Raw genomic sequence first — 72,089 nt, forward strand, 5'->3', positions numbered from 1 at the left:
TATTGTAAGTTTTTACCACTTCTATTTCTTTGGTCTGATGATACCAAACTGTTTTGTGCAGGTAAATGTAATTTAAAGGAGCAAAAGGTATGTTACTTGCTGCAACTGTTGGAAGTTAAGTCCACATCCGTAACCAGAATCGATACCCATGCTTATCTATTTCTCTTTCTGAAGGCCTCTTTATTTATAGGTATTAAAATTCAGGCAGTAGGTTTAAAAGGCTCTGAAACTCAAACTTAATTAAAGCATCTGTTTATCACTGAACATAACAAGCCATAAATTATATAGATGTTTCAGTTTATTTTGCTCTACAAACATGTCACTTTGATCGATATGAATTTGACTTCTCTTGTGTACAGGAGCCGTCTTGAAAATGACAGCTCACTTTTTTTTTCTTTTTTTTTTCTTTTTTTTTTTTTTTTCCTACAACAGTAGGAAAAGTTGATGAATAATTGTCAGACATGATTGACTGGGGGGAGATTTTCAAAGACACAGGTGCCCAGTCCATATTAGCTATCAGTATAATGTAGCTGCCTGGCTCCTGTTTGTGTCTTTGAAAGTTTTCTTCCTAGAAATATCAAAGATCTTAGGAGGAGTTAGTTAGCTGAAATAGAGATGAACTTCTGTATCTTTAAGAGGGGCTGAAATTTGTGGAAAATAAAAATAACTGCACAGTCATTTTATGTGTTAGAAATTCAGGTAAAGGATTTGGAATTTGTCATGGAATTCCAAAAAGGATATAATAATTTGGGGATAGAAGAGATGACTTATGAGGGAAAATATTTAGGACTTGAATCAGTATAGAAATGAGTTAATTAAAAAAGTCTATTCACGTTTGCTAACGTTAAATTAGACCGTGATAAAATTGAGTAAGCTAAATAAAAACTAAGAAAGCATAACCACATCCTGAAAAGGACAGAAGTAAATGGCTTATACTTTGTTAGGTATTTTTAGAACAATCTGGTATGAAGAACGATTTTTTTTTATTCAAATTTTAAAAGATAAACTAGTGTAAAAGCATAAAAGAAAAGAACTGATGAAAGGATCAGTATTAAAATATCCACACAAACAAGATTGTGTCTTTGATATCTGATGCAAAATTAAAACATTCTTTCATTTCTTTCCTTTAAGATTTTTAAGCTCTTTCTATAAAAACACATTGGAGAAAAAAAAAAACATATAAAAAGATCTAAATGCTCCCACAGAATAGCTAAAAAATGTTCCAAGTAGAAATCTTTATGTAAAAGAATACAAATTATATGTCTGTGTGTATATATATATATATATATCACTCTCTTTAAATGACAGAACAAATTGACCTGTTCAGAGAGATCTGTAAGAGTGACAAAGACATGAGAGCTTCCTTGCAGAAAGCACATACATACACATACCTGGTTGTATCCCTGTGTCTGGATCTATATTTCACTACTTTAGTCAATATTGTGCAAAGTGTTCTGGAACTCTAACTAACATTTTTGTATCATATTAAATAGTGTTAGGATCACTGAAACATTTTTCTAAACAAATATTTTATAATGGGTATGGAGAGGGATTTTTTTTTAGATTCTTTTTTAGTGGGAGTTGAGTATTTCTGTTCCTTTAAGATCATCTTAATATTTTTATTGTATTAATATTATATATGACCTGTGGTGACTCATTCTAGATTATTCTAGAATAATATAACTTTCTTCTGCTGTAAGTGTTGAATAAATAGATTGTACTGCAAATATATATATATATTATATATATAAAACATAAGGTTGTGGACACCGTGCAGCTTCTATCAAACCTGTGAAGGGGCAAGTGGGAATATAGTGAGAGCCCTAGAATGGTCACTTTAGTATCCTGTTTTCGAGTAGTTTTCCCTCTTTCCCTCTTTGCATTTGGAAGTCTCAGGCCTCAACACATTTGGGGTTAATACAACAGACTTATAGGTTGACGAGTGTCAGGAAACGTAGGAACATTTCATAAATTAGTATCTTGCTGGCTGAATGTGGTGAATACAGTGCTCATTTAATTCCAAGAGTTTGTTGTTGTTTTTTCTTTTTTTCCTCTTCAACTATGTTTTGAAAGTTTCAGCCAATCAGCCAAAACAGAAACAGTTCCAGGAGACCTAGCTGTCCGTGCATTCATTGTGAATAGAGACACAGTGGAAGAAGAATCCATTGGCTGAGAATTATTTGAAATGTCAGTGTGAATGTTAAGAAAGAATAGATAAGTCTACAGAATTTGAATCATGTTTCTTGTTTAGGAACATGAGTAGTGTGCTGCTTTAAAGCATTCTGGGTCTAAAGCATCCTTAAAGAAGGAATAAGGTTTTGATTAGATACTTTGAAAAGGATGCCCATACTTCAGAGGTTATTCTGGGAGCTATACAAATATGTATTTTTTTTTCTACTTAGAAAAGATAGGAAATGGGGAAATTAATTTCTATTGAACAGTTAATTCTTTTATTATTTTATTGTAATTCACACCAACATTTAAAATTTAATCTCTACTTTTTTTCTTTTCTTTTTCTTTGCAGTCTAGTTAGACATGTGACCCAAATCCATTTATTCATTAGAATCACTCACAGTTTTCCAATTTACACAGTTTACTCTGGCAATTAAGTGATAGATTTTCAGTTCTGCTTCTTACATTGGATGTCATCAGACATGATCCGTAACACAGAAGAGGAAATATGTAGTATATATTTAAGTACATATTTAAATGAATTAAGAAAAATTTACTATCTAAATATTTTACAACTCAACAAAATTTAAATACTTAGTCCGCTGTTTTTGATATTATACTTAAGTGCAGACTAGTTACATTAATGTAAGATCCAAATATTCTTGGTTTTAGTACTGGTAACTGTATTGCTGCTTGAAAGCTTTTTAAATTCCTGTTGGTGTACTTCTGGGTGATTTTGTCTTTCTCTTTACAGTGATCATGAAATATTTCTCCCCTTATAGCTCAGCTGGATTGTGAATTCTGGGAAATCTGCAGAAGCATGATTGGGGGCTTTTCTGAGTGTGTTCAGTATTGGATAAAATTTGTTAGGAAACTGGCTGGATTTGTGATGTGATACTGAGTTAGGAAAACTGTTCTCTATTCTATTTCTATTAACTATTCTGTTTTTATTAACTATTGAGCTATTTTGAGAGCTGTGTGCACAGTGGAATGTTTGATTTTATTCATAATAAAGATGTGATAAACTTTTTTTCCCACTCTTTCAAGATTAAAGCAAGTATTCAAAGTAGGATAAGTGATCCACAATTTGCTTTTCAGCAGCATAAATCTCTTACCTTTATTATTTTCATTGTGATAGCACATCAAGGCTCTTACTAGTTCACAACACCAACATGCATGAGATCTAAGTGGTTTCTATCCTGTGGGTGTTAGAGTCCAAATAAGCATTATAAAGTAGAATAGCATAAAATGTTTGAAAAGATAAATGAGAAAGCTAAACATGGGCTTAGGCTTTTGTTACTACCATACCAATGTCTTGATTGCTAAACCAGGCTGTCTCTTGTCTCAGCCTAAACATTTACTCTAAAGTGAAATCATGTTTGTTTAGAATTGCTTGACATGCTTCCATTTCTAAATTATTTTTTTCAAATAATATAAAACTCAACCAAATGGAGGAGAGGGAAGAAGAGGGAGAAATGGAAAACAAAACAAGAACAAACAACAGTCTCTAGGCTCTGTTGCACCTGGGCCAGTCAGTGATAATAGTGTGTGAATCGGCAGTACATCCTGATGAATTTTATACCATCATTTTGTCCAGTTATTTAAAGCACCTTAAGTTCAGGGCTTTACATAAAAAGGACTGACAAACATAACACGTCTGTTTTGTTTTTAAACAGTAGTCAGTCACTTGGTGTAAGCAATTGTGTGAGGCTTACAAAAGAGGAAGGTTTGTTAGGGTAGATGCACAGATCCTTCTTTATGCAACTAATCAAACTTTGTCTTAAAATTGTTTGTTTGTTATAGTTTTGCTGAGGCTGACATCCCTTAGTGAAAATTCATGTGTTTATGACATAACACATCTGCTTGGCAAATAGCAAAGATTTGAAAATGCTGTTGAGCTGAAATGGGGAAATTAGTTTGCATATACCAATAGCCCCGCGTGCTTACCTTACCCCACTGTGAACTGTAGCCCAAATATCAAGGTAACTCTGTTTAGAAACGGAGTGAAAAACAAACAAACAAAAAAGTCCTCCACTTTACTTTCATTTCCATCTATTCCCACAATGTCAGTGTGATTCTGCAGGTCTGAAACATTAGGTGAAACTCTAGAAAAGGCTTTCTTAAACTAACCCAAAACTTCTGATGATTTTGAAATTACTGAGAGAGATGTAAGAACAGAGATTTCTTAACTTGCTGGCATCTATCAAGTCAGTAGAACTCAAAGAAAACAGGAAATCATTTTCTCACAGGAAATGAAAGCTAACACATCAATCAAACCATCCAAACTTTTGAATATTTCTGCTACACCCACATAAAGGCATAAACAACCGCTGCACCTCATCTGATCTTTCCCTCTCATCTTCATTTACATTAGATTCTGGTTCACTAGCCTTTGATTGCAATTACCTGGTAGAATTTAACACTTCTGGCTTTAATTTCTATATTATTTGCTCAGTAAACATCTGCCTTTTTTCTTTACTATTGTCTGGTACCTTGTCCTCAGGGATTGGTACTGGGAGAGGTACTATTTAACACTTTTGTCAGTGACATGGACTGTGGGATTGAGTGCACCCTCAGCAGGTTTGCCGATAACACCAAGCTGTGTGGTGCGGTGGACACGCTGGAGAGAAGGGATGCCATCCAAAGGGGCCTGGAAAGGCTTGAGAGGTGGGCCTGTGCGAACCTCATGAAGTTCAACAAGGCCAAGTAGAGGGTCCTGCATCTGGGTCGAGGCAATCCCAAGCACAAATACAGGCTGGGCAGGGAATTGAGAGCAGCCCTGAGGAAAAGGACCGGGGGGGTTGGTTGATGTGAAACTCAGTATGAACTGGCAATGTGCGCTTGCAGCCCAGGAAGCCAACCGTATTCTGGGCTGCATCAAAAGAAGCGTGGCCAGCAGGCCAAGGGAGGTGATTCTCTCCCTCTACTGTGCTCTTGTGAGTCCCTACCTGGAGCACTGCATTCAGCTCTGGAGCCCTGAGCACAAGAAGGACATGGACCTATTAGAATGAGTCCAGAGGAAGGCCACAGAGATGATCATAGGGCTGCAGCACCTCTCCTGTGAGGACAAGCTGAGAGATTTGAGGCTTTTCAATGTAGAGAAGAGAAGGCTCCAAGGAGACCTTACAGTGGCCTTCCAGTACCTAAAGAGGGCCTACAGAAAAGCTGGGGAGGGACTCTTTGTCTGCGATTGTAATGATAGAACAAGGGGTAATAGCTTTAAACTAAAAGAGGGTAGATTTTAAATAAGATATAATGAAGAAGTTCTCACGTAAGTCGTGAGGTACTAGAACAAGTTGCCCAGCAAAGCTGATGCCCCATCATGGGCTTGAGCTGGTTGCACCCCTTACACGCATCATAGGAATTAGGTATGCCTAGTATTGTAACAGTGAAGGTATTACAGAACCCACTAAGAAAATTCTCTTTTGTATTGTGATTCAACTGAATATGGCAATTGCTGCAGTCTGCTAAGTGCGATGTGTAATTGAACTGTGATTCATAGAATCATTAAGGTTGGAAAAAACCTCCAAGGTCATCTGGTCCAACCATCCCCCTACCACCAATGTCACCCACTAAACCATGTCCCTAAGCAACACATCCAACCTTTCCTTAAACACCCCCAGGGACAGTGACTCCACCACCTCCCTGGGCAGCCTGTTCCAATTCAAGTGCATTGCTGTCTCTCTCTGCTAAATCCCATGGATTTACCCATGGAACTTCAAAGAACTCCAGATAAGTTCTGTATTACACACTAAACTCTCCATCAGTAGAATATCTAGAGAACCCTGGTTAGAGTCCTGGACCCTAACACACAGAGTCTGCAGTGTAGAACATCCACGTGAGCTCCAGACTCGCAGAGCGTATTTATTCTGTCAGTTTATCAGAAAACCCTGCATTCCCACTTGACCCTGCATCTTCCTCCCTGCTTGTTGCTTAGTTCTGAAAGGTAATAATACAGTGGGTTCTTTTTGTTTGTTTAATGAAAAGTGCCTCACAAAGTACGCTTGCTTTGTGTTATCTTCAATGGCTGCACAAATGAAACGGCATGTTACATAGCTAAGGAAGAAATGCTCAGCCTTGGCTCTTCATTTTCTGTGACCCCCTAATGATGAGGTCTAAGTCAGCCTCTTATCCAGGGAAATAAAATCAAAGAAAGCTGATGAACAAGTTTAATATCTTCACTCTGATGGACAGCAGTGTTTGCATAGTGAAAAAGGAAAAAAAAAGTAATAGGGTGAAATTAAAGGCTGACTAATCTTTCATTGAAATTATTGTTAGCACTAGCATTCATTTGAAAATGAACAGCACACAATGGTAGGCCCAGACTCTGAAAGCCATTTCAGAATTTACTTCTTTTGACATTCCAAAGAAGATGAGCACTTGAATACTCAAAATGTTTGAGTTTCAGGTGATAAATCTGTTCTTTGCTCACGTATGTTTCCTGGATCCTACTTAGAAACTAGCGAAGGGAGATATTCCTTCATGGATTAAAAGTAGATCATCAGGCCTTAGGAGGTTATGGGGAAAAAGTTCACAGGGGTTCTGAAAATCACTGATTAAAGTCATAGAATTCAAAGGAGGACATCTGAATTTAAAAGAAACTGCATCTTGCTCTAAGAGTCCTTGAATCACAGATTGATAGCACGTGGTGTATCACTGTGGGTATCAATATATGCTTGTCCTGTTTTTACAGTCTTACGAAAACATCTCCTATTGTCCATTTTAAGAGACAAATCTAGAATTATCTTTGCCCTGAATAGTGCACTCATTCATCTGCCCTAATGTTTTTTTTTTTTTTACAAGGCACAGTAAAAAGTACTCTTAACTATTGCAAAGATGTCACCTTTGACATATAGTGGTGGAGGCTGGGGGCATCTTGACGGGAAGGGAGCTGGTCGTTCCAACTGCCTGAGCTTTCAGAGTGGAACCTGCGGAGTCAGCAGGCTTTTATGCCTCTCCATTCTCTGCTTCCTCTGTATCTATTAGTAAGTGTATAAAAAAAAATCTTCAAACAGCACTGCATAAACTGATTTATCTGCCCTGGGGGCAGGGTAGTTGTGTATTTAATTCCTAGAAATCTGTAGATGGCCTGCTACCATTAAGAAGAGGCTGTGGAGAAGTGGGAAAGTGGATGGCAAAGAGTTGCCTCCAGTCACTTTTTCATCCATTTCCTCTAAATGTTTTGACTTTCAAAAAAATATTTGATTATAAATCTGTGCTATTTATATGCAGAACCTAAACATGCCAATAACAAATAGCTGTCTGTGAAAACAGTAGATGACCCCTTAATACAAATACCATGTGAAGGGTACTTAGTTTTATAGATGATTTGTTAGGTGAGAGGATAAAAGCACTGCATGGAATTCTTTGGTTATTTGAATTTGCAACAATACATAGAAAGCCATATGGCTGTTATTGTAGGGGGAGGTGGAAGAGTTTGGTATCTATTTGAATTCCTAATGGCTTTTAGTATAAACTAGCCTGGGTCTACTGAAATAAGACTATGTGAGCCAGTAGGTATGTGGCCCAAAATTTAATTACTGCTTTTCACTTGGCATTTGTCTGATCTGAATGATCACTTCTACCACACAAAATCACTATGGGGTGGTTACTGAAAAAAACATTTTATTTTATGACATATTCTCCAGCTCCTAGATAATTAATACTGGTGTACAATTTTTAAATAATTATTTAGGAATGTAGCTTATGCTGCCCTGGCACATAAATTGAATTGGAACATTCATTCTCTGAACTTGCTCACTGTCTTTAAATGTATTAATAGCTCTCAGACTGAAAAGAGGAAAACTGGACAATTACAGGATGTTGAAATTAAGAAAATAATTATGCCAACTACATCTCAGGAAAAAAAAAAAATCTATTCTCTGGATTTTCCTAACCTTTTATTATAAATATTTTATTTTTTGAAGAATTGTCAGCTGCTTCTCAGGAAAATATACCAAATTCAACTACATCTCAAAATTGCTATAGAAGAATTAGCAAAAACACAAAGACTGGCAACAAGCAGTTACAAGGTGATACTAATGACAGAGACTAAATTGATTAAGATTTGTAACCATGGAACAGAAGAATATGAAAAATGATATGACAGAGACATATAAAAAGAGGAAGGTGTAGATAAGACTTTCTCACAATAGAATTATCAGGGAGCATGGGTTGACAGCAAATATAAGGTAATACAAAGATTTTTTCACATAAATGTATACCTAAACTGTGGAACACACTGCCAGAATACTGCAGATCTCTTGCATTACAAAGAAATTTTTATTTTTTTTTAAATTGATAAATTCATGAAAAACCCACCTAAATAGAATGATCCAGGTGCAATTTCCGTCTGCAGAAACTCTCTAAAACTTATAATCTCTACATAGTAGAAGTTTATGCCGGGGAAGGAATACTCCATATTCACGGTATTTCTAATAACCTTTTTGGGTCACCCACCTAGCACCAGTGGAAGAGAGTGTTCCAGGATGAATAGATCTTTAGTTTGATCCTGTGTTCTTCTGTTCTTCCGCAGACTGGGGTTTGAAGTCTGCATGTATGGATATGCAGGGAGGTGATAACACCTTGTTGTGGTTTAACCCGGCTGGCAGCTAAACACCACACAGCCGTTCACTCACCTGCCCCCCTCCCTCTCTGGGGTGGGGGAGAGAAACGGGAAAGTGAAGCCTGTGAGTTGAGATAAAGACAGTTTATTAAGACAGAAAAATAATAATACCAATAATAATAATAATAATAATAATAGCATTACTAATAGTAATGTGTACGAAAACAAGTGATGCACAATGCAATTGCTCACCACCTGTTGACCGATGCCCAGCCTATCCCCGAGCAGCCGGCCCCCCACCCCGGCCAGCCACCCCTATATATTGTTTAGCATGACGTCAGATGGTATGGAATACCCCTTTGGCCAGTTTGGGTCAGCTGTCCTGGGTCTGTCCCCTCCCAGCTCCTGCTGCACCCCTAGCCTGCTCGCTGGCAGGACAGAGCGAGAAGCTGAAAAGTCCTTGGCTTGGTGTAAGCACTGCTCTGCAACAATTAAAACATCAGCATGTTATCAGCGCTCTTCTCATCCTAATCCAAAACATAGCACCCTACCAGCTACTAGGAGGAAAATTAACTCTGTCCTAACTGAAAACAGGACTCAGCTGTACAAAGACTAAGTTCAAGTTACCTTCAAGTACAGATTCATTTCCCTCTCATATGGCCAAATGCAAGAATAATAATTTGGGCTTGTATTTTGGCCTAGATGTTTTGCTGCTGGGGTACCATGAAGTAGCAGAAAAATTAGTTCCAAGGATAACTTACAATTTTATACCCATAGAATGAGACAACTTAATGAATCTTCAAGGCTGTTAATATCACTTAAAAAGCTGACTGTTGGCTAAATTCTGTAGGCAGCATTCATCAGCTAGTCTATGTATTTATAATCTATGCTTTCTAAGTGTCTTAAAACAGTGAGAAAATGCTTGTTAACAATATTTGGTTATACTACAGAGTTACAAGAAGATTTTATTGGTTTAGTGCTATGTAACTGTAATATCTTGAATGTGGGTAGTTGCATCAGCTATAGATTAAGCTGTTTCTCTGCAAGAAAATGCACCAATAGCTTTACATAAAGAATTTGGCCATCACTTATACCAGGCTAGGACCTGCCAGCTTTCACATGAAATATGGAATATTGATAAAGAACAAGAACATTCAGGTAAAAAAAAAAAAAAAAAAAAAAGTCTTCTGCTAATCAGAGGTGTCTCAGTTTCTTTGTATTCACACTAAGTTTACAAATGATATAATCTGATTTTCAGGGATTATTGGTGCTTTGAACCTGTCTAAGTCAGAAATAGAACTGTTGGAGGTTTGGGTACCCTGAAAGTCACATCATTTTATCTGGAAATTGAAAGGTGTATGCACTTGGTCTGATTTTGGACACAGACGTTTAAAAATATTTTACCTGCTAGCTAAAGGTGGCAGAGCAAAAACACCTTTGGGAGAAGGCAAACCTGGAGTGAATAAGAAGATCGTAAGTATCCCCAAACACATAAACTTTGGAACCCCACTGTGGAGGTGGATTGTGATACTGTCTACATATACAGCATTTGCACAAAATTCTGGTCAGGCATTGCCAGGCTTTTTGGTTTGCAGTGAACTGTTGCCACTTGTCTGTCTTGACAAACTGGTTTATATAAAATATAGCTCTTTTAATGCACAGTGTACTTAGGGTCTTGCATAGTCAAGGCAATCATTATTTACACAGAAACACTTAAGATTTTTTTTCCTTGAGGGGGGAGACACCCTTCACTGCAGCTCCAGCAAAATAGGCTAATCGGGGGCAGGTTTCATGTCTGTCTGCCAAGTTAGGAACAGAGCCAGCAAGTATACCACATACCTCACATGCATTCAAGTGTGCACCTGGTGTTAGTTAATTGGGTGAAGAGTTTTTGCCTCTGGGTGGAAAGGATTTAGTGACAGAAGGTTTTTCTATTCTCCCACTATCACCCTATGCAATGAGAAGAGAACATGACTGACTGGCCTATTTTGCAAGAATATCTGGGTCAGGACCTGGGAATGTTCAAGGTTAAAAGGGGAGTTATTTGATTTTCAAAAGATAAATAAGCACGTGCTAGGATACATGAAGGATAAATATCATTTCTCTCCTGAATAAACCATAAGTCCTCACTGGAAGGGAAGTGGAGGGTGGAGGAAGAAGGTTCATTATTGCTGATTTCTCCAGCAAGGTGTTTGGAGGTGGGTGAAGCACAGCTGGTTTCTCTTCCCACTGTGTGTGTCTACACAGTGGAGATAGGCACAACTACCAGAAAACAGCACACTGATGGCTGGCAGGGATAATAAATAAATGACATTACAAAATCTTTTCCCAGATTTAAAGCATGTTAGAAATATTTCAGAAATTCAGATTCAAAGCAGTCATCTAGCAGATGTAATGTAAACTGTGATGTGAAGGTCATGTTCCTGCCTCATACAACTTCACCAAAGATGTTTATTCATGCTCACAAAGGAGTTGGGAGGGGTCTAGTGGAGGATATTTTGAGGTAAACTGTACTGATGCCCCAAACTGTGGAGACAGTTTCAGTTATTTTAACTGGTTGCTTCAGGAGTTTTAATTGGCTACTTCTAGGATGAATTGCAATTTTCCCCTTTTTAAGATACAAATAAACAAGGGCACTGAAGAAAGCCTCCCTTTTGACAAAAATATATTATTTTATGGAAGGAAGTACATAGTTCAAGCAGTAGTGGAACAAAATCAGAAACTCAATTACCTGTGAAAGTCATATATGCTTCTCCACTGAAAAAAAAAATGGTGCAGCCCATAGTCTTGTCCAGCTTTCTCATGCTTCCATATCTTTTTTGTCTCTTTTCCATTGTACTCTTTTTGCTGGGGGATGGAAAATGTATTAAACTCTTCAGAAAAAAAAAAGCTGTCAAGATCCTGTCAGTGTGTAAAGGTGAAAAGGTTATAACTATGCATGATGTAATTTTAGGCTGTGGTTCAGCAAAGCAGGTAAAGAGCAACCTAACTAAATCTCTGAGTTGTTTCTTTGGAGTGACACATTCTAAAGGACTGTCTCCTGCTTAATGTGTCTTTCTCAGTATATGTATTAGGCACCATATAAAATGAAAACTTAAATTCTGCCTCCCCTCCCTCAACTGTTTGAAAGCCTCATATTAAGCAGTTCTGTAACTTAAGAGAGAACTGGAATTTCTGCTGGTTCTCTGAAATATTAAATTTTTCAGTATGTAAAAAATATGAATTCTTAGAAGAAGAAATTGCATGGAATGAAAAAGCATAGACTTAAGTCTCAGGATCATTAGAATAGCTATCAAAGGGTGAAACAAGGTGAGGTCTATAGACTTACAAGTTCTCCAGAGCATCACAGTTCTCTGTGGTCTTCTGTGGTCTTAGAACTGGTTAATTCGAGGACACAAAACAATCTCACAGTGATCTGGCCACTTCCGCCTATTTAACATTCCCTCTGCACAAAGTGCCTGGCTGTGAGGACTCAAACTTTAAGTTGAAACTTTTCACTCACTTAACTGCTTAGGTCTGACTCTGCTTGACATTTCTACTCCAAGTCTCTCGATTTAAGCATTAGATGAGTCACAAGAACTGTCTTTAGAATTAAATTTAACTTATTGTACCTTCTCAAATGGTTGCAGCTGGCAATATCCTTCTTCTGAGGAGAATATTGTGATGAGGAAATTCATATATAGCTATATTAATAGCATTCAACAACAGAAAGAATAGAGTAATGGATTAAAAATGGTTAAGGTATAAGAGAAATTATTAGGGAGATTTTGAAAGGATGTTTCAAGCAGATGTATTTTAGTCCTATGGAGAGTCAGATGAATAAAGCTAAACTTGCACATTAGGCAGGATGAGAGTCCAGAGGGTTTACTTTTCCATTGCCTATCTATAATGTGTTGTAGTACTGGCAACTCTCAGGGTCTAATTGCAGGTTCATAATTTCTCTATCATCCTTCAGAGGTGTCATGAAGTTGCTCTAGGTTAGTGAGTAGTTTCAGCAGTGACAGAATTATACTGAAAATAAATAGTGTAAGTAAAAAAAAAAAAAAATCCAGCACCACCACCACCAAAATGCTCTTTGAGGTAAGAGCATCTTAAGACGAGTGCTGGAGTGCTCTGTTGACATGTCCCATACTTAGCAACTTAGTAGTAACGGTAGGTTGGGTGACTATCATTCTTAGATGTCAGTGTTTGAGGTACCACCACACTGCCTCTTTGCAATGTGCAGGAATGGAGGAAAAAATAAAAAAAAAAAAAGAGGAGGCTCAGTGCTCAGATTCCACTGGAGATGCATGTGCCTTGCACTTATTCATAGAAATAAAAATCATCTATCCCAGAAAAGAAAGATACAATTAAATATTTTATTGTAATAGAATCACATTTGGTTTCAGGCAGGAAAGTTATCTCTCTTGGATCAGGAAGCCAAAATAGGGCATGAGGCTTTGAGAGTAAGTTACATTGCTGAAATACTACATCATAGCTAATTCAATTTGAAGGTGGATAACTGGAAACATCAATCTGTGAGCCATGGCCACATTTGTGAAAATGGGTCATTTCATGGACAATCTGCAAAGAAGATTACATACAGATATTATATACAGAAAATATATTTTCTATTGTCGGTGGCTCACTGGATCTATTTGGTAATTTTTTTCATAGGAATATGAACTTTTTTTTTTTTTTTCCTTTTGGCATGAAGGTTTCCTTTTTCTGTAACAGCTATGGTCTGTGTTCAACCACACGCCCAGTGACCTCCAAGTCTTCTTGCAAACGTAGTTCAAGTACAGCCTAGCTGGAGACTTGGCTGAAGATTCAAGATGCCATCTAGAATTGGCAAGGTGGAATACTAACGTCACGTGACAAAAGGAGAAAGACTGAAAATGTCACCAATTAAATTGTGGATTAGTCTTTGGACTTATCATTCATATATAAAATTATTACAGATTGGTTTGGCTAGACACAAAGGACCATTGGACATGGTTTGTTTGTCTTTAATAAATAGATAAAAGTCATTTTTCCACTTTAGATCAAAAAGAGAAGGAGTGAGAACTTGAAAATAGTAATAATATTATTTTGGTATGTCTCCTTGATTTTCTGTCTTAAGCAGGTTAAAAGCTATTTTTAATAGCAGACATAGCAAGGGAAGACTTGTTATTTTTGAGCTTTCAAGTCATTCTGTTTTAATCTGTGATCTGATATTTTTATGAGGCATTGTTGAGCTTGGTGGGGAGTTTCCTGTCTGACTGCAGCAGCTTTTCCTTCAGCTTTCAAAATGGCAAGGTTATGAGAGGTCCAGCTACACTCGTGCAAAAATTATAATAATAAAAATGTAATGGAAAGCAGGAACTTGGAATTCTGCAGAAGCATGAACTTTTTACCCTTCTAAATCCAGCTTTTGCCTCCTTTCTTCAATGTGTCAGAAGTCATTTTCCTATTGAACATCTGTTGTGGTTTAGCCCCAGCAGGCAGCTCAGCACCACACAGTTGCTCACTTACTCTCCCCAAGTGGGATGGGGAAGAGAATCAGAAAGGTAAAAGTGCGTTTATGGGTGGAAATATGGACATTTTACTCAGTAAAGCAAAGCTTAATGTGCAGGCAAAGCAAAACAAGGAATTCATTTTCTACGTCCCATCAGCAGGAAGGTGTTCAGCCACTTCCAGGAAAGCAGGGCTCATCACACAGAATGATTTTTAGGGGAAGACAAACGCCATCACTCTGGATGTCCCACCCCTTCCTCCTTCTTTATCCCAGCTTTTGTTGCTGAGCACAATGCCATATGGGACATCACTCTGGTCAGTCTGGGTCAGCTGTCCTGGCTGTCACCTGCCCCTCCCCACCGAGCCCCATGTGTACCCCCAGCCTTGTTGGCAGGGCAGAAGGAGAAGCAGAAAAGTCTCTGTGTAAGCACTGCTATGCAATTAAAAATATCAGTGTGTTATCAGCATTATTCTCATCCTAAATTCAAAACACAGCACCATACCAGCTAGTAGAAAGAAAGTTAACTCTGTGGAAGCCAAAACCAGGACAATGTCATCAAACAGCTATTTGCCCCATAAAATTTCTAAAATTGCTCTGAACATTTGTCTCTTTTGTAAAATAGACATTTTTTAGGGATAAAAAGAACACCAGGACACACAAACATCCCTGATATTTATCCCTAATATTAATCCCTGAAATTTATTTGGTGTCAAACACCCACTGGCTTTGGTCTATGGATTCCAAATTGCAAATAATTTTGTGTTTCTCAAATATCACTGCTCAGCCAGCACATGTCTTTACTGTCTCCTGCAATTCCTTCCTGCAATTCATCAGAGACTTTCAACTCCTGCACTCCTGAATTCACCAGCATTTATGGCAATACCAAGTGGAAATGCTGGGACAGCAGTGTTAGCCCATCTCTCTCTCTTCCTGAGCTGCTAAGACCCCTGAGCTTCCTCTGAAACTAAAATAAACTATCATAGGTTTTATTTATTTATGTCCTCCATAGCTAAGCTGCTAAAGGAGATAGTATGACACCCTACAGAAAAAAAGGAAAAAAGGAAAAAAAAAAAAGACAAAAACTCTCATATCAGTTCATATCAATTAACAGCTACTTCCAGATGCAGAACGAAGGTAGGGAAGAAACAAAACCAAGTGATATGCAGGTATTTAAAGGAGAAAGAATCAGCATGGAATATTGATGAAAAAGTTGAAATATCCACAGTGCTTAATTCATTGGAAGATGCACTAAGTTAGCACTTTTCAACATCTTGATCTTGACTGTAAATGGATTTCAGATCTGTTCTTGAGTCCACATGGATTCAACAATCAGTCTTAAATAAATGAGTGTCCATTGTGTCTTTTGGTTTACCTACATGCAATGAACTTAACAGGCCCTGCTCGTAGATATGTTCAATGACTAAAAGTTCCAGAAGGAAACACGCTTGTAAGAATGTGAAACTGTTCTAGTTATGAGTTCAACATTACTTTGCAAGTGCACAGGCAAGGCTGTAATGCCAACAGCCATCTAATGCTTCCTTCATCTCCCCTGTTTCTTGTAAAACTCTCTTTCCTATGACTGGGAGTTATTTCTTCATGTGTCATTCTCTGTATAATGTTATATGTCCAAGAAATAGAAAAAAAAACAAGGAGAAAAAAGGAGGAAAAAAAAGGGCATTTTCCCTGCCTTCCTCTTTCCAGAAAAACAAAAACAAACACACAAAAAAACATAGTAGCTAAATTAAGATGTATCTTGACAAAAGTTGTGAGTAGTCTGTAAAGAACAGAAGAAAAGAAACAAAACACAAAATCATGCAGTATCTTTCACTGGTGATCATCAAAGACATAAAAGGTACTTATTTGTAACTTCAGTTTTTAAAGAGCAGGACTAGGTCTAGGATTTACACTTTGGGCTTGCTGAAGATTTGTCAGATTTAATGTGAATGAGTTTATGGAGTTCTTTCCCACTGTTCAGCGTAGCTTTTAGATGCAAATAAGGCAATAGGCGAGTTATTGCAGGAGAAAATGAAACACCAGGCTTTTTGCTCTGTTGTTGTTACCTTAAAATTTCCTCAGGCAGCCAGATAGTTATTTGTGGTTCACAAGTCCAAATGTAGAGTTGATATCTGAAGGCAAAAAGTACTATGCAATTAGTCCCTGTCATCTTTAGGGAATAGCTTGATTACTATTATTATTTCAATTTTCTATTTAAGGTATATCCATCTGAAATTTCGTATTTGTCATCACATGATTTTTTAAACCATGATTAAGTGAATGCTAAGAAGGGTCTACTCCAAGTTTAGTGTGAATGAAGATCACAGAGTCACAGAATCACAGAAATCACAGAAATCACAGACCTCTGAAGGTCATCTAGTCCAACCTCCCTGCCGAGCAGGATCACACAGAACACACTGTGCAGGATGGCATCTAGGCATGTTTTGAATATCTCCAGAGAAGGAGACTCCACAGCCTCTCTGGGCAACCTATGCCAGTGCTCTGTCACCCTCACAGTAAAGAAATGCCCTCTCGTATTCAGCTGAAACCTCCCATGCTTCAGTTTGTGCCTGTTGCCTCTCATCCTGTCACTGGACACAACTGAAAAGAGACCAACTCCATCCTCTTGACACCCTCCCCTCATATATTTATACACATTGATGAGGTCAATGATCAATAATAGCTTTATGAGAATGAGAATAAAATTGGTTTAAAAAAAAAAAGTCTCAGATTATTTTTAACAGTATTCAGTAATACATTTGGAAAACCAGTTGTTTTAACATAAAGATATACTGAAAATTTTTTGTCTCATGCAAATATAAAAGAAGCTGAGTTAAGTAACTCATTAGTTCTTTCAAATATGAAGAATCTGAATGATGGTAATATAAGATACTACACTAATAGTCTAAACACTGAATTACTGCAGTGTTGGTTTTAGCACAGGCTGTTTTACTACAGACCATGTTTTGTCCTTCCTGTGCAGTTTTAGCCTGTTTTCTTCAGCATGGTGTCAAATTATTGCCTGGAAATTGTTTTTATGGTTGACAGTGGATTTTTATCTTCATGATTTGTTATGCATTTGACCTTTATAGAAGATGCATTGGGGCTTAATTCTGCTGTGGATATTTACTTACCAGGAACTCAGACTGAGATGCATACAGCAAAGTTTACATAAGCTGAACAGTCATTAGGAGATAATGACTTTCAGTCAGTTACTATCTGAGGCTGAATTTGGAGCGGCATCTTAAGGGTCAAAGGCTTTGACTCATATTTCCTTTTCCCCTCTCCTTGGCAACGTAGCAGACTTTTATTGTGTTAATCAGCAGCTGTTTAAACAAAGGTATGAAGACATGTTTATTTCCTTTGAAAGAATCAACAATAAATATTGTGAGATGGTGTTTTCTCAAAGATGGTATTGAACAGGTAGCAAGACAATCTCGTGCAGTTTTTTAACAACTTGAATTTCATTGCAGTGAAGATAATGATGAGTTTCTGAATACAGAATACTTTCATTTAATGAGCATGAAGGGTGTTAAATCAACCTTGGAAACAAGCTCCCTTTCATTTATTGATGGAGAGAGGCAAAGAAGAATTATCTGATACTGCTCAATTCATGTGACTTGGTCTTATCATCAATTTCCTATGGAGTCAGGAAAAGACGATGAAACTCTGAAGTCTTTCTGATAACACTAGTAAGCATTTATAATACTTTTTTTTTTTTCCTGATTGGTGGTGGTGCTACTGCTTTTTTAAGACTACTTTTGTGTAAGTACCCAAGATGCACATGGAAATTATTTTCCTTTTCTGATATAGAAGCTTCAAGAAAAAAATGTGATTATTTGTGTTTAAACTGAATCATATTATTGTTTCCAATTGTTATTCCTCTTCTATTTTCAACTTACAGGCTAAGGGCTCAACAAACCGGTGGGCAGACTCATCAACAATAGTTCATGAAGTTGAAAACTGAATTTCTTGAAAGGAATAGTAACAATCTCATTGCCTGCAACATGGTTTTTAGTTTCCCTGTAATAGAAAAGAACTTTAAAAACAATATTACAACTTAAAATAAATTTATTTTTCCAGGGAGGAAAAAAAGAAAACACTCCCAAATGTTAGGCATGGCCCTGCTTAGCTAGAGAGCAGGTTGAGATAAACTGTTCGAAGTCCATGAGGGAAAAGAGCAGATTTACAAAAACTGTAAGAAACATGAACTAAGTCATTGGAGAGTGGAAGTAGATCTAGGATTTTCCTAATATTGAATTGAAAACATTGCCATCTATACTAAAAAATGTTGATGTCCCTTTATTTCATAGTTATTAGAAACAGTGGTCTGAAAGCAGAATTTCCAGATGCAGTTTGGACAGATGATGTCACTAACAGAAGGAGCACTAAGTACCAGCACTTAGGTGGAGGACACTTGGGTACATGTATGTTATGAAGCAACAGTCAACCTTTTCTCCCATCAAACCTCCTCAACTTCCCTCTTCTTGCTATCCATACTATATTCTTCCCTACTCCTCATTTTCTGTTTGTACCAACCTCTTTTACACCCACAACTGGAGACCAGCATCAACTCTTTAATATCTCTTTGGCATGTGTCTTAGACTGAAGAGACTTTCCTCTGAGGAATTAAAACATAAGGACGGGAGAGATGTGTCAAAGAATGTGTGCTTTTGTTGAAGGTAGTGCTTTCTAGAAACCAGTAAGAAATACTGTTCCTATCATATAATCTTGCAATACTAAGTTTTCAGTCTACTTTCCAAAGAGGTTGCTCACATAGCATGGGTAGAATGATGGGTAACTTTAAAATGAATGCATGAACATTTGGCTATGTCTATGCTATCAATGAAGTATTGCTCAAAAACTTGTTAGGTAATTTATTTATTTATTTATTTATTTATTGGTTCCAGAATCGATCCAGGAACATTTCAACTAACACTAACATTAGGCCAGAATCATTACAGTAGATTTAAAGAAAGCATGATTAAAACATATGGATGTCTATTTAAACAAACAGTGGAATGAACTTCAATGAAAATCTAGTAGCCTTCCTTCCAGGCAATCATAATGTGCATTGGTTTATTTTCCAATGCATAGAAAATCCTTACTTCTATATGTGTGTGTGTGTATATATATATATATATTATTTTTTTTTTCCTGAAAAGGGAATTACATTAGCAGTCAGGTATGGAAATATATCCCCTAAAATCTTCTGTTAGAAACATTTCTGTAAAATATTATTTTAGAATCCTAATTTCTAGAATTTGTTTAAACAAAATGTAAGAGACCAAGACTTAGCCTATTTGAAAAAATCTAGCATTTATATTAAACTCCATCTTTAAACCTATGACAACTGTCATTAAAAAAAAAAAAAAGAGAGCTGGAAAATCTGAGAAAGTCAGAAACTTTCTGAAATTGGTAGTGTTCAGTGAAAGAGGTCAACAGCTCTTTAAAACAGTGCCATATCAATAAGTTAAAAAAAAAAAAAGAAAAAAGTAAATATGTTTAGGGAAAACTGACTTCAGAATGCATTATGTCTAGCTAGAGGAGCAATCAAAGAGATGCCTTCTGAATGAGTTATACACAGATTTTCACTACTTATCATGTAACCTCCAAGGCCCAATTAGGATCTCTGCATGCATGTATGTGTATAGGGAACACAGTCTTGATTTATTCCTGGATACTGGCAATTTGCAAATGACACGTGCTTGTTTTTGAAGGCTCGGTGCAAGTCAGTTCTGCTTTCTTCTTGGTCAAAGCATTGCTATTCCATAAATTGCCTTGCATTAACAGTTTTCTTTTCCCTCATTTTATTTTTATATATATATATAAATTTTATTAAATCTGCTTAGCATCTGTCCTTATTTTGCAAACAATTTTGGAGGCTTGTAATTCTCAAAGCCACTCTGCTTCCAGGTAGCCTAGTTAGTTCAGCAGAATAAGCTCTCCTGAATAAATTATGCTAGAGGATTTTTGGTGACAGTCCAGTCTGTTGTTATAAAGAATAATTCATTTGTTCAAGTTAAAAACAACAACAACAACAACAACAATAATAATAATAATAACAATAATAAGCATCATCTTCAAACTAATATACAGAAGACAACAGTTTTGCTTATTGATCTATCAATTTTGGCTACATTTTAGCAAAGACTCCATTAGCAGATGTTATTTGATGTGCTTCTTAGTCCCAGAACACAAGCAGAGTCTTTTTAAGCTTGACATGTAAATTGCAGTTTAGAGAAGTGACTGCTGACTGCATTTATTACTCACATTATTGGACAATTTGTCAGTTGCTACTGAAACCATTTGCTCCCTCTGCCAGACACAAAGGCATCCCACAAGAGGAGTGAAGAGAGGAGGTAGCCTGAAACAAAATACTTTGTGATGTACCTCTACATCATCAGGTTATGAGGCAGTGAAAGAATGAGACCCTAGAAAGGAATACAAAATTTAATGTATTAACAACTTAATTATCTTTAATTCCCCCACCCACCTATGTGTGGTTGTCCTTTTAGCCGTGGTGCCACAGGGTGCAAACACATCTGAATGGTTAAGTATTCTTCCATCAGTGTTTGAAAAACTGAATGTGATTATTAGTTACAGAAAGGTCATTTACTGATTTTTTATTTAAACCAAAGTTTAAATATGTCAACTCAACAGTTGATGAGTCAGCCTCCAAAAAAGCCTCAAGCAGCTCAATAGCAGCAACGTTAAACCTCAGCTATGTTTCTGGCATCTCGTAGTAACAGAGCTGGTTTCTATGAAGAAGGCTGTTCACTTGCCTGTTGTTTTATCTGGCACTGCTCCCTGCACAAAAATCAATCTCCAATTCCTTTTAATGTTTAGCACTAAATCCAGAAAACAAAACAAAGCATATGAGTCCTGCATTTATTATAGCAGCCTCTTGTATTTGGCTTCAGGGAAGCCTTCTAATCAAGGGAATGAATAAACAGTCATTGACTCACTCTCAGGGAACATGGGAGACAGCTCAATCTTCCTGAAGGCCAGCACAGAGAAAGGGCCTCCAAATCATAAATCAGCACACTATCAGCCCATTAATTTAGCCTGGCAATTATTGTGATGTTAAAGCATTTGTACTATTACATTTATTGATGGAGACTGAGGGACAAATGCAAACTTCCTTAAACCTCCACCTTCGTGGAAAATGGCACTGTCTTATCACCAATATAAAATTTCCAAGGATAGATTTTATTTTTATTTTCTTATTTACTTTTCTCCATCTAAAAGCTGCTGAAGTATTAACTTATATAACTAGATATATGTGCATATCTATTCTGTTTTCTTTACAGAAACTATTTCTGCATGTAAATTGTCCTAAATAGGTGTAAGAAAGGTAGTGCTTAATAAGACACAATATAATCTGATACCTACTGTCTCCAGTGGAGTGGACTCTCTGGATAAGGTACAGAATCACATTTCCTCTTACTCCTGCTTTGGTCATGTGAATCTTCACCCTTGTGATCAATCCAAAAGGAGTGGGAGCTTCCCCACAGCCTTTCCTTTAGGCTGCTTCAAAGAGATGTGTGTCTCATCACAGAGGTCCCAGAATCTGAACATGTTCCAGAATAAGTACTCTGACCATTAGTCCAGGTTATCAAATATGAGTGACTTCATCTTCCAGTTGTCTTTCTACCAGTATGTGTTATATGTGGCCATGTAGACCAGGAATCTGAGGAATCTTTACACTATTTTATTTTGCCTGTAAATATGCGTTTATATTCTTCATGGTTTTAGAGAACAGTTTGAAAAGGCATGTTCTGGAGGATCAACCTGAGGAGAAAGATATAACACTTTAAAATCTATTCACTATTGTTTATATCTCACAGTTCCTTCATTCCTTCTCCTCCTTCTCATTATTTATTTTTTTTTAATTTTTATTTTTTCTAAAACAGTAAATGATGAATTACATAAATAAATTTGAAAGCTTAAAAAAGACTTATAGTTTCCTTTTGTTATGTGCCCTAAAATAACAGAGGTTCATTTATGTGGATAATGATCTATTCTCTTCAAAAACATCATAGTTTCTCTGCAATTGTGCCAATTTTGATTAGGACAAGAGCATCTCAGGTAACCTGCTGCTCCAAATTATTTTCTAAAAACTAGTAGTTGATAAAGATATTCACATTATCCTTTCCTTATTAGCTGGAAAAAGTAGGTTTAAATCCATGCAGAAAACAGAAAGCTGAAAAGTTGAATGTTACTGAGAATAATGAAATTTCAGTAGTCCCAGATGGCTCATCAGACTAAACAGATAATGAAGCATGGTGTTGCAGCCAACAGCAACTTTTGATTTAGTCATCCACAGGGGAAGACAATACTTCAAAATCCTTCCAATTTGTGGATTCTTATACACTATTATTAGTTTTAGCTGGCTGAATATGATAATCTTGAAAAATTAAAACAATTTGATCAAGGTAAGCATAAAGAATGCCTAGAACCTGAAACACACATATGCTGCTAACCGCTGAGCCCTGCTGGAGATCCTAACTATGCCTTTTAATCTTAACTCATGCCTTAAAATTGTGCATCCACGCTTTCCTAAATTATTGTTGCTGATTGCCATATATTTGTCATGTAGTTTTCTGTATAATTTCTCTTTTCTCCTTTTTTTCCTTCCTTCATACCTTCTTCTCTTTTCCTTACTTTCTCCCCCTTTTTCTCTCGCAGCCTCTTTCTTTCTCTCCCTCCCTTCCTTCTTTCCCTTGCCTATCTTATTTATTCTATTTACTTATATAAATTAATATTAATTATTAATGATGATTATATAATAAATATAATTTATTAAGCATGTTTTGAAAAATGTATAAACTGTGCTCTCTCTATATATATGTAATTTAATCTTGAGTATATTTAAAATACAAGCTTGAAGCAAAGACCAGATCACAATATAAAAAAAAAATACAAATCATACACTGAGGTTAAAACACACCTTACACTTACACACCTGGAGGATTTTTTTTTTTACTTTATTTGATGCCATATTTTATTTTTTTTTTCTTGAAAACAAATGTATAATAGAAATGAGTTCTGTTAGTTTTTGTTTTCTTGTATGTGACTACTAAATAAACAATAAAGCTCCACTAAGTAAGAGCAAACAAAAACAAACAAAAAAACAAAAATGTGTAGAGCTCAAAATCATAGGTATCTTTGATAATTTTAAATTTAACATATGTTTTATACTTGTCCTTTTCTTCAAGTCATTTGCTATGGGTCAATGTCGAAAACAGTGTCATTTGCTATGGGTCAATGTCGAAAACAGTGTCATGGGTTTTGATCTTGGGACTAGGTAGCAAAATCTAAATTTTACTCTTGGGGATGGAATTCTGTATGTACAATATTGAACTCTTCTCCCATAGAGGTAAACTCTGAGATTTTTTTTCTTAATGACATTGGTTCGAATAAAATTGAATCCCAGCAGAGATATTTCAAATATATCTGTGTAAAATTAAAATATTCTGACCTTTCCACTTTCTATCCAATTTTGTAATAAAAATGATGAAAATGATGACAAATTAAGTCAACTTATATTTCAAATACAATTTCTAATAATTATAGTTGTGTCCAAAACTTCGTTCTTGCTTTTTTTTAAAAAAAAAAAAAAATCCCAGAAACTATAGTCAGAGCTAGTATTGCCAATTTGTCAACACTTCTTGTATCTTAAATGATAAAGAAAACATGAATCAAAGCAAGATAATGAAAAAGGGAAGGAAGAAAAAAAAGAGATGGAATACACCTGCTTAGCAGAATTTATAGTTCAACTCTCTTGGCTGTACCAATCACTTAGAACATTAATTTGTCTTTTAAAGGATTAATGTGTTTAATTAAGTTTATGAAGTAATTCCTTAAAGGCTAAGTTTGTCTCTGACAGAGTAATGAATTCTTTGGAAAAAAAAAAAAAAAAAGCCTCACCCTAAACTGGCTTTTGTGGCTTATTCACGCAATAAAATATTCTGAATTAGTTTCAGAATAACAGGTGGCTCCCTACATTATATTTGTTACTCATTCTATGTTCATATTATGTATAGAAAGAAAATACTCAAGCTCCCATAACGTTCTCTGCAACTAGTGGAATCCTCTGTAACTCCTGAAATCAGAAGTAATACTGTAGATGATAAATGTAACAATCTGTTGTTTAATCTCAGTGGCTTACTTTGTTCCAATGTCAACATGAAAAGATTCTTCTTTGTTTTCCACAGGGGTTTTGGGGAAGAGAGTGGAATGGCATGGGGAAGGAGGCTTAGCTGAAAAACATACATCCTAAGTGACATATGGATTCTGACATCTGTCTTTTTCAAAATCTAGATCTTATTCCAAAACAAATACCTCCCCTCAACTGCCCCACTGCCCTCAAAAAAGCCACTATTGATTGTTTAAACTCCCTTTCCGGTTTTGTTTATTTTGTATATTTTTAAGAACATTTTTGACCACTAAAAGGACCCTACTGTAGTTCGATGACCTAACATGCCAGTGTTTGACTTCTTTTATAGACTGTTGTGTACAATGTTCTAGTAGAAAGCCCTACAGGCTAATTACCTCTCTAATAAGCAGCCTCATTATGTTATTAAGGTGTTTTACTGACACCTTATATGTTAACTACTGATATGGTTACCTAGGATTATTTTAACAAATACTTTCTCTAACAATGTGGAATGCAGAAAATTGTATTTTCTTATTTCCCCAAATCATATTTATTGTAAACAATTTTTTTTTTCTTCAAGTAAATAACATGGAAATTATATATATATATATTTAAATGTTACATGTTCAAAAACAGCATATTGTTTCTTGGGCACTAATTGCTTTATCGATAGTCATTAATATTATAAAGCTGTAATATGTAACATACTCCTAAGTATAAGACTTACAAGACCTTTTATAGTCCCACACCATTTCTATAATATTTTTAAGCTGTGCCTCAGGCAAATAAATTTGCAGGCAATTGTCCCAATATTCTTTATAGACTGTTTCCAAAAAAAAACAACTTCATGAGATGTTAAAGAAAAAATAAGCCTCCTGGTATCATGTGTTTATGGCTTTGATTTGAACTAGCAATTAGCAATGTAGACAGGGGAAAGGTAGCTTATGAGTCTTGTTATCTGAAGTTGACCTCAAAACAAATCTTAATTTTCTGTGTACAAAAATAGTTGAAAGAAATTGAATTACTGCATGTTACTAAGTTAACATTTCTTTTTTGAGATCTGATAAGCATGTTAGCCACCCCTTTCAGAGTTGGGAAATAAAACAACACTCATAACTAAAAATTATAAATATTGTTTATTTCATATATTTATTTGTACTTCATAGTATTTACATCAGAAACTGTATTCTTTTCTTCTAAGAGCTTTCTGTTTGTCTGATTCTGTCATTGCTTGCTTTCGGTATGTTTTATCTTTTATGAGGGAAGGGAGGTGTATATTTCTAGAGACATCATCCATTTGTTTTCCCTTGACCTGACTATAAACATATATTCAAATTATCATGCTGGCACTTCTCTGGTTGAAATTTAAAAAGCAGGATGAGAAATTTAATAGCAGCATTATGTATTAGAAAATCATCAGTCTTTTTGTTCTGACAGAAGGCAATCCAGATTTTGATTGTTGAAGGTTTTTCTTTTGTTTATTTTGCAGAAAATATGTTTTCATTCAAAACTGTTTTGAAAGTCTGCCACTCCCCAGGTTTGCAGTTTATTCACTGATCCTATTGTCATCAGGCACACTGAAATGGTAGATGACTATTTCTGCAAAGAAAATAGAAATTTCCAGTTGTTTTGCTGCCTTGGTAATAAAATTAACTAATATAGTAGCTATTTGCATCAGCTAGAGATTATTGCCTTGATTGTGAAACTGTAGCTCCTAGAGTCAGAGTTTGTATTTGCTTGTTATTTGCATTTTGTCATCACTAATTTATGCATGTAAAGAAACACTTGTAATACAAATACCCAGTAGGGTATACTGAGGTGTACTTGAAGAGGTATCTGCTTGAACATGTGATGTAAAATCCTCCGCAGTTACTTGTTACTTGCATGATATCACAGTAGCACATGGGAGCTGAAAACTTCACTTTCCTTAGGGTCTGCAAGTTGCAGCTCAGCTCAAAAACTCCTAAGTAGGAAAAAACGAGAAAAAGAAAATGTTAAATTCTAATATAATTACTTTTTTAAACTGTGTGTTTGTAGAAACTAAGACCTTTTCCTCCCTTGTGGGGAACATCTTCAAGAAGATAAATGCCTCATCCACATCTCCTTCAGTGTGTATGTGTTTGTGTCCACCTTCATTGATCTTCTCAATGTTCAGAGATATTTAATGTTATGGGAGCATTTCAGAAAAAAATAAATCAAGACTATCTGCTATATGATTTTTTTAACACAAACAGTTGTTTTGCATGTAGATATATTGTTCTCTGCTTTGAATATATGTCCCCTCAAGACTTGTAGGCATACAGTCCCCTGTCCACAATATAAAGATTTGCTTTGAACCCCAGAAGTTTATATCTGAACAGTTATAACTAAGAAACTATATTTAAAAAGAACTAAAACATTAATATTTTAGCTGAAATATCTATTCTATGCCAATAACTGTCCCTTGAGTAGGTACACATACACATAAATATATCAGTGCCTGTTTTTCCTTCTGATCCATATGAGTTGCAAAACCATGACAAAGTACTTTACCTTTCCGATGCTTTTATGGTCTAGGATTGAAACAGTATTCGGTTTTTGTACTAGTAGCACACACTAATCATCCTCATAATCATTTCCACACACCAAAAGGTTCTTCAGATATCTCCAAATATAGCTGAGCGTACAGACAAGTAAAACTCCGTTAATATTGTAACATATCTAATCCCCAAATCACCATGAAAATAGTGTACAAGTTTGCCTTTTGAACATTCCTAAACCATCTTTAAAGTGGTTTAAGATTTTATGCAAAGTATTCTATGTTTCTTTTAAAGACTGAAAGTTTTCAGTTGTAGCTAGCCCACAAAATTCACGGTTTCTCATTGCTTCTGAATCTCAGACCCTTGGTTTTCAGTTGTTATGTTTTCTGAAAGCACGTGCAATTCAGTTTGCTATAAGATTGTATTTTTTAACAGTAACCTCCCATAATTAGAAAATCATATACTGCAGGTGCTATAAGGAGGGTCACTGGATGTGCCATAAGTTTTGCGATACATATATTAAATCTACTAATTCCGGGTGAGAGACAGTGAAATACTGTGATATTGAGAAGTAATTCTGTTGCTTAATCGTTAGCAGTCATTTCTGTTTGTATGGTATGGTGTACCAAGTTGGAGGTGGCAGATAAACTATTGGAATCCTGTGCATTCTCTAATTGCAGCCAGAGGCTGTCATATATAAGGCATCTGAAAATGCATTGAATAGAGGAGTTTAGGCACCTGCCTGTTCTGTGTGTTTTCAGTAGACAAGGTAGATTTTGGTCTGAAAACTCAGCTGTTCAAAAAGATCAAGTCTATTGATTTCGTGAAAGATAATTTTATCTGTTGGGGGTCAGCCTTGGCGCTTCTATTATCAGAGTTCTGAACTCTCTATTAGGAAGGCAAATTGCAGAATTTACAGAGACTGTGTGGTAAATCTGCAATAATACTGACATTCTTCTCATAATCAAAGTATTTAAGCATTTTTAACTCAAAACTAGGAATAAATTTTCCTAATTTCTACAAGGCCAAGGAGTTAAAGCCAAGCCCTGTAATTTAAATTAAAACAATCCAGGACAAAAAATTACCAAAGAATGGAACAAAATTGACTAGACTCTTTGATGTCTCTATTCTGAAATGTCTGTGAATAGGAGATCAGTCTCTTTGATTCTGTTCACCAGGTCAGTGTATTTATTCTTTTACCACAAGCGCATATCATCATTTCTCTTTTACAGAAAATCACGTGTAAGAGAGGAACATAATATGTTAATGGTTTCCAAAGCAAATTATGTTTTCAGAAGTTCTTTTGGAAGCAAACAACCATCTGGAAACCTTAGAAGGTTAATACATAAGATACTTTTACTATGTTTTACAAAACATAGTCCTGCGTTCCTTCTTCTGTGTTAAAAAAACAACAACAAAAAAAAACACCTTTTAGTACATTAAATTCAGCAGGCATACCAGAGGAGATCTGAGTGCTTATAAACCCTGAATCTTAGGTTAAGTCTTTTACCTCTTCTTCTCTGAGTTACCCCACAACTAAAAAGATATACATCTTATCCATCGCAGTACATTTACCAGAGTTTTGTTATGGCTATTAAGTTAATCCACACTCTCAGAATTTAGGAATGAAATAGATATGCAGAGGGTTGACACCTAAATCTGCCTTAATTCCAGACATAACCAATAGAAAGAAAGATACTGTGTTTCAGAGAATGATTAAGAATATTTATGATAGCACTTTTTCTCTGAATCCCCTTCTGGAAAAGATTTTCAGGGGCTTCTCCATGACTATAAGTATCTAGAACAATTAACCATTTATCATACCCAGCTGTGTTAGTTGATTTCATTTACAAGATTTGATTAGTCACTGCAGTTTCTTTTGTAATGTTTGATTAATGTGGTACTCAGCTGGCAGATGATAAATAATAACTTAGTTGAAAAAATTTGCATATGAATCTTTTCATTAGAGTTTTTTGTTTTGTTTTGTTTGTTTGTTTGTTTTTTAATCTTGGAAAGATTACACACACTTTATACTATCAAATTCAATCTTCACCTGAAAGATTAATTCTTAAATTTACAGTCCCAATCACCTAGACCAGCTGGCAGCACTCATTTTAAGCAGAATCCCTTTTTGCCCCTTTTGTTCGATGTGGCAATATCGCACTATCAAAGAGTGAGACAAAAACATTCAAGGCCAGGTTGGATGGGGCTTTGTACTGGATGTAGTGGAAGGTGTCCTTGCCCATGGCAGGGGGTTTGGAACTAGATGGTCCTCCAACTCAAACCATTCTATGATCCCATGATCCTGTTACAAAAGCTGGGAGCAAGAAAGCTGTGGTAACAAAGCTCGCAGTTACTTTTGTTAGTTGAAGTCTGCAAAGAAAAAGAAGGAAATCTGACCATCTAATTGTAAGCTGAAATTCTCAGGACATACAGATTTTAGTCAGAACTCTGGCTGCTCTGGCTCTGATGATCTGAATGCATTTCAGCAATGTTGGGATCAGTGTTTGAACATGTACCACTGTCTATTTGAGTTATGTCTATTTGACTGAACTTTTTCATAATGAGACACTCCAATATTACTTTTTTCTTGAAAGTTTGTACTTAGTTGACTTCTCTCTTTTAGTTGACCTCTCCTTGTCATTAACTTCATAAGTTGTTTCCTGATCTTTTTTGAAGAATATATGTAATTCAAGATAATCCACTTTGTGCTAATTCTACTGTGTTAATCATAACTGACATTTTTTGCAAGAAAAGGAGTGTTACAGTCTGAGGGATCCTGCTAAAATTCTAATTTTATTAATTATATCATATCATTGGGAACATAATTCTTTTATGACCAATTGAATTTTATGTTCTCTGTTTCCAATTTGAGCCATACTGCAATATAACTTATCCCAGAAGTGGCAACCATTTTAAGGCTGTCGCTTACTCTGTGACTGTGAAATTGTTAATCCATATTGGAAAAAGTACCATTATGCGAATTTACTGCTATCCTTTTTGATATTTCTTTGGGTTTCATTCAAACATTAGAAATTATCTGCATTTGAAGATCGGATGAAATGGAGCTTCAGAGAGGCCTTCCATGCTGAATGAGTTCAAACCGGTGTAGTAATACAAAGAGAATTTAGCAGACATGATACGTAGACACAACACACAAATAAACCATGCCTTCAGTGTGTGGTGATGGGATGCATTTTATTTGCTCTCCACATTGTTAATATTTGTGCAATAGAAATAAATTTTTAGCGCTGCAGGCTTCTGGCTAGATCCTGGCTTTGAGGTTAAGAATCCGGATTCAGGGCAATAAACCAAACCTGCTGTTCTGACCAGACAACATGAATCAAGCCTGCTTCTATACTCAGGAGGATTGTGGAGTTATTAGGGAGCTTTCCCTGCCTTGCAGAGGGAACCCAAAGAGACAAGTCAAGCATCCTGACTTCACCAAGCCAGTTGCAGGCTTGGTGATACCAGTAACTGCCCTCTACTTTCTAGAGATGAGACAGTGTGACATTTGTGATTCCAGATAATTCCTGTTCACAGCTAGATAAAGTGAGTGAACTGTTCTATTTTATCTCCTTTTGCCTGAAAAAAAATAAAATTAAAATAAAAAAATATATACCAGTTTCTTGATTTTTAAACAACTATAGGAGAATGGTAGCATGTTAATGCATTCAGAAACATAGATATCAACATCCCACGACTGCACATCTGTCCTATACTTTAAATCCTTTCCTGGAAATGATGCCAGATATCTGAGAGGCTATCCTTATTCCTTTGTTATGATGCCGACATTTCCATATTTGAAAAATAATAATAATTCTGAATGGAGCTGGAATTAAGTGCAGAATAAAAGTTCAGATAAAACTGTGGAGTTCCAGAGATACATTTTACAGGGACCCAAAAGCAGAATGTATTCATTAGTGCCAAGCCTCCTACATGTTAGGTTTTTAACATCTCAGATAATAATCTGAACAAGTGCTAAGTCTTCTTCATGTTTGTCTGCGTGTTAGAGTCCAGTAAAACACACACTGAATCATTTTGCTGTATATCAGTAGGAGAGCTGCTTGAATTTTCAACATAATGATAACGAATGTCTGTAAATCCTTTTTGATGTGGGACAGGGTGTCTGGCTGTGACTTCATCAGCATGGGTCACCTTGCAGGGTTCACACCTGTATGTAAGCATTCTGTAGGTTTCCTAGGGACATGACACCAACAGTCAGAAGTGAGCACCCTTAAAATCTACAGCATATTCTGACCTCATAATATGATTAAGAAAAGGAAAAAAAAAAAAAAAAAAAACCCTGTTAAAAGCCATCCCAATTTACCTATTAGAAATAGTAACATCAGTGTGGGCTAGTAATCAAAAAGCAGAAAGGCACTATAAAATCTGGAAAGAGGTTTGGTGTAATGCAGACCTATGCCTGTGGAAAGACAATCTCCAATTAGGAAACAAGGTGCCATCTGTGATATCTGATGTAAAATGATCCACTTACATAAATGTGTCTGAGTCCTGAGCCCTTCCAAGGGCTACCGTGATAGTAGTTCTAATGTCAGATAGCTCAGAGAAAGTATGTAGAAGACAAATATAAAGAGGTTATTGAATCTTAAAGATCACCTGCATAAAGAGAACTATCTGACAATCTCCCAAGAGAGTGTCTGGACTGTGAAAACTGAACTCCCCACTGTGTTTTAGGACTTAATTTCCTGTCAGAGTTAGTAAAAACTCAGAGAGAAATTCAGTGGACACTTGCACTGAATTTGCCCATCCTTTCTTCAGAGCCTGAATAAAAGGTTTCAGTATCTAAGTCTATCAGCTCTCATCTCTAAGTTCACTGGTTATAGGAAACAAACATCAGAAAGACATTAACATTTAAGACATTGGGATTTATGTCACTAAAAGACACAGTCAGTTCAAAGCTGGACATTCTCTTTCTCACTGTCTTTTTTTTCTTCATTTTTTTTTCTCCCAAATCTCCCAGTCGACTCACCCCATAAAAGATATGTTAATGGAGACCCTTGTTCTGACTAAACGTTAAAGAACGGAAAGTCTCCTTCACTTACATGTACAAATCTTTATCCCCATCTGTTTCTTATTCTATGTTTTAGGCCCATCTGTCTTTATGATCTAGATGCTCTTTCTCATAACACTATCAATGTGGTGACTATGTTCATTTTTTTAATCATCTGGGAAATGTTTTTCCTTGATTTGCCTTTTTTGTTTTTCTTTTATCTTTTTATCTGTTTCTCAAAGACTTATTTTTAAAGCTTTTAAAGGTCATTTAGCTCCCAGATAGTCTATTGCCCTTCCAAAGAAGCTTCATCAAGCAAACAAACAAAACAAACAAACAAACAAAAAAAAGCACCACTGTTTCATAGGCCCTTGCAGAAGAAAGATAGCAAAAGAATAGAAGATAGGTTACTCACTGTTCAATACCCATGTTTTCTGGGGATACATAAGGCCTTTATAAAACTGGCTGATAAACAGGATTCCTGAGATGACAGATTAAAAGGCTCTGAAATAGAGAGAAAACCAAACCATATGTGGAGTGATACTGATCCAATATTGCTCCAGTCAGAACTGGGATTTTGGTACAGGGCAGGTTAGGGAAAGATTCAGCTGCCAAAGTGAAATCTGAATTGGAACTTTTACACAATTTAAGACTGTTTGGGCTGCTAGACAGTCTAGACATGGCAGGAAAGTTTAGAGACTTAATATTTAGTGGAAGGATTCCAAAAATAGAAAATTGTATATTTCCACTTAATATAATTGCGATAACACTGAGGTGTATTTCCATGCTCTCTTTCTTCAGATAGTTCAGGAGGAGGGTAAGTTGTACTCACAAAACAAAATTTTGCTTTTCCTATGGGACTATGGAATTGAAAGAATGTCTTGAGTTTCCTTTCCCATAACTGGAATATTAAAAGAAGATAATTTTCTGTTTTTGGAAAAGACCTCTGAGATCATCAGTTCCAACCATTAACCTAGCACAGCCAAGTCTACCACTGAACCATGTCTCTAAGCACCACATCTACATGTCTTCTGAATACCTCCAGGGATGGTGACTCAGGCACTTCCCTGTGAAGCCTGTTCAAATGCTTCACAACTCTTTCAGTGAAGAGTTTCTCCTAATATCCAACCTAAACCTCCCCTGGTGAAACTTGAAGCCATTTCCTCTTGTCCTGTCACTTGTTGCTTGGGGGAAGAGACCAACCCCCACGCCACTACAACGTCCTTTGAGCTATTTGTAGAGGTCTGGGCCTCCTTTTCTCCAGTCTAAGCAACCCCAGTTCCCTCAACCACTCTTCACTAGACTTGTTCTCTAGACACTTCACCAGCTTAGTTGCCCTTCTTCGAACATGCTCAAGAACCTTGATGTCCTTCTTGCAGTGAGGGTCCTAAAACTATCCCTCTTTTGCAGAAGTTATGGACACAATTTTACACCATTTCAACAAACAAATAAACCAACAAAGAGAATACTTCTTTTACAGAATGTTAGGAAAAAAAAATTAAAAATTTAGAGAATAATACCATTTTTTCTTTTATATTCAAAATTCATAGATTTTTTTTTCTTTTTCTTTTTTTTTTTTTTTTCCCTATAGAACTGCATTGCGTTAATCCCTACTCTATTGGAGTGGGTGGTGCTGGTGAGTATTTTCATTTAAAATGAAGGGGAAGAAGCAGAGGCAAGATATAAGGACAGTGAAAAATGGACTTCATCCTGGTCCACTGAGTTCATTGACTTTACCTCAAGAAAATATATGTGGTTCAAGACAAGAGCTATTTAATAGGGGCCTGGAAAAACACAGTATTATATTTCAAGATTGTTTCTTCTAACTCATTATAGTGCTCCTTAGCACCACCTGGTTCCCTAGTGCAAATGTAATTAATACTTTTTGTCTCAATCGGGTCATTAAATGTACTAATTCCAGGAGTCTGAGCACATATTCTGATCCTATGCAATGAAGCTGATGTGGAGAAAAGCAAAAACTGATCTGACGTGATGCTATAGCAGAAAGCAACGTATAATAGAAAAGATACTCCTTTATTTAGGGGCTATCTTAGGGCTTATTACTGATGTGTTAGGGTATCAATCAAGGTAAAAGAAAAGCTCAGAAAAAGCTTGCACATACTGATCATATCCATGCAGGTATGTTATTATATCATTTGCTAAAAAACAATGTTTGTTTTTTTTGTTTGTTAATAAAAAAAATCATTAAATATCTCTTCATGTGAATGAATGAAAAACATGGTTAAGATATCATCTGATGGTCAGTATCAAAAATAGTAAAGAGATCTCTCTAGCTTGGTGAATATATATTTCTGGTATGGAAATAGTATATTCTTGGCTTTTTATGATGCTATGGTGTTTTCAAAAGAGCAAAGTTTTTTCATGGAGAATTCCATTCCATAGTCACAACAATGGCACAACTAAACTATAGTTAATTATGACTAAGCTACTAGGTTATGGTGTTGATGTGTTTATGTTCATTACTTTGTTCTCTGTTTTCAACATATTGTTCAAATATATTACCCAGTAGTGTATTTCTTAAGCTATCTCTGAGATGAAGGGATAAGCCTAGCCTTTTACACTTAGAAATCCTCTGAACAGTGTGTTATCGTCTCTTTCTTATCTCTGTAGGAATCAACATACTGTTTGGTGGTTTGGGCTACTAAACATTTGTCATGTTAAAAAAGAATAATAGATTTTGGGCTTTACTCTCAGATTACTGCTTGCAATGATGATTTTTTTCTGATTTATTTATTTATTTACTTTTTATATTTATTATCTAGATTGAGTTGTGAACTCATAAAATGCTATTTAAAAGAATCCAATAGGTTTAAATCATGTAAGTATGTATTTAAGTATGTAACACATCTACTGTAATATAAATACATAGTGGTAGAAGTCGAGCTTTTCACAATTTAGTTTGGGATACCACAATATTATTTATACACATACATTATCGTAGCTAATGATTGTTGACTCTACAATTGATATATTACCACATTGTACCATGATTTAAATTAGCACACATGGGAGGAAATTCCAGAAGGAAGGGAATGGAGCAACAAATATATGACACAAGAAGCCTGTATTACATGCAGACTCTCATCTAGCTACATGATGAGACATGGTATTTCAAACACGGCTGTATAATAAGCCTTTTACACCCAATTAAAAAAAAAAAAAAAAATACTTAACCACAGACATTTTCTTCACATGAGAATTCAATTCTGTTGGTTTGGGGTTATTAGAATTTCTGTTTATTCCAAAGAAAATTATAATCTACTGACTCCACTGACATTTTGGAATTTTGCTTTGCAGCTGCATGAATTCTACTAATATGCTGAGGACAGATATTGTTCTTGCTCCATACTTTACATAAATTAATAAGATCTTTCTATTGCATTAATGAGAACAGGATCAGACCAAAGAGATCAGCTTTTTTTTGCATATTTTATAGACCACACTGATACCACTGACATCTTTATATGATCTGTGTCTCAAGTTCTTTCTTACTATCAGGGTCTCAGATGTTGATGTAACTATATTTGTCTCTTATTAAATACCCTGCTTTACTCTTATTACTTTGGAGATAGAAAATGACTGCTTCTGATAGCACAATTATCTGATGATTGAGCAAAGAGGACTAGAGCAAAATGAGTTCTGGGACATAATCTATCCTACAATATGCTCATTCAAGTTAAATGTTGTAGCGGAGAAGCATGAGCTTGATGTTAACAGAACTGTAAACTGTGTGGCTTAAATTTGTATATGAAACAGGACCTCCATCTAAAGGACACTTCTTCTAGTCTTTAACCAGTGCTAACTGTAAAGAAAATATACTATAGTTTTCTTTTTCTCTCTCTAATTGCTTTTGTCTTTGGAGACTATTAATTCTGTGTTGGTTATCTGTGATCTATATTTGGGTCCAAAAGGCTTTTGAGAAAGATGCATGATTCAAATAAATCCGTACAGCTAATCTACAGCTAACCCACAGAAGCAAGAACAAACTACTTATTCTGCAACATTTAAGTTTTTGAACAAACAGATTCTGTTTCTGTCATGCTCCTGTGTTTTACTGTTCAGGGTTTCTGAAATAGCAGTTCTATTCATTGCTTTGAAGAAGCTGTGGTGGCACAGCCTGCTTTCCTTCAAGAGCTGCTCAAATGTGGAGAAACCTCCTTGTATAAACAAAATTCCAGATTGGCTTTGTTCTAATGATATGTCAGTATTTGCTAAGAATACAGATGAAAGTTCACTGGTCTAATTTGCTAAACCTGAATCTATTGCGGTAAACCATGTTCAATTTCATAATCGAGACATGGTGAGCCATGTTATTTTACCATGTGTGAACAGCCACATAAAAACAGAGTTCAACTGTCACTGCTTTTCCCTAAAAAAAAAAAAAAAAAAAAAAAAAAAAGACCTTTCTAGCAAGAAGCTGAACTCATCTGGATGCAATTCACAACCAAAGACCTGTTGTGTGGAGGTTAAAAAAAAAAAAAAGTTTTCTCTTACACTTTTTGATCAACTTTGTAAACATTGTCTTTGGAAGATGATTTCATCTGCTGTAGAAGTGTCTAGAGAGCATTCATCCTTTAGAGGAAAAAATAGGTGCTTCATCACAAATTTAGAGTTCTTCTTATTTGTCCCTCTGTGCTTTCTGCAGAAAAAAAGAAGAGATGTGAGATGGTAGGGTGACCTCAAATACATATTTGTATAAATGGTCAAAGTTGAAAACAACACAGGTTGCAATTAGTTTTGGAAAGATTAATGAAAATGTCTGTACCATTTTGAACATGCAGCTGAGAATCCCTGTGATGTATCTGCCCCTAAATACAAGGATATTAATTTTTAAGATAACATTTTAACAGACAAAATGATTAGACAGACTTAAAAACTAGCAATCAGAAGCTAACTTCACTTATCAAGAAACAAACATTATTCATTATGATTTTAAGCCTTCTTTCTTTTTGCTCCAAATAGCTTATGCTCATGGAATCCAGCTTTCTTTAAAATCCAGCAGAGTTCTATCACTGATTTCAAAACAGACAGGATTTCATCCCAGGATTCCAGTGGGAGTAATTTCCACATAAGGGACTATTCAGCATCAATAGGAGCAACTGAAGTTGGTCACAGAATAAAATAAACTCTTGGGTTTTAGTTTCCTTTGGCCATCTATAATGCTTTCTTGTACTGTACAGGTACAGTGAGAGCTTGTCCAAGACCACATAGCACTTTAAAAAGCAGCCAGATAAAGGATGCCTTCAACAGGTATAGTATGAGTTACAAAGGGTAACATATGTCTTAATTCAGAAGTGAAGGAATTAAAACCCACATTGCTTTTGTACAGTGAGTAGTTCAAACTTTTCATTTTCTTGGCAAACTGCCTTTCCTTCTCTTTAACAGCAATAAATTAATGTGTTTATTTAAAATATCCACGTCTTCCACAATTTAGAAAGAACTCTCTCATTTATTTACCTAATCTAAGGCAGTAAAATTAATATACTCTATAGGGTTCCTTATTTTAACCTTATTTTTCCTGATTTAAGGCTACTGTGGCTTTGGTTTTGATTATTGCACCCTGTTATAAACTTACAGTCACCATTTTTATAATCTGCTAGAATTGCTCCTCTTCTTTTCTGCAATGAATCTAAACTGCTAATTGAGACAGTAGGACAGGTAAGGCAAAATCAGAGTAATGGAAAGTTTATCACCAATATTTGGAAACACTGACAATGTGCTTCCAATAAGACCTAGGTGGTGCAGAACAAGTTCAAGCTCTATTCTCATTGTTGTCATTTGTCTTTCCTTGATGGTAATATCAGGTATACCAAAAATGAAGTGTAATGGTACTTGTGATATTGCTTTTGAAAGGCAAAGGTTTATTTATATTGGATTCAGACCATCACTCAAACTCACAAAAACTCAGGTGATAAGACCTACTTGATAAAATTCAGAATCTTATTAGTTCTATCTAAAAGCACATACATTTTGTCTCAGATGCATATATGATCTGGGATTGTAAACATTCCACCTCCTTTTTCTGTCTGCTATTTTTCTTTTCCTTATATCTCTTTCTTCACATCTTAGATACACATGGAATATTATTCTGCTTTTGAAACTCAGAAAGGATCCATCTCGTTGTCTTTCAGTTGTTTTCTGATCTATTTTAAATCCCGAACCTTGGTAGCATGTTCTCACTTAGATGCCATTCACATGACATATCATATCTTAAAAAATTTTGCAAGTACAAAGGTTTGCACACACATCAACCAGCTCAGGCTGATTTTTTAACACTTTTTTCCTTGATGTTGCTACTTAAAATGAAAACATAACATGAGATATTCATTAGGATAGTTGGAAGTATCCAACAATCATCAAAACAAGCTTATATATTCTCTTACCAGGAAAAAAAAAATTAAATAATAATTAATTTTTCTATAATTGTTTAAAAAGCTAATGTGCAAAGCCATTCAAATGAGATTTAGATAAGATTTTGAATCACGTTTGTTGATGCAAGTTCAAAAGTGAAAACACTACACTGGCCCCCTCCTTAGGACAAAATAAGATATCAGGGTGATTTATGGAGGTTTACAGATCTACCTCAACAAAAGTACTTATGAAGCATTTTCATATTCTGACTGATCCTTTCCAAACAATTTGATCCTTATGTTTCAAAAAGTTTAAAATTCCTACCAAGTCCAAGGTCAGAGCTAATTTTGTTGAAGCTAATCAGGTGTGTTTGTATTAGCTGTAAAATCTAACCAAACAGTATTAACCGATGAACAGCAAAATATACAATCTCTTATGATACCAGGATGAAGGTGTCCTAGTTACATGCTTTAGAACTGATAAATTCATAAGCTGAGAGCATTAGGGAAAAAAACAATATTTGGAGAAATGTTTTAAATGTAGAATGGGGATGATAAATGCAGCACAAATAGGTTTCACTTGGATGCTCAAAAGCCATGTCTCATTATTGAAAAAACAGACATAAAAACCGACACACAAACTGCCTTCTTTTACTTGGAATGGTGGATAGTTATTTGTTTATGTATTTGTTTTTGGAATCGAGAGAGAGAAGAAAAGAAGCAATAATAAGATCTCAAGTTCGAGCAGAGCCCTGGTTAGAGCTGTGCGCTCTCTATGTAATAATACAGACTCACAGATACACACAAAGAGTAACAGGGCAAGGAGAGCTGGCAACAATTAATAAAGAAATGCATAGATCAGATGCAGGAAACTATAGATAAGGTAAGTAATAAAACAGCAGGAAAGGTATGAATGAATAACCAATGAAGGGTGGAGTAAGATCATAGAGATGGACTCTTCTCACTGCCATCCAGTGACATGACAAAAGGCATGTGGGCAAAGATGGAAATGCAGGAGATTCCACTTAAATGTTGTTGGTTGCTTTTTGTTGTTGTTGTTTGTTTGTTTGTTTAAAGCGAACAAGTTGCCTGTACAGTTTGTGGACTGTCTGTTTAAAACAGTCATGAGCAACCTGCTGTAGCTGACCCTGCTTTGTGCTGTGGGTTTGAATTGGTCTCAGTAGGTCCTTACCAAACTCAAATCTTTTTGTGATTTTATATGCCGTCAGTAGATATAAATGAATTTTAAAATCACATAAAAACCAAAAGATTCCTAGAACTGGATTTGGTCACATGTTCATTGAGAATAATACAACTTATCAGTCCTAAGAACTAAATACATATTGAGATACTCTGTATTTGAGAGTATGTATTCATGTATCCCTATGACAAGTATTAACTATTTTATAGCTTTACAGTAAAACATGGTGCAAGTCTACATTGGTATATGTACTGATCTTGAATCAGCAGCTCTTTATACTTTATATTCAAGAAGAACATAGCTTATTAATAATGATTTTCAGTTAATTCTGGAAGATTTGGAAAAATCCAGTTAAACAGAAAAAGCATAATGTTGTACCAATATTTAAAATGTGCAAATGAGAGTATGAGATAATCACAAGGCTGTCAGCATGACATGGATTTCAGTGTAGTGTTTCAGTGATGTGAATGAGACCATTTTAGAAAAATCTAAAAGGACTTCTTTTTCACAGATGGCTAACAGCAGAATGAAAGTTCCCAGTGTACTATTATGGTCAAAAGGTCCATGTGATACTCAGATGTAATGGATTTTAGAGTAGAAGGATGATTATATTTATTTTTGTACCGTTTGACACTAGTACAGTTGTTACTATTACATGAGGTCTTTCTTTGGTACTTACAATTGAAAAGAATTTTGGCAAATCAGAGAGGGTTCAAAGAAGAGCTAGAATAATGATCCTTTGTTAGGAGAATGTGTCTAATTATGGTCATGCAAAGTGAGAAATTTCAGTGGCGTCTTAAGATTTATATGCATTTAGATGGGGGAAGGGATTTAATTATAGGGAATGTGTTTGTCTAGAAACCCAATCTTCAGTATATGAAAGTTGAGACTGAGCTGTGGGCCCTTCTTCCTTTTGCCACACACTGAAGAAAATGAAGAACTGGAAAGGCTTTCCAGGAATTAAAACCCAAAGTAAATTATTTTTATTTCTTTCCTTCTAAAAGATACATTCCAGAATCCTTTTTAAATAGTTCTTTGCTTTGTGCTATGTGGGGGGTCAGGTTATATGATCAAAATAATCCAGCATCATGCAGCGTAGAGATATCTGAGTTACTTGTCTTTGAACTAAATCAGTTAGGTTTAGTCTGGAAAGCAGTCTAGCTGTAGCACTGTGGAACTCCATGGGGGCTGATTTAACCTTCTTAGTAGTGTATTGACTATAGCTCTATAAATCAAACATATGCTCATGAAACGTAAATCTAATTAGGAGAAAAAATGGAATCTTGCTCACATAAAAGTGAAAGCAATCCAGCCTATAGAAGAATTTCAGAGGTCATTCATAGATGTCATGGTGAAAATAAAAGATAAAATGGATTCACCTCATCTCACACATTGCCGTCAGTGAGCCTACAAAAATTCTTCGTAATACATTGATTGACCCAATGTAAGATTTTTATCATTACATTTTATATATAACCTAAGAGACACATTTTGCTGGAAAACTTAGCTAGCTAAGTAATTAAAAAAAATTACATAGTATGATGAAAACAAGTAAAAAACAAACAACACCTTAAAAAAAAAAGAAACAAAAATCTGAAAACATATATTTATATAAACATGTAAAACATAAACATGTATTTATGTTTGTATTTATGCATAAACATATTTGTGCATAATTGTGCCAAGCTCATGTTAACTGTGATCGTTGTTTACCACTCTCAAGTGTTCAGACATCTAGACTATTCAAATACCTGAATTCCAAAGTGTGAAATAACTGTAACACAAATAATAAGTTCTTCAAGGATGAATTCTGAATGAATAATGACCTAAACGTGTGTATCAATTGCTGCTAGATCTTGCCAAAAGCAAGATCCTCACTTGATAGTTTTCTGTGCTTGGACAGAATAATAAATAAGATAAATAATTAAAAATTAAAATTAAATTAAAATGAATAAATATTTAATAATCTCTAAGTAAAAGTCAGAGAAAATGCTAAAGCATGCAGTGTAGCACCAGTATACCATATATAGGTAGAAGAAGCAGAGCTGAATCTGAATGGGGTCTTACTCCCTTCTTTCTACTTAGGAGTCAACATAGCCAACCTTTTATGTGTATAGCAATCACTAGTGTTCAGGGGTATGCCTATGAATACAGTCTAATCCCTTAGAGGTTAAACAGTTGGGTTTCATAGTGAAGACAAAAGATGACATATATTTGAGTGGTCTGTAGCATAGAAATTATTTATTTACATTATTTTACAAATACTTATAGATAATAAAAAATTTCTAGGCCATTTTGCATAAGCTGGTTCATGAATTGTACTCCAACAAAATAGAATTGGTTAACTTAGTATGAAAATAGTAATAAAAATGTAAGCAATTATACTGAGAAGTACCAAATCCTTGATTTTAGTCTTTCTGAAGAAGTTACTGATTATTTGTAATGGTGATATGTCCAAATTTTAAAAGGTTTCTAGTACCAATCAAATTTTACATTTGAAAGTTCTGGAGAGATTGTCTTGTGCTTGTTTTCTGTGATTCTCTACTGGAATTCACTGAAATTTATTAGATGTGCTTACAGAAAAACAGAATAAGTGGTGATAAACGAACAGTGATACCTCCTTGAGGAATCGAGCCCGTGCTGTAACATACTCTAAATACAAAGTAGTATACTTCATTTTAAATAATTTAGTAGAACAGCACAATGATACAGAAATAAATCGCCTGCTCACATTTCTCCACATTATCTGAAAATGGCAAAATGCTATAAATGCAACTTAAGGAGGATTAATTTTGGGGGGAGGTGGAGTAAATCATTAAGAATATGTCTTACAACCATGTAGATAAACTTGGTAGTTTCAAACTTTTACACTTTCCATTACTTCTGGCTGATTGATTTTCATTTATACATAAAATCAAAACCAAAACCTCATAATTCCCCATGTGATCACATAAGAATACCAACTGCTTTCAAATCTTTTTCTACTAAAATATTCAACAAATCCTTGTGACTTATTTTACTATACTTTGTTTCCCCTGATTCTTTAAAGTTTAATGAGCTCTATCTGACCTGCTAATGTTAAATGGTTTGTAAGCAATAATTTATTCAACTCATTTTGTCTCTTTTTTTTTTTTTTGGTTGTTTTTAGATTGTCAATGATTTGATTTAATTGTTTTTTACTATTCAAAAATATATATATTCCTGGATTGAATTAATGATTTTTTCTTTCCAAGTAGCTGAACAATGAAATATTAATTACAGGTGTTAAAAATTAAAACTACTAAAATAGCAGGGTAAGATATATGATATTATCTCATAGTCTTTTTAAAATGAGTTAGGACTACCAAAACTGGATTGTTGATAAATGCTTGTGCTGGCAACGATCCAAATATTGCTCTGCATCATTCACCCCAAACATATATTTCTCCAAATATTCCAGGCAGCTGACTAATTTTCTGGAATAGGTAATGAAAACCAAACCATTTTTTTAAGACCTTAAAGGGTTATTTCTGAAAGATATTTTTCAAATTCTTCTTCAACAAGGAAGAACCAGCACCTGACTATGTCTTTTTGTCTGACTTTTTGTCTGAAAAACATCCACAAAAAACAACAAAACAAAATAAAACAAACAAACAAACAAAACAGTTCAAATGCTACCTTCCTTTGTATTTAAAAACATTTATTCAAGGGACTTCTAATGTTAACATACCAGTTATGTTTAGCTATTTTCTATATAAATCTATATGTGTCCTTGCCTCCACTGAAAAATTCTGTTAGGATTCAGTTCAAAATGTTGAGTTAGATTAATTAATTAAACATTTAGAAAGATTTTTTAATGTTCAAATGTCAGTTCAAACGTTATTATAATGTATTTGACATTTTTAGAGGGAACTGAAAACACCATATTCGCTAGAAAGTATGTGGGAGTGTCAGGCACTTCAAATTGGGATCTAAAACTTGATGACAAGCAAGAAGTTATTTAAAAATATAAAAACGTAGAAGACAAAGGTACATCTGAAACCTTGTTTCTGTGAGAAACTTACGTGTACTGGGACATCCTATCTGAGATCCAGAATTCTCTCCCAGAGGTAAAGATCTATCTCCATTTTAAAAGAGCTGACCAAAAGTTCATTTATGTTCCTTAAGATGTGATTCATGAAAAATAATGAATTGGTAGCAGCACATATTTCTTGTAGTGATTGCTGTATATATAGCAATAACAGTAATGAAGAAATCTAGGTGTAGGCCTGAAAATTCAGGATGTCACCACAGTAAATTATTAATGTGCAGTGTTCCCCAATTCCCTACTTTTGTATCTCAAACTATTTCATTAAAATATGTGCACAAACACCAGCAGTCAGCTCAGCCATTTTAACGTCTTAAGGTTTAAGTACCAGATACTACTGTTACTTTATGGAGAATCTGACACTGAATGTATGTTAAAATCCACCAGAAGCTCGAGTAAAGTTGTGTCTGATTTCCCTATCTTGATCAGGCTGGGCCATTATTTAAGGGCAATTTGCTCAGCGTGTAAAAGAATAGGCATTTCTATGCATACTGAAATGCACAACAATGTGCATTTTGGGAACTTAAAATAAAACCCTGTGGCATTCAACTGCTTTCCACGAGCAAATTTATGCTGAACAGGACTTTTTATCAGGATCATAGTTTTCAACATAGGCACCTAAAATTCACAGTTCTACTTAAGTTCCTTGGATCTCACTCCTAGTAAAAGAACAGGGTTGCAAATGATCAGAGAACTGTTCACAGCATGCTTATGTACTGTAAACCAAACAGCCAAACTTTTATTCATGAATCACTCTATCTCTGGCCTCTCGTGATTTATGGGTAGAATTTCTGATGAAAGCCAATGATTTTTATTTTTTTTCCCCCAGTTGCAATAGCATGTAGTTTATTTCATGTAATTGGAGAGTAAAGAGAGAAGTGCTTGGATTAACATAGCAATTTCCTGCACTGAGCTGAAACCTTGCTAATCAATTTTAAGTAACCAGCCAATGCATTTATGTAATAAACTAATCAATCTCAAATGCACATTTTACCATTTTGATTGAATTTAATACCCCAGCTTGGAATTAACTGACATTATTGACAATAGTTTGAACATGTAATTGGTGATTTGATATTACAGTTGGTGTCAGGTGCCTTAAAACAATTTTCTAATAAATTCAGTACCATTAATTTATTCTTTCACATTATTCTGCAGAACATATAGAATGTAAAATACTAACCAGATTTGAAAGTATGAATTCCTGAGGTTTTAACCACCAAATTCCTGTCTTAGTTCCTGTTTCCAAACATTTTGTAAAGCAAAAACTAAACAATAAAAATGTTATCAGCATCTATTTTACCATAATAAAAAGACTAGAAATATTTTGCAGTATATCCAATTGAAATATTTTTGGGAAACCATTTGGACTAAGGCCAAATAATTTCTTGTTACGGACATTTTCTGCAATACTTAATGGATACAAGATTATGCACTTAACTCATAATTTTTCACAAGTGTGACACTAGCAAAATTGCGGTTGCTCAGAAAAAAAAAAAAAAAAGGGTAGAACGAGTTGTTGTATTTAATAAAGAAATAGCTAACATTTAGAGAAACTTGGACTACCAGGAGTCCAAGGAGCTTGTGCTAACAAGCCTTTAACTGGCTAATTCATTCATTTATTCATTCAGGTACTGAGCTTTTCTGGGAGACATTTCACACATTCAGAAATCTCTTGGATAGAAGAGAATTGCTTCACCCAGTGAGGGCCAATATATCAGCTGCACAATCTGTCTGTTAGACACTAATATCCATCTACATCATGGCAGAACTGGATGTTGTTATTGGTTAACTATCTTTGCTAGTTGGGCATCTGTGCTAGCCATTAATAATCCCAATTATGGCAGTTACAAAACTTTCCTTGACAGCTTATTCTATTGTTAACTATTCTTTCAGCAGTAAATCTTTTGTCCTAATATTTAGCCTACATTTTTCCCACTGAAGCTTGAGGCAATTATTTCTTGTTCTGTCTTCCTTGACGATGAAGTATAATTAATCTTTTTTCTTTATAGCATCCTTTTATGTTCTGCAGTCTTTACCAAAGCAGTGTTATATAATTCATTCCTATTATTTATTTATTTCTCTAGATTCAGCACACAGTTATTAAATAAAAAATAAATGACAGTAAAACAATAGGATATTCAGAAAGAGGACTTGTGTATGTGTGTTTGCACAGCTATATGCTTTTTAAAATGACACGAGAAAGACAACATTACCGAAAGTACAACTTAATATGAAATTCACAGGGCTGTTTAGAGTCAATGACACGATGTGGCCTGCTTACAGTTCGAAGAAGTGGGGCAAAGTACACAGCTCCCTTTCAAAAATTTGTATGTTGAAATTCCTAGAATTTCATTGAACTAGCAGAATGATCTTTATTCACATGGAACAGTTGTAAATAGGACCTGATGTCTAGTTCAGTACATTGATAATACTGTTGTAATCTGTATGCTCTGAAACTAAATAAAGCCAGCCTAATGTAAAATAATTTATAAACATAGAGGAAAATATTTTTACCAAAAAATTTAAACACTCGTAAATTCCAAATTAATTTTTTGAGCATCTTGCAAATGGAATGACCTGTATTAAAACTGCATTAAAACTGTAAGTTCTTACACATTAGATGTACATAAAGATGTAGCACACTAAAAAGGATTGTACAATATTAGCATAATATTGTGGGGTATAAACATTTTTTAAACATTTAACGTCAGCCTTTCTCCTATATCACTTGATGTCTGAGGTGTTTTATTTACTTATTTATTTATTTATTTTTAATGAAGTAAAATCAAATAAGGAATTAATCGTTGTGTCTTTTGCAAGGCATATCTGTGCTACCAGCCTCTGCCAGGGAAACCCTCTTGGTTTCAGCAGTGACAAGAGTGTCTTTCAGTTGAAATTTCTAGTACCCAAGTAGGCAACTCAATTGACGTAGTTAGAGTTATACAGTTTGTTTACTTTTATCACTGCAAGTGTGAAATTCTCATTACCATTGTAATCTGATATATCCTTGTTATGCTAAATAACAGTATCATCAAGTTTGTGCAACCCCACAGATCGACAGAATCCTTTAAGGTGCTCTGTTAGGACATGAGAGTTAAACAGTGCAGGATCTGACAAACATCAGTGTACAAGTAAAGCATCTTTGTCAGTAAAATTGTGTTCTCTCTTGCACACAGATGTTCTGGAAGCTTTTTAAGTCACTGCTAATGCTCAAAGCATTTCTGCTTTCCACAAACAGACCTGCATGATGTTTACCAGATTCATATCCAGCAAAGCACAAGCTGAGTGTTAAAAGTTTTTGTTGTGCAGGTAGTATGTTGCCAAAATTCAGCCTTGTTCTGTCTTTTTGACTGTTTTTCACATTTTGCATATTTATCACATATTACCCTCACTTGGAGTCCGCCTGGAAAAGAGTCTGACCTCTTGGATATGATCTAATAACGTTTGTTGGTATTGTTTGCTAGCTGTTTAGCTGCAAGAAAAAGGTGCAATGACAGTAAGTATATATACCCAGTGCCTAGGAAAAAATAAAATGTTTTTCCACATTTAAGGTTTCGCTTGTAGTGCATGAACAGTAATTTTTTTTCTGGTCTCAAGACAGGCTTTCTTAGATTCTTTCAAGGTATAATATCCTCAAGGTAATTATGAGGGACAATGGGATGCATAGCATTCTGTTTATGGGATAAATAAAATAAAAAGAGAACAAAAAAGAAAGAAAAAAACCAACAAACAGGTACAATGTTGGGTTTACAAATCTATTGTTGCTTGTAGTTATCTGAAAATAAAATAAAATAATAATAAAAAAAAGGATTTCTTTATTACAATTCAATTTCTATTACATTATAAAGACAGACACATGCATATCTTTACACCTGGGACTTTCAAAACATTTTTAAAAGGTTCTAATATAACAGCATGTCTGTTGGAGCTAGGAAAAGCACCAGAGAATCACCATGGTTAGAGCAAGCATCCGAGTCACCTGTTAGGATTCTACTTAACATGATCTCCCTATATAAAAACAGGAGCAAATTGGAAGGGGAAATTTATTCCACCTGAATGGTTTCTGGGTTTGCCTTTGCCTATCTGCAGACTAGATTGAAGTGGATTTGGTGAACATAACCTCTAGTTAAATATTAAAAGGGAGAAGTGACTATGTGTCAAGTCCAATAAATTCATTTAAATGACTTTATTATCTTCATTAGATTTTGCTTTCAGACATGTCTACAACCTCCTGACTTTATAAAATAAACCAAACGTGTATGTAAAACAGCAATATGAAGTGCATGTGAACATAGTGAATGGATTTTTTTTGTGTTTGTTTTGTTTCAGGGGTAATATTGGGGTTTTAAATAATCAACACTAAGTAATCTAAAAAGTTAACTAAAAAGTTAACTGCTAAAGCTAACTGTTATGCACTGTAGTAATGATAACTGCTTTTAATTTTTTCCAGTAGATTAAATAATATAAGTAATGTTACATTAGAATATGTATCTAAAAATTCTATCAAGCTAGAATACTGTTTAGGCTCAACATTAAAAAATAATAATAATAACCATTAAATATTTGAATTATGTAAAATATATAGTGCACAATTAACTGTTTTAGGAGTAGGTTGTTTATGCCTGGAAAACTTGAATTTTTGCAAACTCAAGAAACCTCTCTTAAGATGTTTTAACAGATGTGGAAAGGGAAAAAATAAATAATTTTGAAGAACTTCTGCAATTAAATTGTCATTATTGCACTGGATTTAATGTAGAAACCTATAGTTGGGGTTCTATATTATTTCTTACATGTTGAGGATCGATGTTATGTGCATAATCATTCATACCAGCTATACCATGGTGAAGTTATACAAACAAGTTTCCAGTAATAGATATTGTATTACTTACTTTCAGTTTTTTAAGACCCACCTCGCCCTAGAATATGAAATACATCTATAGCAATTAAAAATAATAATAAAATAAAATGCTAAAATAATGGGATTTTTGTCTTTGAAATTTTCCATTTCAGAATATTTGAATTAAATTCATAACTACTGAATCACACCAGTAATGTGTGCCTGGCTGTCCAGCTAATAGCACAGAAATATGGAAAGAATATAAAATAAAAGGTGTGGCTATAAGCTAAATACTAGTCATGTGCTTCTCTTTTCCCTGGCAATTTTGAATATACTAGTCAAGATCTTGATCAAAAATCAACCTTCCTACTCTGAGAAAAATCCAAACAGTTACATTTCATCTAATAAAAATGGAGCCACTGGGGTGTAAATTGTGGGTGTAAATGCTTCTACAGGGGGAAGGAAGAATTTGGGTGCAATGAGGAAGAGAATCATCACCATGGGTTGCTAATAAATATCTTCTCTGTAGATATTCCCAGAAAAGCTAGGAACAGCTTCATTCTGGTCAGAATGCTTAGAGTTCCCCCAGACAGGAAGCACTATTCATAATCATCATTCCTATGCACAAGAAAAAACAGCCTTATATCAATGGTTTGAGGGAGCATAGATAGGACCATCACAGGAGTCACAGGAGTGGAGTGCTCATAACCTTAAATTCATCTGATCTAGAAAGAAATGAGAACGGCAACTTAAAAAAAAAAATACAAAAAACTTTCCCTTGAGAGCCCTCTTTGAGCTGAACAATGTGTTTGAAATTTAGCATACATGTCTTCTAAATGAGACAGGAGAGGAGTCACCCATGTTTGTTCATCTAGTTTCTTTGACTCTGCTTACAGTCAGTTGTAGCTTGGCTAGAATGTAAATCAGATCAAAAGAAAATCCTTTGTGCTGACATGACTGGAGACAAACATAAAAAAGATTTAGAAACAAAGAACTTTAGAACAACAACTGAAAAACACTCTCAGCTGAATCCTTTCTCCAGATGGAACTGATCCTGTCAATCATAAGTGCTGTCTCTCTGCCCCTATGGCTGAGCTTGTTCCTTAGGGACACCTCATTCTCCTTGGCTCCCTTGTGCTATGTTGAGCTTCTGAGGCAGAGGTTCCTTCTACATACATAAGGTCTTGTATATCATTTAGAGAAACAGATGCAGTTCTCTGATGACAGGCAGGGAAGGATTTCTGTCTCCTTAGCTGGTGAGTTTAGCTGTGATCACATCTGACCTAATGCCCCCCTTTGCCTTTCAGCAGAGTGCCATCAGATATTCCAGCCACCATATCCCCAGGCTCCTTTAGCCATCTGATTTGGTCAGAATTCATACACAGCTTTTCAGTCTCATGATTTTTTGACACACATCTCTATGCACACCCTCTGTGTAGCACCCACCACTGAGAATTTAGCTGTTGTTCTCCAGGCTAGTTCTGACTTCCTAGATTAGAGTCTTAGTGTGCTATTGCTTCAATAGCAATATTGGCTTTTCAGTAATCTCTTGGCTTTGAGCTCATGCAATTCAATTTCGGGTTTCCCTTTTCCTTGGGAACATCTATAGGGTGTTTCTTTCACTTTTGCTTAAAAACAAATAACCTGTATGAGCACGTACACCTGTACTCAAACTGGTAAGACCCTAGAGTAGCCCGATTTGTAGTAAATGTCAGACAAATCACATATGCCATACATGTGTAATAATATCCTTTTCTTGCCCCTCTGTACACTGAATCCTTGGTCGAGGTGTTTTATTTACAATATTAAATTTTTGAACAACTCCAGGCTGATACAATTAGGAATTCTTTGCCAATATACTCCTTTTCTGTGGATAGAATTATCTCCCAATTTACAGCAGATTGTGGTTCATGACAAAAGCAGATTGATGCATCCCATAAGAACTACTTACTGCATAAAAACAGCATTGCTTTAAAGGTTGGTAGCTTGAGATCCTGAAGAGAAATAGTTGCTATATCAGTAGTAACAGTTGCATGGCAATATTCTGTATTTCCAGTATAATACACTAGAGTTCACCTTCTAATCATGTTAAGTTCTGTGATTCACAATTGTAACTAAGCAATTTAGAAAACAGAATTTAGTCATTTTGAAAATTTTAACTTTCTATATATGTCGACTTAAGAGCTCAGATGACGGACATTTGTGGAAGAAACAAAACAAGCAAACAAACAGAAGTAAAACAAAACAAAACAATCTCTGAAAAAAATAAATCCATTCAGAAATATTAACAAGAAAAATCACTTTCTTAAGTGAGATCAGTTTATTTTTCTACCATCAACATAACAACATTTTGAAAATCTTTTTTTTTTTCTTTCCTCTGGAAAATTTTAGAAAAATTACTTGGATTAACATTTCCCTATATGAAATATTGATGGTTATTGTTAAGTCATTAAAGTGGTTAAAATCAACCATATCAAGCTAAGGAATTAAAACTTCTTAAGAGTAAAAAATGATACAATGTAGTCATAATAATTAAAAAGTAATGTGCTTGTTTTTAAGCCTATCCTCAAAGATTAGTTTTGAGTTATTTCTTAGTGGTGATGAACTTCAGATGAAGAAAAGAAAAATTCTTGTTCTCAGTAATGCAGATATATCCCTTCCCTTCCCTTCCCTTCCCTTCCTTCCCCTTCCTTTCCCTCCTGTTCCCATCCTTTCCTTTCCTATAACCAATGCATGGAACTTTAAAAAATAATATTTAATAGACTACAAATTAACTGAGAGGATCAAAAGTCTTTTTCCTTTAACATTTATATTATCTTTTGAACAGCTGGTGGAAAGCAGTCTTTAACCCTTTTTGTCTGAACTTCAACATACTTCCACACACCTCCTTGAGCAGTGGTTGGATGCAACGTTTAAAGGTCACATTACACAGCAGGGCTTTGATAATTTTCAGAATGGAAGAAGCATAACTGATAGGGAAGTTAGGAAGGTTAATTTTATTTAAGGTTAATTCATTAAGTTCTAGTTCAGTAGATTTCATAACAGTTGTTCCCTGATTTTCATGAATGACAAACATATACATATTAATGTGTATGTATGAATGTCACATCAGAAATTAAACATGGATCATTTGATTTGACCTTCTGTAAAACAAAGACTACTCAGTTTTTCCTCTGATGAGTCCAATGAATCCTTTCTTATGTGGGTTTACACTGCAAATCACACCCACACACAAAATGGAAATAGGAGTATAATTCCTTTGAAATATTGTCACATGTTGTTTTGTTTCTGTACAGAACAATGGGGATATAAGCTAAACCCTTATTCTTGCACTAGACTAGTCTAGTAGGTTGAAGAAAGATCCTTTCTTATCTCAATGATTTTTTTTTCCTACTTGATGCTTTATCTAATGCAACTGTGATGAAGTGAACTGTATTTTCTGTCTTGGATCAGGATCCTGTGTAGCCTGGGCAGTGCATACTGTCCTCAATATAGAGCAATCTCTTAACAGGCTAAAATCTAAAGTTATACTCTATACATTCTGATTAGATTTGTGAAACCAAGAACAGAATATATGTATCTATATGTATCACTGACCTTCCATCAGGATACCTTGAACAATTACAAGTTAGGCTGTCAGGATTCTCCTGGACCAAACTGACCCTAAGCAAGATCTAGGGATGAACAAAACATGGTGAAGTTTTCCAAAGCTTCCTGAAGTTTAGCTTTTCATTCTATTTTACCTGGAAATCTTAGTGTAAGAATAGGCAGAAAATGTCATCAGAACAGTTTTCTGGATATAAAAAGAAAAAATTTCACTTCCAAACTTACCCAGTCTCAAGTTACATCAAATACTGTGTTGCAAGGAAATTCATGTGTTCATGGCTAGAAGAGCAAAAAACTCACATGTTGCCTCAAAGACAACAATTATTTATCTGCTTTTAGTGCTATAATGCTTCCATAGATGTCCAGACAGTGGATGACTGGACTCAAAAAGTCTTTTCCAAGGTATCTGTCCCATGAAGGAGGATGACCCTGCTTGACTAACTTCTAGTTCCCTTGTGTCCATACATTACATACTACATGACCACCATACCTATTGATACCTTCATGCATACTGATAGTCCAAATGCTCGAAACCAAAGGCCTTAAAGCAGCAGACACTTGAATTTCAGTACCTTGCTGTACTATGTGCTATTAGAGTAAGAGTTAGGTTGAGGCTTGAATAAATTAGCTAGTAGTGTTATGGTTCTCTGAGCTACCAGCAGCTGTGTCCACAGACAGCTTTTTCACACTTGGAAAAACCCCTGGGTTCTGAACTCCTCTTGTTCACATGGCTCATTGCCTTTCAACTTCTAACTTGGATTCAATACCTCATCCCCCCTCTGCCCCATTTTTATTCACTTTGGACAACTTACTCAGTTTCTTCTACTTCTGGGAAGTTTCTTTTTCCAAACCCCTACAGTAGCACAGAGGAGCTATGTGGCACACAAGAGGCTATAAATCTGTTGGTCAAATTTATATACTTGCCCCAGTTCTAAATGTCCATTGCCTTATTAAAATTAAAACATCATACAATTTTGTTGCACACAACCAAATATCCATATCTAATGTATTGTTCATGTATTAGCCATACATACATGTATATACTTGGTTTGATTTATGGCTTTTTATCTAGAACTCCTTCCTTCCTTAGTTTTAGTGCTTACAAAACATTGGTATTTTCCTTTCAGTGCTACCTAAGAACAATTTAATGCTCATACTGTTTTGAAATATGTGTGAATCTAGAATGGGCAAATGATAAAATTTCTAAGGATTTCTTCTTTCATTTTCTTATACAAGCACTTGGTTTTGTAGATATAATCTGAACTTCTGTTTTCAAAAGCACATGTAAATGTTTAAATCCTTCGTAACTGTTTCAAAAAGTTCATTTAGATATTTCTCTTATTCATTTTGTTACTGATCTGACCATAATCTTGAAAACTATATATTAGCAAATTTTAAGTATATGCTTGACGTCTTCCTTACTTTCCTACCTTTCTTTCATTTGAAACTATCTTTACATCTCATTTCAAGTTAAACTGAGTGAAAAGCAAAGCTATATCTGATAGTATGGTGCCTCCTATAAGTACAACACAAGACTTTCTAAAGACTTCCAACAAGTCAAAATAAGTAGTGGCTCTAAAAAAAGGAGTTGTGTAAGCTTGCTTTGGAAGGTGACAATGTTCTGGTTATGAATTTTGCTTTAAAAATAGATTCTCTGTTCTCCACTTATGTGATACGGTCTATTCTCTGTATGTCTAAATATGCTTGACTTTTAAATGAAGCGTAAGGGAAATTCATACTCATCTAATGGATTCTGCATGCTTGTGTCTGTTTCTTCTTGGCCAGCAAAATAATAATACTTGGTATTTATAATATCATCTAATCATCAGGTTTCAAGAACACTTTTCAGATATTTCTAAACAAAACTTTTGCAACAGAGGTAAGGAATGTGTGTTTCCTTGTACTCACACATGGCAGACAACCAAATCATATAAAGTTTGGCTATGTTAAAAATTCATCTCACTTATAAACATATTTTCAAAAGAACTGTACATAGTCTGTGGTCTCACATGGCATCCCCCTTATAGTAGCTGTTGAGCACTGCGTGCTTTTGAAACTATAGCTACTAGTTATAAAAATAAATGGAAATTGAGATCTTTTGAAGCCAGTAGAGGCTCTTGAGCAGATTAGACTCAAGACTCCCTGTAAAATATGTTAAAGTAAAACCACAAGACCTAGTTCCTATCCCCAAGTATCTTTGTTTCAGAAAGGATTTCAGAAATGAGGCAGGGACACCTAACTGTGCTATATAGGCAGGCCCAATCAGTACAAATGAGCCATTTAGATAAAAACCAGAAGCTTATCTTCACCCTCTGTGGGTCAAAGAAATATAGTTGTGTATTTGTGCTAAAGTGAATTGTTCAACATGGTTCTGTCTCCAGAAAACATCTCTGCATCCAAATACAATGTGTGAATCTGTTTTGACTAGTACTTGCAATGTGGCAAGATTCCAACAGAATCCAACAGAACAGCCAAATAACTTCTGCCCTTATGAAAATACAAACCTTCTTTTTGAGAATGGAGTGTACTAGATACTAGATATACTACATGATAATAAACTACTTGATTTCTAATGCAGTTAGAGACTTTTTTTTTTTTTTGGTGACACATTCCTGGACAGACTACAAAATCACAGAGACAGGTCAGAGTGTATTAGTCTGGGAGATGACAAGAAGACATTTGAGCCTTCAGAGTCATATGTGTATGTATGTGTGTATATATTCCCTGCCAGCCTTCAAACACAGAAGTCTTGTTTGAGTCTGCTTTGAAGCATTTGCCATGGGTAATTTAAGCCAATAGAAGGAAAAATGTTAAATAACAGAAAATCATATTGGAGTAACATATGCGAAATAATCAGTTACATTTGAAAACAGCTATTAGTGTAATTTTTATGAAGAACAAATACAAAAGTAAATGAGATTTAGTTTTGAAACTCTATTATGTTAGTTGTATCTATATGTCCAGTAATTTGAGTGTTTTTACAGTCTCTAAAGCATTTATCATTATTATCCAACTTTAAGATTGTTTGTATCAAAAGTCATTTTATTAGATTTGTTATGTTTCAAGATGTCCTGCATTGTTTTGCTCAAAGTATTATTCTACGTTGGCCAAGGGAGACTCTGAAAAAAACACTACACTGAGAACAGGAAAACACTAAGCCTGATAACATAAGATTGCAATGTTAACAGTACTTTCTCAAAGGATATCGATGTCTCAGTTATTTCTCCTTTACCTTCTCTCCTTTCATTGTCTCTAAAGCCTAACTAATTCCTAATTTTACAGTACTAAATATCTACAAAATATTATGCAAAGTCTTTGTTATATTTGAGTATTGGAAGCTTTGAAGGAAAAAGACAGAATTAAAAATCTTAAAGAATCTTTCACAGAAAAGGAGCAGAAGAAGAGTAGAGTGGAAGCTGGACAATTTTAACTTAAGCAAAGATTTTAGGAAAAATAAAGATTATTTTTCCCTTAAAGCAGAATTCACTCAGGACCATAGTGTTCTGCTGAAAATTAGTGTTCATTTAAAGAACTCTGCACTGTATTTGTTCCATTATACCTAATAGCATACAATCTCTTGGTATTTTAATAAATATTTTCTTCTAAAATATTGTTTTTGGATTTCCATGGGTAAATTTCTGCAGCCTTTCCTGGCTCTATTTCAGAAAGTAACAGTGAAATTTTAAATTGGGAGTTTTGAGGTGGGTTCTAAAAGGATTTCTACTTTCAGGTGGGTCTCTGAAAGGATTTCTACTTAAAAGGTATGATAGGAGTTCTTCTTAGAGTTAGCCCTAAAATAAACCCCTTTTTTCTCCTCTCTTGGGAGGGAGATAGCCAAAATCTTCTGATTTCTGAGAGGTTTGTAACTGCTCTTCATGTTCATTCTACTCTTTTATGTTCTCCTGGTATAAGTAGTAGGAGATTTATATTTTCTGAGACATATTTTCCTGCTCTAATGCGGTATAGTGGTCCCAAAGGCCACAATTGCAAAAGTAGCATTAATGAGTGACAGTTTTCATAACCAACTGTGAAAATAAATAAGAATTTTCAAGAGCAAAAATGCAGTGGAAGTTCCAAAGGGGTCCTGGTAAATAGCATTATTCATGGCCAGGTACAATATTTTATATTGCTTTCCATTACTTTTCTAAGACCAAACTGTTCTAATTGTCTAGGAAGACTTTTTTTTTTTTTTTTTTTTTTTCCTTCCACTGCTGAGGGAAAAAAAGTAAGGGAAAAATTTCACTATTCTTTTAGTTAGGAAAAGAAATGCACAAACAAATCTCAGTGTTGTGTTCCATTGCTACTGTAAACAAAGCAGCAATTGGGGAAAAATAAAATAAAGAAACCTTCTAAAGAAACATTGAAGGAAATGATTCATTGTCTGCATCAGGCTACGTTTCAAATGAGTGACAGAATTTGGAAGAGATGTGGCATAAAACCCCTTTTCTACAGTGTGCTCACTGCAGCTGGCAGGGGGAGTGCCCTCATCTGCTTATTGTTAACTTTCACTGTTAGCATTGCTGTAAATTGGCTATAAGAATGTGGTAAACTCTCTCTCCTTCACATATTTGTATGCTGCACATATATTTAAGTTTACTGCTTTTCTACCCACTGTGGCCATACAAAAATCTTTTATTTGGTTATCCAAAATTTTCCTGTCTGTCATATACTTGAGACACACATATATAACTTTATTTCATATATAAATTTATTTCATTCAGAGTAATGCAGAAATGACCTCTTTGTCTTGCTTTTTTGATGTCTGTGAATCAGATAGCCAATAAATGCATTAATCCTTAAAGGAGAGAATTATTTTCCTAAGAAAGATACTTAACAATCTTAGAAAAGAAGATTTTTTTTCCTCTCAATAGAAATAATCACTTAAAAAAAATCCAAATAATAATAAAAATAATTATTTTTAATATTTCAATGTTTTTAAGGGCAGAACAATTTTAAAGAGTTGTCTAATTTTAAATCAGTTTATGAAATGCAGCATCTCCTTCCAAAACGTCCTCCATTAGTCAAAAATCTCTCCTTAATACAGTGAACTGAAGTCTAAATTCCCCATCCACCTCACCTTCTAAGTCCTTATTCCATCCATCTAACCTTCTGCTTCTCGGCTGTCGACTTCTTCATCTTCCTCAGCTGTAGCAGTGACTTTATGCTTTCCTCACAAGAAAATTTTAACAGAATAGCATTCAGACCCAGTTCATTTGATTTGTTTCTATCCATTGCATGTATACAATTGTCTCATTTACAGGCTCATTTTCCAGATAGTTTCATTTCCTAGAATGTGATCTATTGATCTTCTTCGGGGTTGTTTTTCTCTTACATAGTCGGGTGTTAGAAAAGAAAAAAAGCAAGCAATCCACACCATCATCCCAGTATGGATCTTTGCAGTCCATAAGGCCTTAGACAGGGTTATGAGGAAGGACATGCTTGTCATACATCAAAACCTTGTAGACTGTTTCTGTAATCCATCTTTAACCTACATTTTCCCAGAAAAGTCACATAAGTAAACTGCAGGGTTTAGAAGACAGTACATGCAGCTTTTGGAAATGTTTGAGTATGACACGCTATCATTATATACAACTGCACATATTACGAAGATAAGCTGAGACTGTAAAATTTCATCCTGATGTAAATTTTTGGTTGGAGTGTTTATTATAGTTTTTGCAATGAGATTCCTGTTAGCGATGACCAGTTGTAGCTAAAAACCAGATATTTCAGATATTTCCTTCAAAACTCAACTACAAACCTGCAGAATTCATTATGTTGGCATGTTTAGGAGATTATACTCTTCTCATTCCACACATGACATCCCTAAACCGTCTCGCTTTTCACAATACACAGATACACAAGTTGAGATTTCCCTCGTGTATTTTCTGATTTGTTTTGTGTTGGTTGTTTTGTGTGTGTGCGTGTGTGTGTGGTTAACTGTAAAAGAGATTTTATGTTGCTTCAGTTCTCTTCATCTATAAAAATGTATAAATCTTTTACAGAGATAACTTTAAGTAAATTTAGTACTTGTGAATTGTTTGATATCTCTGACGAAAATGTACCTGTCTTTTTTTTCATTCAGAGAACAGAAGCAAAACAGATCGATCAACTCAAGCTATTGCTTATGATGATTCATCCAGCCACACAAGGTAACATGAGATTTGTTTTATGATTACAGTTCATGGAATACGTTACAGAACCTTTTCCTGTAGTAGTGGTGCTAACCCCATAACTTTTGCTGGGACCATAGCATATGTCTCAGAAAAATGTCCTGGATTGTGTACTACTCCAATTGCCAATACTTAAGTTGTGTATCAACATGGCATAGAATACCATCATACGGACATACTCTTTTTTACACATCTACTTACAGTTGATCATATTATTCTAGAGAGATCTCCATATTAATGCAGCTATCTCTATGCTCTATCATAATACCTGAGTTAGTTCATTCAAAGACTGCTTAGGCCTTTTTCAGAAATCATAGAGCAATTACCATGTAAAAATACTTAAAGAAAGGGAGAGCTGCAAATTTTTTTAAGGAAGGTTTACTTGATCTTTTGTCTTATATAGCTGTAATTTTTTAGGAAAATCCAGGGAATGCCATCCTAGATTAATAATAAATGTTGTCCTTAGCAAGTTTCTGGAAGAATGATGGAATGTATATAATTATATGTTTTATCATAGAAATATTTTTTAAACCCTGAAATACTACTACTAGTCCAGATCTCTTCAAAACTTTTCTGTTTGATGACTCACAGAAAGCTTCAATTTAGCTGTTGTTCAGAAATTTTCACTATTGTAACACTAATCCCAGCGGGTACTGTACCTGCTTTGAGCTGAATTAAATTTTGGACTAACTGCCACTCTATAAACTTTTTATAATTTAGCTGGATTTTCTCCAGAAATTAATCTGTTTTCATGTAATAGAAGGTCCTGATACAAACTATTTTGTTTCTGGAACTCCAGTGGCATAAAATATTTGGAAAATCTGTCTTCCAGCATGGAAGAATTCAGTGTCATGGGCCTCCAAAAGAGGCAGCTGTAGATTTTTTTCTTTTTTAATCTTTATACCTAAGTATAAGATGCCACTAGTGTTAGAGCTCATAATAACTGTTATGATTTATCAAGGGGGCACCTGATGCTATCTTAAACTATTCTTCTGAGACTTACTGGTCCTGTGAATGGATAGATATGGGGGAAAGAGGGAAATAAAAGTATGGCAGCACATCCAGTTTTGCATATTACAGTTTCTTAGGATAACAGATTCCTACTGTCAACTAAGATGTTCCTTACCTTCAGTGAGGTGTATTATTGTTTATTTTTTGATTTGAAGATGTTTGTCTTTCTTCCTTTGTCCCTTCCAGAAAAAGGTAAATTCATGCTAAACATAGAAACATTTGTTGTTGGTATTAGAAAATGATGAGGATAACTTAGAAGTAATTCTAGTGAATCAATGGCATTGTATCAGAGCAAAACCAGACTGAATTCTGAATCAGGCTATTTGGAACAAGTAAACACAGTATGTCAGTCTGTAGCCCAGAGCTAAAGCACATTTCTACCTCCTGAGTATCTTTGGCAGCTATCTTTGTGTTTGCTGCTCTCCAATCAGCATCAGCAAATGTAACCACTTAAACTTAATCCTACTGTCCAGATCAGTTATACGGATAAAAGGCAGTAGAGATCTGAGTCTTAATCCATGTGGGACACACTTAATGCTTCCCTCAGAGTGGACATGGTTTCACTTACCAGCATTGTCTGTTTTCTATTTCTTACACTAGCTCTTTATCTATTTCTGTGTCTCATAAAGAGTACTTGCAAGCTTCTATCTTAGGCAGGTATCAATTATGTGGAATTAAGCACAGGCTGTTGAAAATTCAAATGCTCACAGCATATGTACTGTCATTTTCAACACTGTTGGTCTTGCTTTGAATTGGAGAGGGTGTGAAATAGGCAGCAATTTTCATTCATACTTACAATACTGTTTACTTCTTACTTTAGAAAAAAACAGAAGTCAGATTAGCTGCAAAGTACAAAAACTGTTTGTCAGGGATTAGAGCTGTACGGAAACTGTGAAAGTCCTGCATACAACCCTGCAGATGCTTATTAGCAAAAGCTGGTATCTGTGACTAAAGCTGAAATCCAGAGTGCAGCAATTCTTAGTAAGCCATCTTGCGGGATGAAAGCTCCATGAGAAACACGCAGGTGAGATTCAGGGTGGGAAAAGTTGTTCGTCTAGAAGGTGCTCCAGAGACTGGGTACACTAGTTATTTCATACATTACTAAGAAGAAAATTTTGATTAAGTGCTGGTCTTGTGTCTTACAAAAAAAACATAAATGTAGGGCTGTCTGTCTGCTTAAGTTGCTTTGAAAGGTGCAGGTCCACTGCAGGGCTTTTGTCTCACTGCCCGCTGTCTTCAGCTATTCCTAATTGGAGGATGCTGTTTTACCTCCACTTGTCAGAAAGGAGAACAGAAAACCAAAAACGGTACCTGGCATATGTGTACCTCCCCCTGTTTGATGGTCATTTAACTCACCTTCTTTCTTACTTATTGGTATTAACCATCAGAAGCTGAAATAACTAGCACTATTATTTTCCTACACAGCATTTTAATGACTTTATGATTGTGTAACTTTAGATCACATTTCTTAGGCGTTCTATGAAGAACAATTCAAGATGGATATTGTATAAAGGTAGGTTTTGGCATAAGGTGTTCTTTTCCTTCCATTTTGTTCTGGAGATACCAAAATAAGCACAAACCTTTAAGTAGCATGAAAAAAAGCAAAAAGCTAAAAAAAAAAAAAAAGAAGCTAAATTTATAATGGCTCTCTCTCATAAATATTTGTTATCTTTAGCTAATTAAAAATCTCTGCAGAAATATTACATTAAGCAGCTGTGTTTTAGAGTGAGGAACAGAGGCAAAATTAATAAAATCACTTGCCCCCAGTTGCCCAGCAACCTAGCAGAAGCTGTAGGAAAAAAAACAAAAAACAAACAAACAAAAAAAATCAACAAAAGGGAGGTAAGTCTTTTTAAATCCCTTTCTCAGTCCACCAAGAAAGACTACTTTTCCCCTTCTCCCTTCAAAATACTTCTCAAGTGTTTGAAACCCAAGATATGGAAGAAGTCTGACTGCTTTACATTTGGTCACCAGTTCAGCTTTGCAGTTCTAATTTCATCCCAGCAATTTTTGACCATCCAATTTTTGCACAGAAAGCACAGGACACTCAGTAGCAAATCCATGGCTTATATCAAAGTATTCATCTTACACCGTATCTTGAAAATCTGATTCCTATAAAAGCAAAATCATTACAGAGATTCAAATGCTATGAGGATAGAACCAAGAGCACACAGGGGTTGTTTTCAATAGAAGCATAAAAGAGTTTTAAATCAATTTCAAAGTTCAATACCCTCCAAGGGAGTGTAATGAAGGAAGTATATGCAGTAACTCTGCTTTGCCTCAGAATATTTTGTTAGTTTGCTGCTTCACTTTGGAGACTTTAGCCTTGCAGGTTCTAGATGGGTAAGTAACTGGAGTACAATATGGAAACACCTGAGAGGGTCGCAGTTGATTAGACTAGAGTTCTGCCTTCCTAAATTTTCACCAGATACACTTGGTTCTTACAGTCAATGAATAACACTTTTTAAAATGAATTAATTAGCCAAAAAGGACAGGAAATATGCTGAATTATAGACATACAGTTCACACATTCAGCTCATTCAGCTATGACAAAGTAGTTCTTTGTTTCTGATAACATTCCTAAGCTTTTGTTCCAGCTTGTTCAAAGGCAGTAAAACACGGGTTCTGCAGGTGGCAAGGGTGGTAGAGAAATAGTTTGAGTTTAAAATAAATGATTTTAAATCACTTTTGTCCAAAATTTTGTGGGAGGGGAAGGAAGAGAACTGGAGATTTTTACCAAGATGCTTTGAAGATATTTTGCTGTTTGAAATGTCAGAAGGAATTCCATTAGAGACACTATGAAGTAAAGGCATTTTAAAGTGATACAGACAACATAAAGAAGCATAATTTATTGCAGACAGGTTAAAAAGCAGGCTACAGTTCAGTATATTGAAATTAATGAGAAATATTCCTTGTTTACTATGTATGCCACTGTGTACCAATGAACATGTTATTAGCAATTCTAGCAATTTATTGGCTTGTATTCGTAGTACTAACCTTAATAAATATAAAGCATTAAATTCCTTCAGTTAGGTGGTGATGCTAAGCTAACAGCCTAAACATTTTATGAAATATTGCTTTGTGGGAAATTTGTCAGCACACACATAACTGTTATCCCTCTTTTTTAAATACTCTGCTAGTATTACTTTTTTTAACATGAAATAACTTTCTTATTAATCAGAAATTAAATGCCCATCAGAGTTAGTTAATCTGAAATGTTATCGATTCACCTAGCTAAAATCAAACTCCATCCTTTCCAGTGGCTAAGAAATCTAATTACAATATTTTAAAAACATTCTAGTCAATTCAATTTTATAGTAGTGCTGAATTGCCTTCTCTTTTCTTATCTTCATTTTCTACTTTGGCCTCACTGTTCTTTGTCTTTTACCTGGCAGTCAAGGTAACACAGCAGCTGTAGCTATAAATTCTTTGCCAAGTTTAGTTAAGTTCTTCACAAAACCAAACCAAACCAAACCAAACCAAACCAAACCAAACCAAACCAAACCAAACCAAACCAAACCAAACCAAACCAAACCAAACCACCACTTTTAATCTCTGCTATTAATATATATCACCAGGAATACCTGTGGGGTATAAATATGTCATCTTTGAGCATGTCCACAAAAAATAGGTAATGAAGCTGAGCTGCTCACGCAGTTATATCACAAAAAATGGTTCATTAATTGCTTGAGGAATAAACTGTATCTTGAAGGCAAGTTTCTTTTCCCTTGGTATGAATCAGTTATTGCATATATCCTTTTTATATTAAGCATTTTTTCTTTGTTGTTGTTGTGCATTCACACTACTTTGTTCCATTTAAAGATGTGTTTAATATTGCAGGGAAAAAATGAAAAAAAAAAAAGTGGATTTAAGTTCACATTAGGAATTTAAATCTTCTTCTCCACAAGTTTAGTGACTCTGACTAATTATGGAACAAGTCAGTACAATGCAGACAGAAAGTTTGATTCATTTTCAATACACATATTTCCATCAAATCAAGAAGATTTTGAGATTACAATTTGGATTCTCCTTAATACTTATTTTTTTATTTTTATTTTTTAATTTAAAAATATCTTGAAAGAAAGAGCATATCTCTTTATGTAACTTCAGTGGAAGTTGAATACAATCCTTAGAGACAATTTAATTAGTCACCTAAGCAGTGCTTAAGCACTACTTATATTAATTATTTGTTCTTAAATGCTGTTCACATTCAAATTATTGTTTGATCTTATGAAATTGATCATGTTGTATATATACAGAAATTGTTACTTATTTATAAAATTAACTATGGAAATACTGAAAGCTTGCAAGATTTTATTCTTTCATAGTCTGATGAGAGTATTCCTGGCATGGACAGAAGATTTAAAACAAGAAAGAAAGAAAAAAAGCTCAAAAAGAAACTTAGCTGGATAAAAACTGGCTAAAAAGTAAGGGAGCTGTACTATATTTTGCCTTAAATCAAAGAAGCTTTCAGACATCTATTTTAATCAGCCATCAGTCTTGGTGTTTTTTGGGGTGGAAAACCGTGATTAATGTTAAATGTGAGTTAGTATGAGAATCCTAAATTAGCATTCATCAGAAAACAGTAGTAGAATATGGGAAGACTCTTCTGGAAAGAATTAAACTGCTACTCTTCAGCAGCCCAATGAGAATATTATTTCTTATTTCTGAAGGATCCTGTGGACCACTTTTCATTGAAACAAAAACAGAGCAGGGAGGTTGTGGTTTAATTGAAGACTTCCTTAAAACTGTGGTCAAAATTTAAATTTAGGGGGCCACACTGATATTTTTTAAACCCAAAGGACACCGAAAATCACCCTTTTTCACATTTTGTGATATACATAGATATATATATATATACACATAAATAGGCACATGCACACAAATATATATCCCATATGTGGCTGTGCACTGACAAATGAAGTAAGGAATACATGCTTATGAGAACTACATCTAGGGCTTTCTTCAAAATGAAACATTTTCAGAAAGCTGACATTGTGAGATGGTGGGGGTGAGGTTTGAGCAAACAGTATTGAAAGAGAAGTGCTTGCTGACAGGTTGACAAAAGTACATGTAGCCTTTTCTTTAACAGGGGAGAGGTTAGGCACTATACCACCACAGCAGACAAGACCTTGGGGTATTACACAGCTATCCATTCGCAGCTTTCACAGTGATGAATGAGGTCTTAGCAGATGCTTTACAGAGAACTGGAGAGAGAGAGAAGCAGAAAGGAGGAGATTTCTCTTATGTCTGCCCTTTTCCCCCCTTAGATTGTGTGAGGCAGGTGATTAAAAGATAAAGGTTTGGGACATCTAATGAAACCCATCTGCTCCTACTCTCTGCTGTCAAATGAGAGAAGCACTCAGAAACTTGAGGAATATGAAGAGTTGGTTTAATCAGAAGTTAGACTCAAGCAGAATTATTCTTGTAAAAGCACTCAAGGGCTCCAAGGACAATACTGCTGTTCACAATGGAGTTTTAGATTTATGGATATAACTTACTTAACTGATGCTCAGACCTCAAAATATCTTTAGTAACATTAAGCAAAATTAGGTATACAGTACATCATGATAGATTAGAGCATGAGGAAAAAAAAATAATAAAAATTGTCTCAAGATAATTACCTGAAGGGGAACTAATTCAATAGTTCTCTATGATGCTTCTTGAAGGTTCTTGCAAAGCATTTAATACTGGCTAAAACCATCTGGAACAGGTCTATTTCTGTTTGGTGATAATAAGCCTCATTCAGAAGATTATTAAGAATGAAATACATAAACATGTATTAACTCAAAATGTTTTTTTCCAAATCTTTCATAATAAACAGAAGAAAAACCTAACACTATAGTCTGGTATTATCAACCCCTTTGCCAGCTAGGATGAGACCTTTACCAAATGAACTATTGTTTTTTTTTTGTGTGTGTGTTTTTTTCTTTTTCAAGAAAAAAAAAAACACATAAAAAGTATATAAAACACACTCTGGGGAAACTGAGAAGTTTAGTCTTTATATAGATCTGCTCCACAATAATGCAAAGTTCTAATTTCACTGGGCTGTGAACAGAAAATGATAAGCAACCTTTCAGGTGAAATGGCTGCTGTAGTCTGTTCATGTTCATGCACGAGTGCTAGTCCAGTGAGACTTGGCCATTTCCAACATCCCCAGTGAAAGGCTGCCTGGCACTGCAGCAGAGGTTTGTCTGTCTTTCACCTATTTTTATTTTATTGCGTTTTCAAATCATTGCTGGTATGTCAGCTACAGTCCAAAGAAATTCAGCAGTATTTTAAGATGTGCGCGTTTGCAGTATTGAATCTATTTATGGAGACAGTATATAGTCATTCTCCCTAATCTTCCTCTGATTTTCTATGCAAATACTGCCAGGCTCACTCAAGGCCATAGGATTTAGTTACTCACTTGACTGAAAAGCATGTCAATGCAAATTCAAGCTGATAAACCAGCATGCAAATCTCAAGGGCTTCAGCAAGTTATAATTCAGCCACAGTATTAACAAAACAAGATAGCAATTATGCAAGGAATCAGCTGAAAGGTTATTTTTAATTTTAAATTTCTGCCTCCGTACAGCTGGGTGTTGGAAATAAAAAGCAACACGGGGCATGCTTCCCCATTAGCCAGGCCCTTGGAAAGCAGGCAACATAGTGTACTGCACATTACTCTGTGTACTCTTCACAGTAAATTTATCAGTGTTAGCCCTGAAAGTAACTGGGTTTCTGGTGTGGTGGAACATTCATTTTAATATTAGTATATAAAATGCTTTTGACTTTGGAAACTGATGGGCAAACTAACGCTGACTGTAGAGAGGCAGGGCTGTGTGCAAAAGTGGGGACATTAAAGGGCTTTGCTGGTAGCCACCAGTCCTCACTTCCAGGACTGCCTTGTTCTGAGCTCAGACCTCCTCCATGAATTCAGAATAGCTGAATGCTCAACTTTACTATTCTCTACTGTTTAACTGCTTGTCCAATTTCCTTGTAGATGCTCTCTAACAGACTTATTACATTAAAGACCTTAAATACTACCATTTGCCTTAGGTAAGCTCCTCATTAGGAGCTACTCTGCAATCTCCCACTGCTTAAAGCTGATGCTGTTCCCTCTGTAGTCAGTAGCCTCTGTGTGAGTCTCTGTTAGAGTCTCTCTAAGTCCATAATGATGCTGATGCTGAGGAGGTCGCTGTCAGGGCCCTCAGAGCACCCCCACAGGCCTTGCTGCTCCTGCCTGTCTCCCAGGACTCCCCCGCCCTTCCCATGCTGGAGGACCCCATATCAGCCCCTGGGGCCATCAGTACCTGCTTCAGCAAGGCCACAACAGGGCCCATCTCCAGCTCCCCACGGCCCTGTCCTGCCCAACCGAGGCCCCTGCTGAGCCAGGCCCACCCTTGAGCCTATGTCCTGGCCTGGCCCAGGCCTGGCACCAGGGAGGTGCCTGGTGCCTGCATCTGGGGCTGTCCTAGTGCCTCTGGCTGCCCTGATCCTGGATGGGGTGTTGGGAAGGGCCCTGGATGCCATTCCCTCTGCCTGGACGCCCTAGAAAATCTCCGTGGACCACAAGGGGCCCTCAGCCCTCACAGCACCCTGTCAGCAGCCTGAACACACACTGAACATCTCTCTAAGTGAATTTTGGAAAGGGAGGGTTAAGGTTAAACACAGGGAGTGAGCTACATGTACCAATGAAGTGTAAGCCAATTCCCTGGCAAAGTTTTGGCCCAAGGCAGTGAGCACTCTCCCAAACATAACCTGGGCGCTAACCATTCCCAGCAGAGAGTTTGCATGTTTCCACCCTTTTCTGGGGCTGGAGAGCACATAATAAAATGGATATTAGCTCAACATGGGCATTTTGGTTCTCAGGTCAGAGAAAAGTTCAAGTCACACTTAAGTTCCTATTGTAAATGCTGTCAAGATAAACTCTCAACTGATTTGGGCTTGATTCAATTTCCTGCACACCAACTTGCTTAACAGCACTGGAGATAAACTGAGACATGAGCCCAAGTCCTGGCTGCCACCAGGGAAAGCTTTGAGATACTTTAGTTTTCTCCCATGTCAGTCAGTCCACATAAAAGTCTCGAAGACCCATGACACTTCTATGACAGTAGGTGAGCAATTGAATTAAGACCTTTATGCTTAAAAGAGCTACCTGTTCAACATCCTCCCCTTACTCACAGAGAGCCACTCAACACAGCAGCTTGTGAAAAATCTGACAGTTAATTTTATTTTGGGAAGGTGCATCACAAGGGTATAGTTCATTTTCTGTGATGATTTGGATATCTTAAGCTTAAATTTATTCAGCAAAGTACAAATACAATTGTATTAAAAGTTAACTGAGAAATAGAATTAGAAATAGAAGTTAGGGGAGAATGAGCTCAGCACTGCTCCCAGGGTGTGCAGTCTCCACTGGACATCTGGACATGTCTTAGCTCCCAGACAGAATTTTCAAGTATTGTTTTAATATAAAAAGTTCTAAAAGCTTGGGACATCATTCTCTAAGTCAACATCCCCCTGTAACATAATCTCAACTGTAATCACTAAAAATGTTTTGAACAAATAAATAATCAAACAAAAAAAAAAAGGGGGGGGGGGGGGGAGAAAAGACCCAACATAAAATAAGAGCACCTGTTTTAAAATTAAGGGGATTTGTTGATGCATATTTTGACTACTGTTTTCAGTTCTCCTCCTGAATCAGAATGCATCTTGTCATACTTATGTTATACCACAGAACACACATAAAAATCATTTTTCAACACACATGTGGAATCCCATTCAAATCTTTGTGAAATCTGTTAGAGACTTTTCTTAATTTCCTAGAAGAATTTGCATTGCATCTCTTGGGATGTAACGTTGCAGTGGATGTCTTAATATTCAAATGGGGAGTGTCGCTATGCAGAAATAGTTAGCTTTGCTTTATCGTGGCAGCTTTGATTGTGTCTGTGTTCTCTGTGAATTTCCATGTTTATGATTGCACATTTTAATTGCTATAAAGATGCCTGGACCCTAAGGCAGGCATTTCAAATTACATCAAAATAAATGAATGAATATTGGTAGTAATATTCATTGCTTCTGCTGGATACAGAAACTGGCAAAACACAGTCATTAGTGTAATCTGAATGTTTGAACAACATACCTTTAAACCCTTAAATAGGATGAAAATTGGCTTTCAAATGACAAAGCCTGGATTCAAAGTAATTTCATGAATTTGCCACAGCCAACGAGTATGAAGAGGAGGAGCAAAATAAAAGAGATGAGGTATAAACAGTGGACCTTAAGGGCCTGATTAGTGTTACCAGCTCTTCACCTGTATTAGGCAGGACACTATCATGCTCTTCACAAGTGCCTTTCTTTAAGCTGTTTAAATAGTCTATGAACAGGTGCTTTTATTATTTGCTTCAGCTTCTCACAGTTAGTTTAATAGAATCAGTGAAACTAAACTGAAACTGCCACTTCTGAAAGCTTAGCATTGAAGCTTAGCATTGGTCTGTTCTCCAGCTACCTCAGCAGTTTGTACTTGCCATCTATGTGTTTTTAGAAGCAGCAGAATAGAGGGGGAGAAGAAAAAAAAAAAAGGCCAAAAAAAAAAAACCTTTTGAGAACGTACTGCCAGTGTGCCAGTGATCACAGATCAAAATATTTTGTAGTAAAGGCATTACTTATTTCTACTGTTCCCTTTCCCCTTTCCTGCTCCAGTATTTTTCATGATCCTATTACTGAAAGAGGTTGATGACATTACATTTCTGATAGTTATATCATTTTTTTTGCAATGTTCATATCTTCTTTTTTTCTTTTTCTTTTGAAGGGAAAAATACTGAAACAATTTCTCTCCTTTTTGTTTGCTTTGTTTCCAAAGGGCAAATCAGTGTGTCTCTTTTCTATATGTCTGGTCAGCATGCCACAGTTTTCATTTTTCTTCTGAAAATTCCAGCTGGCAATTTCAGACAGAAATTCTGCATCCTAGGACAACTGCTAATCCACAAGTGGTAGCATCAGGAGATTTCTTCCCCCTTTCCCTTTTGTTCATTTGATGTTTTTCTTTCTGAGCTGTTTCTGCAAAAAATATTTTGCAAATTTGCTCTTCCAAAAACAAATACCAAACACCAGACAAAATGCTGGGCACAGAATTAACAGGTTCTGAGCAGGCATACCTTGGTGTGCAGATGTGAGAGCAGATCAGGAGGTGGAAATAGAAAAATGAGAATGTTTGCATTTAAGTTAGACCATGTATCTAAAGGATTGTCATACCTAACTATCACAGAGCCAATGTTCACAAAATGTAAAAGCATTACTTTGGCGTCAGACCTTGGCAGGGCTATGAGGAAATGGTATAATCTTGTTTTCCATTTATGCTGTCTAGCTGACATTTCTGTTTCAGTTTGGCATGCAGTAATCATTAAAAGAGCCTGGCACTTCACAAAATTTGGTAAACAAATGAGGGCTTTGGGGATTTTGGGGGGATTTTTTCCACTTTTTTTTTTTTTTTTTGGTGGGGGGGAGGGGTATATAAACCTGCTATCAAATGTGACTGAGAAATTACAATTGCATGCCTACACCTAAAGATTTTTTTTTGACCTATAACTTCTAAATTATTTTAAATTCATACTGTGCACATGTATATGTGCATACATTCATGCATGCTTTTGATGTCACATATGTACGTACTCTAGTTAGGACAAAATTATGAGCTTTTATTTATGGACTTGAGTGGGATTGTGGGAGTTAAGACTTGCCCTTTAGTTCTGTACAGGAAGTAGTAGTGGGACACAAAAACAGAGGCAAAGCTCTCCCATTAGGCTACCTATGAAAGCAGTGAAAATATAGGTGAGGGACAACTGATGGTCAAAGCATTTCATTACCTTTGCGTGAAACAAACCTGGGTTCAAGGAACTTAGTATCACATTCCTAAAATAACTGAGAAAGTACTGCCTAGATAGAATTTGATTGTCTATGCCTTAGCAGCAGGATTCTGAACTCCCTCTCACATACACACAGACTTATTTTAAGCCTATGGGTGTCTAGCTTTTGTCTGAAATTATCCATGTGTCAAAAGCATTATTTCTATTTTTAGGAAAAAATACCTCCTTTGGAACAGGACTAAGCTACTCCTCAAAATGGACAAATTAAGTGTTTTGCCAAGTAAGGCATTTCATGATCAGCTAAGGCTAACTAATTCACAAAAGATCTATCTCTATATTATAACTGCATCTACCATTGCTGGAGAAAGATAATACTTTCCCTTTCCTTCTCTTACTGCTTTGGTACAGTAGTGCACTGGTTATAGATACCACACAAAAAATCAGAAACCACAGAATGGCTGAGATGGGAATAGATCTCGGGAGACTGTCTGGTATAATTCCCCTGCTCAAAGAAGGTCGTTCGAGGCTACATCCAGTTGAATTTTGAATATCTCCAAGGAGGAGACTCCACAACATTGGGTAACCTGTTTCAGAGTTTGACCACCCTCACAGTGAAAAAAAAATAAAAAATCAAAAAGCTGAAATATCATTGTTCAAATTGTGAACAACTCTGTCTCTTTCAACTTCTCCTCATATGACAAATGCTTCAGTACCCTGGTCAGCCTTATGGCCCTTGACTGGAATCTCTCCAGTATGTCTGCGACCTCAAACAATATTCTAGACATAGAGTTCTCCGTGATTTAAAATAAAATTAAAAAAAAAAAAAGAGAGAGAGAGAGAGATTGAGAGATTTACAGAATCAAATCCATCCTCTTATCTCATATTTATTTTATTTTAAGTCATTTGAATCATATACAGCTAAACGGTTGTTTGTTTCTTTTTGTGTAAGTTGCAGGTGTTCAGGATATTTCAAGATTTGGCCTGTTTGCCATATTGTCAGCCAGAAGGGAAATAAAATGGTTCTATGTTGAACCTTCTCTGTCTTTTTTTTTTTTCTTTCTACTTGTATATAGTTAAACAATGGAAACAAACAGTAAACAGCTGTCTGATAAGAAGTGCATCCTTTCCAGGTTTATAATGGAAAAACTGTTTCTCAACAAAAGCTTAGGCTTAGTTGTACTAACTGGCATTTTTGCATCAAGCATTATATTCATGCACTTCAGAAAAAAAAAAAAAAAAAGGGAGAAAATACTGAAATACTGCAGGATCTAGGATCTCCACTGTGAACAAATGGGCAAGGTTTCACCTGGTTTACCTCTTCCTCGGAAAACTGCCCCTTAGATTGCTATGACCTTTAAACCCAAAATGAATTATGTCCCATCCATAAAGCTTTGAGTTTGACTATGTCTGGAATATCCTCTGTTTGCATCATCAGTACCTGCTCAATTATAGAATTAAGGGCTTAATTCATTATTAAGAATTTCATTGTTCTGTTGAGTGTTTTTGCAAAAATCTGAACTTAAGAATCGATTTTAACCCTCGGGGTTTGGAGGTGCAAAAACATTCAGCTTTTTGCTTCTTGATAATAATAAACTTTCACCCTGACGGAATGGGTATCATCTGAGAGCCTTAATGCTCACTTGGACAAAAGCATCTGTTTTAAAAACAGCTAACAGTATCTCCCACCTCCAGCCTTCCCTGTTCCCAAACGATAAAATGTAATCACTTACGAAGAGAAAATCAATTTCTTGAAATGACTTCTAAATTAAATTAAAGTTGGTGAGAAATTTGATATCAAGAATTCTAGAGACTAAAGTCATCACTGAACAAAATCAATACAGGGTCTCTTAATTCAAGCTTCTCTACCTATTTACCTCAGCCCTATTCTGGAGGAGACAGTCTTGGGTCAAGATATGTCACATTCATTCCCTGGCCTCTCAAATAAGACTTGTCAAAATGTTGCCAAATCTTATCAAAGTGTATATTCATATACCTAGGAACTGGAAAATGCAGTGAGCTGAGCAACTTATTTTATATAGATCATTAAATAGCTGTCAGAAAGTAACACCCTAGGG

Source organism: Anser anser (assembly GCF_964211835.1).
Source record: "Anser anser genome assembly, chromosome: 5".
In the NCBI taxonomy this organism is placed as follows: Eukaryota; Metazoa; Chordata; class Aves; order Anseriformes; family Anatidae; genus Anser; species Anser anser.